The sequence below is a fragment of the Lolium perenne genome, chromosome 1 (genome assembly GCF_019359855.2).
Source record: "Lolium perenne isolate Kyuss_39 chromosome 1, Kyuss_2.0, whole genome shotgun sequence".
Classification (NCBI taxonomy): domain Eukaryota; kingdom Viridiplantae; phylum Streptophyta; class Magnoliopsida; order Poales; family Poaceae; genus Lolium; species Lolium perenne.
In genome coordinates, this window is record NC_067244.2 from 245,503,568 (window position 1) to 245,574,894 (window position 71,327).

At 46.6% G+C, this 71,327-nt stretch overlaps 3 protein-coding genes and 1 non-coding gene across 4 annotated transcripts; 1 reads left to right on the forward strand and 3 right to left on the reverse strand.

The window, feature by feature from the left end:
• The first annotated feature begins 1,353 nt into the window (after window positions 1-1,353).
• Window positions 1,354-4,310, forward strand: LOC127327490 (serine/threonine protein phosphatase 2A 57 kDa regulatory subunit B' kappa isoform). Its single transcript, XM_051354262.2, has 3 exons — window positions 1,354-1,602; window positions 1,855-3,100; window positions 3,704-4,310. Exons 2-3 carry the CDS (start codon window positions 1,925-1,927, stop codon window positions 4,034-4,036), a joined length of 1,509 nt encoding a protein of 502 aa, XP_051210222.1. The 5' UTR covers window positions 1,354-1,602; window positions 1,855-1,924; the 3' UTR covers window positions 4,037-4,310.
• A 14,916-nt stretch (window positions 4,311-19,226) lies between these two features.
• Window positions 19,227-19,299, reverse strand: TRNAE-CUC (transfer RNA glutamic acid (anticodon CUC)). Its single transcript has one exon. It is a non-coding gene; the product is annotated as a tRNA-Glu (tRNA).
• A 98-nt stretch (window positions 19,300-19,397) lies between these two features.
• LOC127327491 (probable apyrase 3) lies at window positions 19,398-23,290 on the reverse strand. The gene is made up of 8 exons (XM_051354263.2): window positions 22,957-23,290; window positions 22,744-22,872; window positions 22,561-22,617; window positions 22,298-22,390; window positions 22,008-22,213; window positions 20,215-20,306; window positions 19,902-20,116; window positions 19,398-19,825 (listed from the first exon to the last, which is right to left on the reverse strand). The coding sequence occupies exons 1-8, from the start codon at window positions 23,206-23,208 to the stop codon at window positions 19,505-19,507; spliced, it is 1,365 nt and encodes a 454-aa protein (XP_051210223.1). The 5' UTR covers window positions 23,209-23,290; the 3' UTR covers window positions 19,398-19,504.
• A 35,500-nt stretch (window positions 23,291-58,790) lies between these two features.
• Window positions 58,791-60,346, reverse strand: LOC127327492 (photosynthetic NDH subunit of subcomplex B 3, chloroplastic). Its single transcript, XM_051354264.2, has 6 exons — window positions 60,092-60,346; window positions 59,860-59,973; window positions 59,693-59,746; window positions 59,511-59,573; window positions 59,304-59,366; window positions 58,791-59,214 (listed from the first exon to the last, which is right to left on the reverse strand). Exons 1-6 carry the CDS (start codon window positions 60,290-60,292, stop codon window positions 59,179-59,181), a joined length of 531 nt encoding a protein of 176 aa, XP_051210224.1. The 5' UTR covers window positions 60,293-60,346; the 3' UTR covers window positions 58,791-59,178.
• Between the last annotated feature and the right edge of the window lie 10,981 nt (window positions 60,347-71,327).

Consider the following 71,327-nt stretch of genomic DNA (forward strand, 5'->3'; position numbering starts at 1 on the left):
ACCACCGCGTTGCGTACGTCGAGCCACTCCACCGCACGGCCGTCCATCCGCCCACATCCGACGGCGCAGGCCGTCCCGCCCGTGACCCATGCCGTTCGAATTAAAGGCCGGCCGGCGGGCGGGGCCCGTGCGCGAGCGAGCAGACAGCGTCACAGGGGCTCTGATTGAAACGAAAGGTCCCCCCCGTTCGCACATGCACCCCTAAAGTCCTTTCTATTCCCCTCGCTCTCCACTCATTATCGTCCGGTGACTAAATCTGCTCGTAGGCCCGGCCGGGGATCTCCGCTTTGCGGAAAGGTCCAGATTTGGTTTTCAGACGAGTTTTAGAGAATATGCGGCAGCTTCCCCAAAAGACGCCGAATCGAGTGTTTGAGGGACATGTTTTGTTCGTGCCACATTGGGGGACGTCACTCTCTAGCTGCGTCCTCGTCATCCTCTTCGTCGCCGTCGTCATTCTCCACCCACTCCTCGCCCTCCTCCTCCTCTTCCTCCTCCTCACCACCGGTGCCCGCGAATTTGAGCGGGCCCCTGCGGCCAGTGAACGGGGAGCCGTCCGCACTGAGGCCTGGCTCGGACTGGGCGCTTGGTCGTACGCCGGGGAGTAGAACACGACGTTTGGGTTAAAGCTGCCATGCGGCATCGTATACTTGTACCGCGGTGAGAAGTTTGACGTCACGCACCCGGGAGTGGCGGCATAGGGGCCGTCGTTGTAGAACCCGGATATCGACGGAGACAACACTCCCGGAATGTACACCGACACCGACGTACTCCATGGGCTCGCGTTGTTGGCTGTGATACACGCGGCCAGCGCGTGCTGCTGCGCGCGCGCCGCCGCCGTCTTCTTCTCCAGCTGCACCGCCCTCCGTCCCTTCCGCTCCGCACTCGATACCTTGCGACGCAGACAGTCCAGCCTTCCTGCTTCTTCTTCGCAGCCGGCGCCTTCCGCGGCTTCGTGAAGGGCGCCTTCGGCCCTTTCATCTCATTGCCCGGCGGCTTGGTGGCCGCTTTCTTGACCATTTTTTTGGGGCCTGTCGGCGGCGCCATGGATTGGGAGAGGGTAGCGGCGACGAGAGGGACAAAATAGCAACGATAGGAGGGAGAAATGAATCACCGGGATAGACAGTAAAATCTATTAGGAGGAAAAAAATACGCGGCGGGAGAAGCACGATGTGACGGGACAGAGGGTGAATTACCGGCGGATCCAAATCCCTTTGAGACGCGGCTGGAACGCTCTTACTCATCATTTTTCAAACACAAACCAGCAACCAGCGACATCGTGGCTCGTACAGGAAATGCTTTTTTATAATGAGTAGTACATCCGTACGTTTGCCCGTATTAACAAAACAGTCCACGCAGGAACCCAACAAGCGACCCCTTCCCTCCCTGTCGCCCGCCTCCCATTCTCACTATCTCCTCTTCCCGAGAAGAAGAAGAAGCAGCGGACGAACCGAGGAGGCCCCTGCCGCAGATTTCGATCCGCTTCCCCTCACGAGCACGCCCTGTAGCTCGCTAGCGACCTCACCGGCGCCCGGATCCGGCGACCCCGGCGGCGGAGGCCCCAGATCCGGGCAGTGGTGCTCTGCTTCGGCCATACAGTGCGAGGTAGGTGGGTAGTGGGCTAGCTGCCGCCGACGACATTGTCGCTTCACTTTCTTCCCTGCACGAGCTTTGGTTTGGGTCTGTTGGGGGTTTGGTTCGCGCTCGCCGGGTCCAGATTCAGCTGCATTTGCCCGGATTCCAGCCATTATTTACTCAACTCCATTCACTCCTCTAGCTGCATCTAGAGCTAGATCTTCTCCTGCTTCCGCCCTCCAGCTCCTGCTGCACCTTGCGCTAATCTCTCTCGCATTTAAGTGCTAGATTACCAAGGCTCTGCGCTGGCCATGGCGGCGGAGTAGCTCGGCCGCCGGCGCACCGGACCAAGATGTGGAAGCAGTTCCTCAGCAAGCTGCCCCGCACCAAGTCCACGGGCGCGGGGCGGGGGGACGACGGCTTCGACTCGGGCCAGTGCAGCGCCAACAATGCCATACAGCGCGCCACCAGCGTCCCCTCCGGCGGCGGCGGGGGCGGGCGCTCGGCGTCCGCCATCAAGCGCATGTCCTCCGCAGTCTTCCCCTCCAGCGTCGTCGCGGGCATCGAGCCGCTGGTGGCCTTCAAGGACGTGCCCAGCTCCGAGCGGCAGAGCCTCTTCGTCAGCAAGCTGGGCCTCTGCTGCGCGGTCTTCGACTTCACGGACCCGTCCAAGAGCTCCGCCGAGAAGGACATCAAGCGGCAGGCGCTGCTGGATCTGATAGACTTCGTCGACACCAACACCGGCCGCTTCTCGGAGGCCGTCATCGCGGCCTGCGCCAGGACGCTCGCCGTCAACCTCTTCCGGGTCTTCCCGCCCAGCTACAGGTCCGGCTCCGGCTCCTCCTCCGCCGGCGGCGGGGAGGGCGACGAGGACGAGCCGACGTTCGACCCCGCGTGGTGCCACCTGCAGCTCGTCTACGAGCTGCTGCTCAAGTTCGTCGGCTCCAACTCGCTCGACGCCAAGCTCGGGAAGAAGTACTTCGACCACTCCTTCATCGTCCGCCTCCTCAACCTGCTCGACTCCGAGGACCCCAGGGAGCGGGACGCCCTGAAGACCATCCTGCACAGGATCTACGGCAAGTTCATGGTGCACCGCCCCTTCATCCGCAAGGCCGTCAGCAACATCTTCTACCACTTCGTCTTCGAGACGCAGCGCCACAACGGGGTCGCCGAGCTGCTCGAGGTCTTCGGCAGCGTCATCAGCGGCTTCGCGCTGCCGCTCAAGGAGGAGCACAAGATCTTCCTGTGGAAAGTCCTGATCCCGCTGCACAAGCCCAAATCGGTCGGCGTGTATCTCCAGCAGCTGACCTATTGCGTGACGCAGTTTCTGGAGAAGGATCCCAAGCTCGCCGGCTCGATAGTTCTTGGTATTCTGAGATATTGGCCTGTAACAAATAGCCAGAAGGAAGTCATGTTTCTCAGCGAGATTGAAGAGATCCTAGAAGCTACCAGCATGGTGGAGTTCCAGAAATGCATGGTTCCGTTGTTCCGGAGGATCGCTCATTGCATAAACAGCTCCCACTTCCAGGTAACTTTTGCCCCAATACTGATTCTTAGTTCTTCAGTTTTCGTGTTGACACTACGCATTTTCACCATTTAACAAAAGAATTCAACATGCCATGTGAAGGTAGATGCAATCTAACAAACATTGATCCATAAATTCTGCTGCACACTTGTTCTCCCACTTGAACTAGGCACTTGATCCTCAGATTGAACTTATTGTGCTGAGATCTGAAGAAGTTAACGTCATTCAGTGGTTCATCATAACAAAATAAGATACTCTAGCTGCCACTAGCTAGGGTCCCAGCAGCTATGCTGTTTTTGGCCTCTTCATTATTGGCCCTTTCCATGCGTCTAATGTTTGTAGATTACAATATGTGCGCATGGCAACTGAACAACACAGATGTCTGAAGATCTGAAGTTAATCTGGACAGATAAACACCAAACTAGCCCATCATATAACCTAGTCATGCTTTGGGTTCTGTATAATGGTGGATAACAAACTTGTTGGCCAGCATTAAGCACTGAAATGAGTGACAAACAAATCTGTCTGATAGTTTTTTTGTGGGCTCGCATGTGCTCTAAATTTTCTATTACAACGGTTGTTGGCTTAATAAGATACTTTCTCCAGGTTGCTGAAAGAGCACTCTTCATGTGGAACAATGATCACATCATCAGCCTGATAGCACAGAATCGCCAAGCGATCATGCCCATCATCGTGCCAGCATTACAACATAACAGTCAGACCCACTGGAACCATGCGGTCCTTAACCTGACCGCCAACGTGATGAAGGTGTTCTCTGATGTGGACGACGAACTGTGCTCGGAGTGCCTAACCAAGTACAAGGAGGACGAAGAGAACCAGGCGTCGTTGGAGGAGAAGCGAAGGTCGACATGGGCGAGACTAGAGTCAGCTGCAGCACTCCAGCCAGTGACCGGCCACACAGCCGTCCTGGTAGGCTGACAACCGTCGGCGAATTTGATCGCCACCCTTATTTAGTGTACGTTCAGTCGGTGGAGGTGCCAAACGGTGTTCTTCCCCTCTTCGGTGAAGCGCCCGCCCCAAAGCGAGCAACTTCCAGGGTTGTCATTTTGCTTTTTCTTTGTAAGTTGTAACTATTTCCACTCTGTCTACTACGATCTAGAGGCAAGCGTACCTGTATGAGCGAGCGCTGAGTGCTGAGACTCCTTACGTGTAAGTTTGCCTGTTTATTTATGAACATTGTCCTAGAGCTAAATCCAATGTTGGTGAACCAGGTGACACTTGATCTCTCATCAAACAGTTTGGTGGGGCCAATACCTAAGGAGATTGGTTAATTGGAAAATCAGGAATTACTAAGTTAGAGACAGAATGGTCTTAGTGGAAGCATTCCCTGAAGCTACTAAAAATTCTTCAACTCCCCGGATGCAAGTTCAAGGCACCATTGCTTGGTCAATTGGTGGTCTCAAAAGTTTGAAAAGAGCTAAATTATTTTTCTAATTAGATGAAAAGGGCGAAGCCCCTGCTCTTTTACCTGAATGAAACACCATTCCAGTCGTTTTACATCTTAGTTTTTCATCGCTAGTGAGAGTAGGATATTGCAGCCCAAAAGATTTTTGGAAACTCAGCTGTGCTCTTGGCAAGAGATGCAAAACTCTCCGACAGCAACTGGTAAGCAATAGGCACTCCCAAAGTCCATCATCCCAGAACTCCGGTCAATGAAGAAGTCGTGAAATTCCTTGGAGCGATGCATCTCCTTAATAGTCAGCCTAGAGCTCGCCCTGAAGATGATGGAGCGCCGCATCTCCTTCATATGAGAGAGGTTTGATTTCTAATAAAATGAGTGGAAGAGCTGCTCGGTCAAAGACGGTAATTCAAATCTGCGGCACAATCCAACAGTTTTGACAATTCAGAGCACCAAACTTAGCAACTGCCCAATCGAAGAAAAGTGGAGTGACAATAACTGTTTCTAGAGCTAAATTCTCTGAGCAAATATGGGTGTTAGCGAATTAGGCCGTTAGCATGTTGATAAACCTTGTACACCACGATCCTTGTTGGTAAGGATTGATGGTTAGAAATAGTATCGAGGTATTAGTTATGTAACAAACTTGATGTAAATCCTTTGATGTTGTTGGTTAAACCTTCTATATAACACGCAGAGTGTGCCCCGATGAGGGTACGACACCTTCCACCTATTTTCACATGGATCAGAGGCTAATTCACATCTAGAAACCATAGGTTGATTCCACCTTCCAAAACCTGCCAATGACTTCCTCGTCATCTTCCCCCTTTGAGGGTTCTCCCTTCAGCTCCGGTGTCACCGAGAAGCTTGGAAAGGGGAACTTTGTTCTCTGGCAAGCACATGTGCTGGCAGCAATCAGGGGCACACGTCTCACGGGCTACCTCGACGGTTCGACCCTTCTAAGAGCATCTCCAGCCGCGTCCCCCAAAGCGTCCCCCAAAGGGATTTGGGCGCGCCGGACCAAAAATGCGTTCCAGCCGCGTCCCCCAAAGCCCATTTTTGTCTGGCGCGTCCCGATACGGTGTCCAGTGCCCCGAGCCCGTCCCCGTCCCACAGGGGACGCACCGGGGACGCCGGACACAACGAAAAGCGAGGCGGGGAGTGGCAGGGCCGACCCGTCAGCGGCATAATTAATTTTAACCTAACCGTCGCCTACCTCGCGACGGAAGTTATTGGCGCGCAGCGACGGTGCAGTTCCCGCAGCGACGGTGCAGTTCCCACAGAGGGCGCAGCGACGCGTCTAGTAGCGCCTAGCTCTGCGTGCCGGTGTTAATGAGCGCCACCGCTCATCCGCCTCCCTCCGGCCTATAAAAAGGGGCGCCTCTCATCGTCCCTCTCACACACAAACCCTAGCGCCTCTCTCCCAAACCCTAGCCGCCACCATCTCTCAACAAGACTCGACGCTATGTCTGGTAGAGCGGAGGCCGACCTCGCGGCCGCGGCCGTGGTCGTGGTCGTGGTCGTGGCCGCGACATAGCTGAACGCTCGCCGTCGCCTCCCACGCCGTCGTCTTCATCGTCGGAGATGGACGTGGAGCCGGACGTGCTGTTCGAGTTCGTCCTCGTCCTCAAGGGCGACCCGCGCGGCATCCAGAGGCTGCCGGACTCCTTCGCCGAGTACGTCGGCGGCGTACGCCCGCGCAAGATGCATCTGCGGGAGCATTCGTGCGGCTACTACCGGTGGATCGTCGACGCGATCTACGACGCGCGCGGCAAGATGTACCTCAACATCGGCTGGAAGAAGTTCGCGCGCCACCACAGCCTCGAAGCCGGCTTCATCCTCGTCACTAGTGGAAAACAGGGCTTTCGTGGGAGCCTTTTGTCGCGGGCGTGCCTGCACCCGCGACAAATGGCCTGGCCACGTCGCCCCGAAACCATTTGGAGCGAGCCGGGCCTTTTATCGCGTCCTTTTGTCGTGGGCCGTATCACAACCCGCGACAAAAGGGGTCTGTGCTCTGGCGCCTCCCGCCAGCACCCCTTTTGTCGCGGGTCGTAATACGGCCCGCGACAAAAGGTCCATTCCTATATATACACGTAGCCAGCCCCCCCCACCTCCCCCTACATTTTTTTCCTTGGTGGTGAAAGGTGGAGGTGTATGCTAGCTCATTTTTTCTTGATGTGCACAAGAGGTGTTTGATGGAATGCTTGTGAGGGATGCCACTTGATTTTATTTGATAATATTTCTCCTCTTTTTGATCCTAAAAGGTTAGCAACTATTTTCTCGTATATACATAGTCCGTACAATACTAATTTTAGCAAGGTGATTGCATCTGATACACTTATGATGCAGATGAGTCATCCATGGATGTACGGTAACCGATGTGCTCCCGCTTTCAGAGAGGGCGTGAATTCTTTCCTGCTTGTGGCCGAGGCCAACAAGTCGAAGCAAGGTTTTATGTGTTGTCCATGTCTGAAATGTAAGAATGAGAACGATTATTCTTGCTCAAGAGACATTAAGAGCCACCTGCTTCGGTTTGGATTCATGTCCAGCTATAATGTTTGGACCAAGCACGGAGAAGAAGGGGTTATGATGGAAGACGGCGATGAAGAAGAAGATAACGATGACCAGTACCGATCTATGTTCTCTGAATGCGATGATACCGCAATGGACGACAATGAAGAAGAAGGAGGTGAAGAACAGGCATCAGATGATCCTGTTGATGATGATCTTCGTCGGGCCATTTACGATGCAAGAAGAGATCGTGCTACGGATAAGGAGAGGTTGCAGTTCGACAAGATGTTAGAGGACCACCACAAATTGTTGTACCCAGGTTGTGAAGATGGACATAGAAAGCTGGGTAGCATATTGGAATTGCTGAAATGGAAGGCAGAGGTCGGTGTGACTGACTCGGGATTTGAGAAATTGATGATAATATTAAAGAAGTTGTTTCCAAGAAATAACGAATTGCCCGTCAGTACATATGAAGCAAAGAAGCTTGTCTGCCCTCTAGGATTAGATGTGCAGAAGATACATGCATGCATTAATGACTGTATCCTCTACCGCGGTGAGAAGTACGAGAATTTGAATAAATGTCCGATATGCGGTGCATTGCGGTATAAGATCAGAAAAGATGACCCTGGTGATGTTGAGGGCGAGCCACCCAGGAAGAGGGTTCCTGCGAAGGTGATGTGGTATGCTCCCATAATACCACGGTTAAAACGTTTGTTCAGAAACAAAGAGCATGCCAAGTTGTTGCGATGGCACATGGAAGAACGTAAGAAAGACGCGATGTTGAGGCACCCCGCTGATGGTCGGCAGTGGAGAAACATCGGGAGAGAGTTCCCGGATTTTGCAGGTGAGGCAAGGAACTTATACTTTGGTCTAAGTACAGATGGCATGAATCCCTTTGGGGAGCAGAGCTGCGATCCACAGACACTGGCCCGTGACTCTATGTATCTACAACCTTCCTCCTTGGTTGTGCATGAAGCGGAAGTTCATTATGATGCTAGTGCTTATCCAAGGTCCAAAGCAACCGGGCAACGACATTGATGTGTACCTAAGGCCATTAGTCGATGAACTTTTGGAGTTGTGGGCCAAACCAGGTATACGTGTGTGGGATGAGCACACCGAGCAAGAATTTGACCTACGAGCGTTGCTATTCGTAACCATCAATGATTGGCCTGCTCTCAGTAACATTTCAGGACAGACGAACAAAGGATACAATGCATGCACACACTGTTTAGATGAGACTGAAAGTAAATATTTAGAAAAAAGCAGAAAAGTTGTGTACCCGTGTTCAATCGTCGTTTCCTTCCGCGCAAGCATCCCTTAAGGAAAAAAGACAAGCATTTCGATGGCGAGGCAGACCGCCGTCCGAAGCCTATCCCCCGTAGTGGTGCTGATATATTTGACATGGTCAAGGATTTAAATGTTATCTTTGGAAAGGGTCCAGGCAGTCGACCTGTTCCGAAAGACGCTGACGGACACGCGCCCATGTGGAAGAAAAAATCAATTTTTTGGGAGCTAGAATATTGGAAAGTCCTGGAAGTCCGCTCTGCAATTGACGTGATGCACCTGACCAAGAATCTTTGTGTGAATATTCTAGGTTTTCTGGGCGTGTATGGAAAGACAAAAGATACACCAGAAGCACGGGAGGACCAGGAACGTCATAAAGGACGAAACGGCAATCATCCAGGGCAGTTTGTAGGGCCTGCCAGCTACGCTCTTACCAAACAAGAGAAGGAGATCTTTTTTGAAGCCCTATTCAGTATCAAGGTTTCGTCTGGTTTCTCGTCGAACATAAAGGGGATAGTAAATATGAAGGAGAAAAAATTCCAGAACCTTAAGTCCCATGACTGTCACGTGCTTATGACACAATTGCTTCCGGTTGCATTGAGGGGACTTCTACCAGAAAATGTTCGACTAGCCATTGTGAAGATATGTGCATTCCTCAACGCAATTTCTCAGAAGGTAATGGATCCAGAAACTTTGTCAGGATTACAGGAAGATGTGGTCGAATGTCTTGTCAGCTTCGAGTTGTTGTTCCCACCATCCTTCTTCAATATTATGACGCACCTCCTCGTTCACCTAGTTGAAGAGATTAGAATTCTCGGTCTTGTATTTCTACACAATATGTTCCCCTTCGAGAGGTTCATGGGAGTCTTAAAAAAATATGTTCATAACCGAGCTAGGCCGGAAGGAAGTATCTCAAAGGGCTACGGAACTGAGGAGGTCATTGAGTTTTGTGTTGACTTTCTTCCTGACCTTAAGCCGATTGGTGTTCCTGAATCTCGGTATGAGGGGAGGCTGACTGGAAAAGGCACACTAGGAAGGAAAGTAACGGTGTGCAGGGACAAGATTTCTTTCAATCAAGCACAATACACAGTTCTATACAATTCCATCTTGGTGGCTCCGTACATCGAGAAACATAAGAATGCTTTACGAGAAATAAACCCGGGCCAGCCCGAGTCCTTGATTACACGTCAACACATGAATACCTTCGGCAGTTGGTTGCAAAGACATCTCATTAATGACCCATCTGTTGTGGAGCAGCTGTTCTTGTTGGCCAGGTTACCATCTTCAAACATATGTACATTCCAAGGGTACGAGATAAATGGGAATGCATTTTACACGATCGACCAAGATAAAAAGAGCACCAACCAAAACAGCGGTGCCCGCTTCGATGCAAAAGACGAGAATGGGCAGACCACCACATATTATGGATACATAGAGGAGATATGGGAACTTGACTATGGTCCCACTTTTAAGGTCCCTTTGTTTCGGTGCAAATGGGTGAAGCTCAGCGGTATACATATTGACGATAAGTACGGTATGATAACAGTGGATCCCAACAATCTTGCGTACCTGGACGAGCCATTTGTCCTAGCCAGCGAGGTGGCTCAAGTTTTCTACGTGAAGGACATGTCTAGCAAATCAAGAAAAAGAAATCAACAAAAGAATACATCAACCGAGGAGCCAAAGCGCCACATAGTTCTTTCGGGGAAAAGAAACATCGTGGGAGTGGATGACAAGACAGACATGTCAGAAGATTATAATAAGTTTAAAGAAATTCCGCCCTTCACGGTGAAAATTGACCCAAGCATCTTACTAAATGATGAAGATTCTCCATGGCTACGGCGTAGAAGATCACAACACTAGATGGCGATGTAATAATGTATTCTTCATATATAGTTCGCAAGACACAATCTCTACATTTATGTAATAATGAGAACCCTTTCCCCTTCGAGAGGTTCATGGGAGTCTTTCACGGGCTTGCAAGGAAATTTTTCCGAGGAGCAGCTTCCGAAGATGCCGTAGGGCGTGTGCACCAACGACATCTTCGAGAAGCTGCGCCACGGGAGATTTCCCAACCATTTCCTTCATCCATAGGAATGAAACTGTGCTTGGCTTGTTGATCTGCTTGGCAAGGCGTATCGATGCTCCTTTAATAGGCACAGCACCGCTTCTACTTTGTCTTGTTCCTTCGACAGGGCGTTGTGCGCTACATGCTTTATCTCATCGAGCAGTGCGTCCACCCACGCGTCCTTATCCTGCCGACAGCTTTAGTCCCGGTTGCAGCCACCAACCGTGACAAAAGGTTACCCGCACATCATCCCCCCGGATAAGGCCCTCCTAGATAAGCCTCCCCCAGTCTTTTGTCCCGGTTTGAGCCTCCACCCGGGATGAAAGTTTCGCGCGCCACTTCGTTCCCGCCTATTTTCTTCCCGCATTCCCGCCATTTTTCCACTATATATATGTAGGCTTGGACTCATATCTGCAAACCTCATCACTCTCTCCCATGGCTTCCATCGTATGTCTAACACCCCGGGAGGCGGAGGCGCTTTGCGCCTCGAACTACCCCTGCCCGCCCGGCTACCGCGTCCCGACCGGCTGGTTGCTGAGCGTCGGAGGCGTACCGGTCCCTCCTATCCCTGTAGGTGTGCCACGCGAGATGGCCATCACGAACCACTACTATTTCGAGCTCACGCCTGAGCAGCGGAGGAATCCCCAGTGGCATCCCGACTACAGCCCGACTTGGGACAGCTTCTTCATCAATCGGCGTGAGAGGGCGGTTGCCAGGTACGAGGAGGACGGCCCGCCTCCTTCAAACTTCAACGAGGCCGGCCGTCGGATGTGGTGGCGCGGCCGGACTCTCCAGAGCGTCATGGCCTATCGTGGCCCCCGCCTGCGCTACCCTCAATCCTAGCCCACGCGTGGTCATCCGCCGAGGTTCGACAACCGCGACCCCGATGCTAGCGACGATGACGTCGGCGACTATGATGACTACAGTGGCGACTATTATAGGGCTAGGCACGACTATGATTGAATGGCTCCAACATTCGAATCTGGCCATGTATCTTATTTTTCAGTTGAGCTCTCTACTTTAATTTCAGTTCAATCGTAATAAATTTCGTGTCAACCACTTTATTGAACAAAAACAACCGACAACGACTTTATAAACTAAATTTAAACTAATAGAACTGACAACGACTTTATTGAAATTACAATAAAATAGATAAATTACTAGTCTAGTCTCTACTCGTCGTCGGAGGTTGTCTCCGTCCAAATGTCATCCCACCGAGGGCCGTTTTCGGTCCAAGTTGTATTCGGGTTCTCGAGCTTGAAGGCGGCGACGGCCCGACGGTGGCGCCTGTTGGACCTGCGTTGTGCCCTAAGGTTAGCAAAGAACGCGTCGGGGGACTGCGCCCTCCACTGGCGCATCAACTGCTCGTCGCGCTCGGCGATGGCGATCCTGCGCTGCACCTAGCGGTGCCGGCGACGGTCCTCATCGTCGACGAGGCACGGCGGTGGCGCGAGGAACTCCGCCTCCTCTAGCGATTCAACATCCGGGAAGTTCATGTCGTGCCCTGGCCGCCGAAAGCGCCACGCCGCCGCGTCGTAAGCGCGCGCCGCCAGCTCCGGCGTGTTGTACGTGCCGAGGGTGAGGCGGAAGCCACCGGCGCGTATCTCGGCGGTGAACCTACCGCTCGGACGCACTCGAACGCCACGGAAACCGGACGCCCCTCGACGACGTGGAGGCATCCCGGAGATGAATGAGCGGAGGCGGTGGCGACGTGTGGTTGCGCCCGCACTCGTCGCTCTATATAGCGCACGCGGGGCATGGCACGTGTAAGCGGTGGCTACACGTCGCACGCCGGCGTCGGCGGGGCGAGGCACGTGGAAGCGGTGGCGACACGTCGCACGACGACGTCGACGGGACGCGACACGTGGCACGGGGACGCGACACGTGTGGCACGGCGGCACGTGGAATAGGTATATGGATGTCATATTCATGTTCATTAGCTTTTTCTGATCAATATTCATATATAAAACATTTGTATTTGAGTTACCATTCAAAAGTTATTGAAATAATAGTTTTATTAATTTAAAATAGAAAAAAGAAAAGGGGTGAAGAGGGTGAGATGAGCTGATCCGTGGCACAGACCATCCAACGGCTCTAGGCCGTGGGATTCAAACGGCCAGAGCCGTTGTATGGCCGGCGCCACGGATCAGCTCCTACCCCCTTTTGTCGCGGGTCGAGCCACGGCCCGCGATAAAAGGACCCCCCTTTTATCGCGGGTGGTGGCACGACCCGCGATAAAAGGGGGGCCTTTTATCACGGGTCGTGCCACCACCCGCGACAAAAGGGGTTAGGTATAAATACCTAACCCCGCGGGCGGAGCCCCCACCCGCGACACCCGGAGACCATTCCCTTAGCGAAATTGCGCCGCCAGGCTGCCCAATTTCACCGCCGCCGCCGGCCATCTTCCTCGCCTCCGGCCGCCGCCTCTTCGCCGCCGCCTCTTCGCCTCCCTCTGCCGCGCGCCTCCGCGTAGTCCTCTGCGCGCCGCCATCGCGCGCCTCCTCTCCGCGCGCGCCTCCGCGGTAGCCCTCGGCCGCGCCACCTCCCTCTGCCGCGCGCGCCACCTCCCTCGGCCGCGCCGTCCTCGATCTGCCGCGCGCCGCCGCGCCGCCTCCTCGGCCGCGCCACCTCCCTCTGCCGCGCGCGCCGCCCTCGGCCGCGCCGGCTGCGACCATCTGCGAGGTAGCTGCCGCCGGGCTCCCCTGGCCATTTTTTTTTAACTTTTTTGTAATATTGTTAGTTAATTAGTTAATTAAGTTAGCTAGTTTAAATTTAGTATATGTATAGTTAGTTATTTTAAATTTTGTATTAGTTTTTGTAAGTTTTCTATGTATTAGTTAAAATTTGTATTAGTAAATTGCTAGTTTAAATTTAGTATTAGTTAGTTAGTATAAATTTTGTTGTATAAATTTTGTTGTATAAATTTTGTAGTTAGATAATTAGTAGTTTAATTTTTTTGTAAGTATTTTAGTATATAGACATTTTAGTATGTTAGTTTAAATTTTGTTGTACAAATTTTGTAGTTAGATAATTAGTTAGTTCAAATTTTGTTGTAATTAGTTAGTTTAATTTTTTTGTAAAAAATTTGTAGTTTAAATTTTGTTGTAACCGCCGACACCCCTCTCGCAAACACCCGCCGAGACCCCTCTCGCAAACAACCGACGTCAACTCCCTCCCCCCCTGGAAAAAACCCGTCGCCGACACCCTCCTCCTCTCGCAAACACGCGCCCTTTCCCTCTCGCAAACACGTGCCGACACCCCTCTCCCTCTCGCAAACACGCACACTCTCCCTCTCCCAAACACGCGCCGACACCCCTCTCCCTCTCGCAAACACGCGCACTCTCCCTCTCGCAAACACGCGCCGACACCCCTCTCCCTCTCGCAAACACGCGCCGCCGAGACCCTCTCCCTCTCGCAAACACGCGTCGCCGACACCCTCTCCCTCTCGCAAACACGTGAGCATTGTCGAGATCCTCTACCTGACGCGCCCTCTTCTCCCTGCTCCACGCCGAGACTTCCCCTCCTTGAGCCTACCCCATCTCTGGTTAGGGTTAGGGTTTGCTTAGTGTTTGATTAGGGTTAGGGTTAGAACATGTACTTATCGATTTAATTTTTTGCAGAAACAATGGATCGATTCGAACGGGACTTGTAACAGGAAGACATTTTCGAGAACATAATCCGCGATGGTGATGGAGAAGCCGACGGCTCCGGTGATGGAGAAGCCGACGGCTCCGGTGATGGAGAAGCCGACGGCTCCGGTAATGACGAGGTATACGATCAGTTGAGGCATTAATGGAATTCTATATGTACATATGTATATAAATTAACTGATTTTTATTCTCTTAGGCCTCCGAAGATAAGTTGGAGAAACGAGGCCCGGCAAAGAGATTGGGCAAAAAAGACCACTTCAACATTGAAGCTATATCACCGGAAGGCCAACCTGTGGCACCCGCGAGTGTCAGAGTGACATTTAAGAATCAGTGCGGAGTTGTGGTTAGAGATCATATCCCGATCACTGTTAGAGAATGGAACAAGACCAAGAATGTGTCCGAAGATCAGGTTGCCGATAGGTACAAGAACACACTTTTTGACGACCTCATGTCACATTTCATTTTGCCAAATTTGGGATCGGACTCTGAGAATGCCAAGCAGAGGGCGCTAGTGAAGAAATGGGCTCTTAAGAAGATGGGGGAACTTTTCCAAGCGTATAAGAACCGGTTATGGAAAGCTTATAAGGCCGAGAAGAAGCCTCCAGTATTCGAAAACTACCTAGCGAAGCAGGAGCATAATTGGGAAGAATTTGTGAAGTACAAAGAATCAGAGGAGGCTGTGAACCTGTCCAAGAAAAACAAGAAGAATGCAAGCGAGAAGAAATATCACCATCATACGGGGCGAGGGGGCTATGAAGTAGCCATGCCTAAGTGGGATGCACAAGAGGCTGAGATGGAGCGGAAGGGGATCACTCCAGAACCCACGCGAGAAGGATGGGACATTAGGGCTCGAAATTGGTTCCTCGCGCATGGCTGTGAGTATGATATGAAGACAGGGAACATTATTGAAAGTGACAGCAGGGTTAGGGTACCTAGGGAAGAATGGATTAAAGTGACGACAGAAATAAAGGCGGGAAAACTAAAGTTTGCTCCCGATAGAGAGAAAGACTTGCTGACGCTTGTCCTCGGTAATCCTGAGAAGGGAGGACGAACAAGAGGCTTCGGCCCTAGTGTTCCGTGGTCGCTTGGGTTTCCGGCCGACGCGGAGACTTATAGAAGCCGAGCGAGAGCTAAAAAAACGCGAGCTGGAGGTGCAGAATGACCGGATGGCCGAGTTCCAACGCCAACTTGACCAGCAGCAGCGGGAGATAAATGAACTAAAAGGACAGCGCCAGCCAGATAATACCGCTGGCATATCTCAGCGACGAGACAGCAGCGTGGCCGACTCGGAGGCCCCTACTACACGGATGATAGATGGCGGTCCTGGCGACCCCGTGGATGGAATCAAGGAGCAAACACCTTGTGATCTCCATGTGGTGTTCAGGAACATGTCTTTTAAGGTGGCGGTCGGCTATGTCTTACCTGCATTTGGACCTGAAGGTGAGCCGGCAACATGGCATGGCAATGAGATTCCAGCTGGCTATGCTCGTGTCGGGGTGGATTCAGTTGTACCGTCGTGGGAGACATTGGAGCTCGAAATGCCTGGAGGTGATGGGGGGCTTACACTCAGAGAGGTGCTGGGAGAAATCATTCTCTGAGAAAAGAAGAACATCAGGCTGCCAGGCTGGGTAGCCCCTAGTACCAGTCGTCCGAGCAGGTCACCATCACCTCCTCCAGATGATCGCAGGCCACCATCACCTCCTCCTACTGATCACATGTCGCCACCATCACCCCATGGGTACGACGTCGACCACGACATCTGTAGTCCATCTCCATCTCCAGCGCCGCCGCCTCCGCCCACTAAGACTCGGAATGCACCCCGGAAGCGTTTCAAGAGTCCTATCCGCAAGATGTCGCCCCTCCCAAAAGTACCAAAGGTTCCTCCCCCCCCGTCCTTGGGATCTTACTGTCGAGGAAAATGCGGCCGCTGTTGCGAAACACAACTATGATCATTTCCATAAGCCAAAACCTCCAGCGCCAGAGCCATACACCGAGAAGCAAATAGCATATGCTACTTCTTTTCTGAACACACCATCGCAATATGACTTACACGAGAAGAAGGATGACTATACACGCCACCTTGCGAGGGTAATTGATGACAAGAGCGAGAATGAAAAGGCTAAGAAGAACAAGGATGACAAGGGTAAGAAGAAGGATATTGCTACCACGAGCAAATCATCAGCTAGAAGTGCAGCCGAGAAGAAGTCAAGTTCAACAACTGCACCCCTCAAGGCCAAGCAAACGACAAAAGGAAAAAAGAGAAAGGAAGTTCCCCTCCTCGGAGATCAGCCCAAACAATCGATCCCAGCACTCAAAGTGTTTAATGTTCCCAAGCTGTACCAGGAACAGGGTGGTTTCGATATGGAAGAAGCTGCAAAGCTAGCGGCTGCCTGTGACGTTACCGTGGAGGAATTGATGTATGCAGCAGATGTTGCACTACCCACTGCTGATATAGCTCCTAAATTTGTCTACGGGGCCGACTTGGTCAGCACAGAGCAGCTGCATAAACTGCCAACACATATGCGGAATTTGCATCAGTGGTACCTTGATGCATGCAAGGAGAACATAATGTACATCGTGGCGACTATACCATGGGAATATTACTACCGAAAGGAGGAGATCCATATTGAGATGAATGAACTCTCGCAGTTATTCAATTTAGAAGCCCTCGACAAATCTCTCATGAGTTGCTATTGCTTGTAAGTTTTTAACTACATATAAGTTCATTTTCATTCAGTTCATGTTCGTTCTCATTGCATATACTCATTATATCTTATGTGTTCTCTATTATGCAGACTGAAGATCAGTGAATGCAAAAGTAATAATATTATCAATATTGGGTTTATGGACCCAGATAAAATACATGTTGAAACGGTAAAGCATAACCGCGAAGATACGGGGGGAAACCTACTAAGGTTTTTGGGGGAGCAATATTTCTGTGATTCAATATTGTTTCCTTACAACTACGAGTGAGAGTCTTAATGATCTTTTATGCACATCCAATTTTTCTTACTCGATGTTAAGTGTAATTCCTAACGTATATAACATGTGCAGCTTCCACTGGATTCTACTAGACATTCAACCTGATAAGAGAATAGTTGAAGTAAGAGACCCACTGAGTAGAGGCGTGGACGGGTTCAGCGACTTGCAGAAGTTGCTCCAAGTGTAATTTCCTTCATCGCCGCGCTATATCTTTCGTGAGATATCAAGTAATTATCCACTCATTCAATCATTCTTTTGCCTGGCAGGGCTTGGACAGCTTTCAAGAACCATCATAAGCAGAGTACCTGGGCAGAGAAGCTAACATTTACTCCTGTACCGTGCCCTCAGCAGCCACAAGGGACGAATCTATGTGGATACTACGTTTGCGAGTCCATTCGCATGTTAACCACTGAGAGGCAGAACAACAATAAATTCAACGTAAGCAATAACACTCACAACTTTATTTATTATCGTCAATATTTCGTTATCAAGATTGATATAGTCATACTCATCTCATTTTCGTATATAGGTCGACTACATGCGGGACAGACTCCAACCAAAGGAACACCTACTAGGAATTGCGGAGGAACTGGCGGGACTTTTGGTTAGAGAAGTACTAAACAACAAAGGCTTGTTTAGTCCAAATAGATGCTCTACCTCCAAATAGACGGTCGTTAGTACCGCTTGTCGATCGTGAGCTAAATGTATATATATATGTAAGGGGAATATACATGTAAGGGGAATCGACTTTTGCTTCCAATATTTGTTTGATCGATCTATATATATAATGAATGAACGTGTACCACTTCTAGTAGCGTACAAATATATCCAACTTTTATTTTCGAATGAAAAAAATGAAATAACAGGCGGTCGGTGGCGGGGGGGGGGGGGTGCTGCACCTCTCAAACCCTAAAGCAGCAGCGTTGTGCGCCCGCCACGTAGAGGGCCTTTTGTCGCGGGTGGTAATACCACCCGCGACAAAAGGGCCTGTCCCCTGCGCGCCCCGCGGCTGCCACGTGCTGGACCTTATGTAAGCGACCCGCGACAAAAGGGGGACCTTTTGTCGCGCCTCCCTTGTCGCGGCTTGCCGCCCGCGATAAAAGGGTCATACGACCCGCGACATTAGGCCTGTTTTCCACTAGTGCGTGTTCTCCTACTTCGGCAACAGGGACATGAGCGTCAAGGTCTTCGACGAGAGGCGCTGCCGCCGGGACTACCTCGGCGGCAGGGACTCCCACGACGACAGCACCGACGAGGAGGACGACTGAGTGTTGTTTCTTCGCAGCGAATACGTGCACGGAGGTTTCTGCCTGTTCGCCTCATCGGTAGAACCAACAAGGGCACCATCCTCCCGCTGGATTTTCCAGTTTAGGTGACTGGGTGTGCCCTCGAGTGTTCTTTCTTAGCAGCGAACACAGGAAACCTCCGATGCACGGCCTAGTTAGGTTTAGTTTATTTGCAATATTTTATATTTGTGTCCACCACAGTTCCAACTATGTATTAGTTTGTGGAAACAACGTACCCAATTATGTATTAGTTTGTGGAAATTGAAATAAAAATGCCAAAAAAGTATTTTAAATGTTTGGGGGCGGCGTTTGGGGGACGCGGCTGGGGAGCGACGTCCCCCAAACGCGGCACGAACAAAACACGTCCCCCAAACGCTCAATCCGACGCGGTTTGGGGGACGCTTTGGGGGACGCGGCTGGAGATGCTCTAATGCTGCATGTGAAGTAGGGTACAAGTCTCTAGCTAATGCTACATGTGAAGTTTTATGGGTACAGACTCTTCTTGATGTTGATGAAGTGAAGATTCCACATCCTCTAGCAGCCCAACTATGGTGTATAAAAATGGGTGCAACTTACTTCTCAACCTAATCCAGTTTTTCATGCTACGACTAAGTATATTGAGGTAGATTATCATTTTGTTGGAGATTGAGTATCTCAGGAATTACTAGACATAACGTTCATTTCAACACAGGATTAAGTTGTAGATGGTTTTACTAAACCACTTATTGTGCGCCAATTCGAAGCCTTCAGAAACATTCTTAACTTAGATAAGTTATTCACTTTGAAATGTTGCCACGACTTAATATTGGACTAATTCTCCTTGATGATATCTACTCCTCCTGATAAAGTGATGGCCTAAAGTTATAGATACATGGCAAAAGAACAGGAATATCAGAGATGAAAGCTGATATACTCAGTGTGAAACAAAAAGTTCCGTCGCCGGGACTTGAACCCGGGTCTCTCGGGTGAGAGCCGAGTATCCTAACCACCTAGACTACGACGGATGATGTCCTTTTTCTCATAAGACATCATTTAACTGAAGGATTATCTGTCGGAAAACCAAGAATCAGCACACTGCTGAAGGCTTGTATAACGACTACAAAATAATTTTTCAAATGGAGTACAATTTTATTGATGCGAAGGTCAAGACCCGATGCTGAAATTGTGAAAACAACATAACACAACGCATGACTGTTGCCACGCTTGAAATCACGACTCCTGGCTCAGCTTTGTGTCCGAGACGGCCTCTATGGCTTCTCCGAGAGGCCACTTGGCCTCGATGAAGTACTCCCCGTGCTTCACCTTCTGCACTACGGTGACCTCCTTCGTCGGCTCCAGGCCGAATCCGTCCACGAGCAAGGTGTACTGGTATACCAGGTCCATGCAGACGTAGGGCGCGTTGGAGGCCCGGACCCTGGGGTACGCGGCCTTGGACTCCTCGAAGCTCAGCGGGCAGATCTCCTCGGCGGCGGCCCTGAACGCCGCCGGCGTGGTCTTGCCGCTGGTGGCGTCGCCGTCAATTAGGCCAACCTATACATAGCGATATATTAGAGAGTGAGCGCATTAAAAAAGCTTCGATCATGCCGTTAAACGGGTCAGCTAGTACCTGCGAGGCCATGTAGTAGAAGCTGGACATGACGTAGAGGTCGGCCTGCCCGGCTCCGCCGCCGCCGTTCCACGCGCCGTTGAAGGTGCAGTTCTTCGTCTCACAGGGCGCACTCAGGTTTAGCGCCTTGGCCACGTCCTCTCTGCATCTGTCGTATGCCGCTCCTTGCGGTGACGCTGTCGCGTCGTATTGGTCTCCGTTGTAGGTGTAGTTACCTTTTTTGAAGAATACATACGTGAACATAAATCCTTGATTCTGTAGTTACTCAACTATCTGAAGGAAGCATAAGGTGTCTCCATGTAATTCACGTTACCGATGAATCCGCGCAGCATGCAGTTGCTGAACGATCCGTTCATTGCCTTTAAGATCTCCACGCGAGAAGCATCTGAACCGTAGTGCAAGTAGCTGCACACAAACATCGTTCAATATTTCATTAATTCTTGCTAGAGGGTCTGTTGATTATATAGGTCCGTAGGAGATATTAAAAAACAATCCCAGTTTCAATCTCGGGGAGAATTAAAAAGTTGAGAAATATGAACGCAAATCGTGGAAAAACCAAGAATTCTAATAGTAGTCACAAAAAAGTTACTAGCAAACATCCAAAAAAAATATGCAAATGTTTGAGCTGAAAGGAGTATATCGAGCCTCTGATGTCATTTCCTCCTTTTCAATTTATCTATTTAGTTATTTTTATTATCTAGATTTTCAATCATCCACGTCCACGGACCGACTCATAACCACATGATACATCCAAGTAAAGGATTAAACAATCTATCTATGTAAATACCTCCTTTGAAAAGAAAACAAACATGACCTGTACTTTTAATCAAAAGTCAAAATTTGGACCAGTTTTATAAAAATACTATAAACATGTAATTTAATAAAGATGACATGCAATATATTTTAGAATGGATCTACTTATATTGATTTCGTATTGTAGATGTTCACATTTTTATCTCCATGATTGGTCAAATTTATAAAACATTGACTTAATTTTGACTAAAAATATATACTTTATTTTTTGGAACTTGGGGAGTAGCTTACGATCCAATGTCAAGAAGGAGAAGTCAGACGAGGATGTAAAGAGAGATAGTATAAAAAAAGTCCCTTGCTGATTCTTCCATTATTTTGTTATGCCCTTTACTGATTGCATGTTGATTTTTATTTCTATCTTTGTCGTGTTGATGTGGCACATTATGCATTTTTTGAAATAAATTCGGTATATGAAGCCTCGGCGATATATTTTATATTAAGAACTCAAATCCGCATTTGTGAGAACTTGAACTTGGGTGTATGGATTGTACATCCACTTTCGTAACTAAGTCAGCTAGGCTCACTTCTTTGGCGCACTATGCCTACCACCATACCATATAAAACCATCTTGCAATGGTTGTGAGCAACATAACAGGTTTGGTATTTAAGGGCAATAGTTGAAGTTGAAAATGATAATGTTTTTTATATTCATTTTTTGGTTTTACAATTTGGTACCACTTGATCCTTTTGTACCGAACATGTTTTTGATAGTTTGTTCCAAACCTTTTCTTGTACCATTTGATCATGAAGTACCATTTTTTTTTATCGTAGAATACTCCATATGACCCATACTTGTCTGCAAGTTTACCATTTCAACAAATTAATATGGGAGCTTAGAGCCCAAAACATCTTTTGGAGCTCGAGCCTCAGGCATAGGCAGCTTGATTTTACGAAACAAAACTTTCATTTTACATCTCATTTTTGAATAACATATACATGTGCACATATATGTCTAAGTATGTACGTAGATTTTTTTTATCAAAATATCTCCCCATCCGTGATCTATACATGCAGAAGAATGTGGAGAAAAATAAGTTTTTTTTTGCCCTTTTTGAGTCAATTGTGTGATTGTGGTGTCACCGAAAATGAAATGTATTATTTGAAAATACAGGTTCATAGAACACATTTGTATGTATGTGCTTGAAAATTTTAGATTTTTCTAACTTTTAAAAGCCATTTTCGAATTGTTTTCAAATAAGAGTTCCCTAAAGCTCGGGCTCCAAACTGCCTCACTGACTTGGGGCCTTGTAAAGTTGCACAAAAAATACTTCAAACTAACAAAAAGTGTCCAACCTGTGAGCATATACGTTGTAATCTCTTCCTTTAAGATATTCTTTGGTGACGTATGGATCCTTCCCGTCAGGCTTAACGGGAGCATTAGCAGCAACATCCGGGGAAATGGCATACGCCATTTGCACAGAAGCACCTCCAAGGTCAATCACACCTACCGTTTTTGCGAAGTCCCCTCCCAGTTTGTCCAACAAATAATTCAGAGCAACCTACGAGCACAGCATGTACTTGAATACACAGTGCAGAAATTCCGCGTATATGTGTGCGAGAATAAGGTCGCCAGCATGCAATACCCAAAGGTAAGATCCTTCTTGAGATCCCTCGAGGACATTGATCCAACTAGGATTGTACTGAAAATTGCTCTTGGTGTGGACAACATCCCTGACCTGTAACATGCAAGAATAAGTCATTTCTCAGTCCTTCATGCATATTGTATTCCCTACAAAAGAGTATATGATCTCCGTTTCGAAAAGAGAGTATGATATGGCTGCCGTGTGTATGAAAACAAGAGTGGACTGAATATATATACTCTCTAAGGCAAAGAGATGAAAATTACTGCTTCAAGGATCTGCTCGGCCTGCTCCTCTCCTATAATTCTGAGTCCAGCCGTCGCCTGCACATTGCGTTCAGCAATTTTGTAAATTTCAGATCCGAGCTCCAGTTCCGTTAAAAGTTATATACTTGATTTTTTAAAATAGTTTCCAGGTTAATTTTTGTACTGTTAGTTTGTTAGACGGACCCCTAATTTAACTGGTGTTCTTGTCCTGAGCCAACGAGGCACGGCGCTCTTGGCCGTCTCCAGGAGGGGAACTACGGACGTCGCGGCCTCCTGCGGCCGTCCGGCGTATGCGCTCAGTCCCGGCACCACCTGCACGCGCACACCAGCAAATGCTACTATGAGAAAATGAACGGCTAGTAGAGGAATGCGCATAACCGGCGTGGACGTACGCACCTTGGCGAAGACCTCGATGTCGTCGCCGATGTCCACAAGCTCCATCCTCTTGTCGAAGTGGAAGACGTGCACGCGCGTGCCCGTGCTTCCGGCGTCAAAGATCACGGCGTACTTCCCTGGCGCCGCCGCAAGCTTATCAGCCTCGTCGACGATGGTGCCCGCCTTCCGGCCAAGCACCGCATCGGCCGAAGCCACGCGCGGGTGCGACGAGGCCAGGAAGAGAAGGGCAACGATGATCATGGCGTGAGCCATCAGGGGAGCTAGCTAGCTGGCGCTGCGGGCGGTCACGTAGGTCGCAAGAGCTGCTTCCTCCAGAATGCTGGACTGGTGGATTGCAAGGTTATGGTTTTATATATAGCGTCAGAGAGAGGTGTGATTCAGACGTGCAAGTGTGCAACGGAGCCTCTAACTGATTGACCTGTCTAGACCCTATCCTTCACATAACGAGTCAATACAAGCGCGCAGTGCTAAACTGTGCCGATCGTGATCGGATCTGCAGATGTGGATGCTTCACCTAAATGTATATATGGGGATTGTGATGCCCGCGTAGCCAATCAGTCTCCGCGTGCAGCACGCTGCATGGTCAAGTATATTATACTTTTTCTAGGGCGATACCAAGGCCATATTCGCTTCTAGCCCTCTGTAATTCGAACTCCAAATGTTAGTTATTGGAGTAATTAATTTAAGACATCCTTCGAGACTCATGTTAATCAGAACGTGGCCGGATCCTGGGTGATGCCTATAAAGAAGATGACGACATCTGATGAGGTGGAGTTGATGAACCAGTGTTGCTCTGAGGGTGAGGATCTCAAGATTGCAGCTCCTGATCTAGCAAAGACTCTGACGGCCAATGCCTTGATGAATGATGATGGTTGGTGACAGAGAACACTTCAAGCCATGATGAGGAGGTGCCAGCGGAGCCTCGCAATGGCCTCTTTGCTGATGTTGGCTCTCATGGAGACGAGGATGACTGGGTTCAGGTGGGTCGTGGCGGTCGCCCCGGCCGCGAGCCATCATCTTCTCTTCGGAAGGAAGGCCATGATCGTAGTCTGGCCTTCAAGCGTTGGGCTCGTGGGAGATGCTTTCGGTGCCTCGAGCATGACCATCAGGTCAGCACATGCCGTGAGCCCTTCAGATGCATCCGTTGTCGTCGCTCTGGTCATCGGGAGCGATTCTGCCGTGCGCGCTTTCCTGCCACTCGTTCTCGCTCTCCGGCTGCTCGTGCTCGTTCTCCAGACGCGCCTACCCCTTGCCAGCGGAGCCGCTCTCCGTCTGCACAGGCTCGGCGTCCCTCGGCGTCCCGGAATTGTGCCGAGGTTGTTCGCTCGTCGTCGCCTCCAACATCGCCGCCAAGGCCCTCTCCAAGGTGTTCCGAGAAGTTCAATGTCAATGCTAGCTTCGACTCTCGCCTTCAGTGCGAGTTAGCCTTGATGCGCATGGAGCTCGCTCAGTTGGTTGCTATCCGCGTCGAGGAGGTGTCTCGCCCCCTTCGTGAAGAGGTGGCAAGTCTCAAGCTCTTGTTGGCACGCGCTGGTGTTTCTTTGGAGCCGACGGAGGCGTGTTCTACTAGTGGGCAGGATGTTGCCACCGTGCCTGCTTCGATTCCGCTTGGCTTCGCTGAGCCAAAGTCATCGGTGGTTGAGATCACGCTAGAGCCACATGAGTTGTGTGGGGATTCTTCTGGGGTGCCTGAACTCCTCGAGCTTAGTGGTGGTGTGGATATGGCTCGTTCCGTCAATGAAGTGAGGTCCGACTCGCACGAGATCTCGATCGCGACTTCTTCACCGTGTCAGACATTTGGCTTTGAGAAGAGTGATGTTCTCGACGCTGCCGTCTCTCCCTCGCCTGAGTCTGATAGGCATGTGGTTCCAGATGTGCCAGCTGCCTATGAGTATGAGCTACATGAGTTGTCTGGGGAGCCATCTCCTCCTCTCTCGCTTGGGACCTCGATGGTGGCTTCCGCATCACCTTCTATGGAGCCTAGCCACCTTGGCGACAAGGTCGACGAGACAAGTGCATTGGCCCTGAATTCTGAGGCCATCTCTAGAGAGCTTCGTGACTTAGTTGCCGGTTTGGAAGCGGCTATCCCTGGCTCTAGCAAGGAGATTGCTTGCATCCTGGCGGAGAAAGCTTCGGGTGGCAAAATTCAGAAGGTGAAAGAGTATCTAAGAAACAAGAGAAAGAAGAGTGGCATCACAACGATGGAGTCTACGGTTGCTTGATGGATGGTTTCTACCTCCTCAGGTTGTCCTTTTGGGTCGTCGTTTTTCACTTGGTGTTTTCTTTGCGGTGTTGTGATCGATGGGTCGAGAGTTTGCTTTTGTAAGAGTTGCATGTTTTGGCGCGGTGTTGGAGTGTCGTGCTCAAGTGTTACCTAGTGTCGCTTTGTGGTCTATATGGGTATGTTGCTTGTGTGGGTTTGGCCCGGTTATTGTAGGTTTTCGCCCGGTTTTCTCCTAAAAATCGGACAACTTCTTCTTAATTAATGAATGAGGCAAAGCTTTTGCCTCCGTTTCAAAAAAAAAAAAAGATTGTTGACAGAGTGTAGTTCCCTGTCGCTGCAGATAAAAAAGTAGTTGTGCGTAATTGCTTGATGATCGGGAAAAACAATTGTTTCTGATGTTTGTTGATGGGGTGATTTGGTGCTGTAATGATACTTTAAGTTCCTCTGGGTGTGTGGTGTGAGTGTTTGTATACTTGAATATTGTGATATGGTTTCATGCAATGGAACCGGGGCGAGGCCCTTTTAATCTAAAAAATCAGAACGTGGAAATAGGAAATAATTCAAGAGTTTCAGCCCCATAGGAGGTCCATGTCACCATGTATGCGGCCTGGCCATTTGTATATGGATAGTGCTGAGTACGTACAACGATTTGGGGATGACCTGCGCTAGGTGTTGGTCGCCCAATGCATGGGGCAAAATACGGCTGCATTTCGCATCATCCAATGCCCAAAACTAGCCAAAACGAAGTTTCGCGAAATTAACAGGCAATTCAGAGCTTCCCCGCTTAAACTGAAAGGGTACAACAAAATGGAAGCGATGTTTTAGAACATGGGTGCATATGCTCCCTATATTTTAACATGCATCTTGTAAACATTTTAAATTTCAAAAAAAGGCAATAAAAAATCTGCACGTACATCTTCACGTGCTACGTGCTCCCAAAGTTGTTTCATAAAAAATTGACTTATCATATGACGTGTGTAAAAAAGATAAAATTATGTGCTGAAAATAATGCTTGTCGCAAGATAAACTTACTTCTTTTTACATAGACCACAAAAATTATTGGTTTTTCATGAAACTTGATGAACACACATATATCATGGAGATTACATGTAGGATTTTTTGTCTAAATTTTTTGACATTTTGAAATATGATTTTTTTTGGTAGAGGGAGCATACGCACCCGGGAGCCGAATTGGGAGTGGCAAACTTCGTTTTAAATGCACTTTTAAAATGTTGAAAAATTTGAACACAAAATTTAGTGGATACATCTTGAAATTCTACATGTTCACAAAGTGGTTCCACACAAAACCGACATTTTGAGTGTCATAAAAAAGACAATTTTTGTTGTAAAAAAAGGTTGTGTACGAGACGTTTAGTTTGTCGTTTTCACACAAGTCACAAAAAATATCGGTTTTTCGCAAGATTTGATGTGTGCACGTAAAATGTTGATACGTAAGCGAGACAATTTTTGTTCGAATTTTTTTAACATTTCAAAATATTTTTCCGATAGCAGGAGCATATGCTCCCATGTGTCGAATTGAATTTCTCCATGATACATCCAAAACGTATCTACTTTCCCGAACACTTTTGCTATTGTTTTGCCTCTAATTTGTGTATTTTAGATGCAACTAACACGGACTAACGCTGTTTTCAGCAGAACTGTTCTGGTGTCTCGTTTTTGTGCAGAAATCGAACTTTCAGGAAAATCCTCGGAATTTATGCGAAAGGTCCTATTTTCCTAGAATACTGACGGAGCCAGAAGGGCAAGCCAGGTGGGGGCACGAGGGCCCCACACACTAGGCCGGCGCGGCCCAGGAGGGGCCCGCGCGGCCCTAGTGTGTGGCGGCCTCGGCTGGCCCCCGACGCCCTCTTTCGGACTACTTATTGCCTTCGACCTAAAAACGCACGGAGAGAGGTCGAAGTCGCCAGAAACCCTCCAGAACGCCGCCACATCGCGAAACTCCGTCTCGGGAGCCAGAAGTCTCCGTTCTGGCACTCCGCCGGGACGGGGAATTGGAGGAGATCATCGCCACCATCACCACCGACGCCTCTCCATCGACCAGCCATGTTTCCCCCGTCCATGTGTGAGTAATTCCCCCGCTGTAGGCTGAAGGGGATGGTAGGGATTGGATGAGATTGGTCATGTAATAGTATAAGATTGTTAGGGCATAGTGCCTAGTGTTCGTAATTGGTACTTTGATGATATTGTTGCAACTTGTTATGCTTAATGCTTGTCACTAGGGCCCGAGTGCCATGATCTCAGATCTGAACATGTTATTACTTCATCATGATATTCATTGTTTATGGTCTTACCTGCAAGTTGTATACACATGTCGCTGTCCGGAACCAATGGCCCCGAAGTGACAGAAATCGGGACAACCGGAGGGGATGGTAGTGATGTGAGGATCACATGTGTTCACGGAGTGTTAATGCTTTGCTACGGTACTCTATTGAAAGGAGTACCTTAATATCCATTAGATTCCCTTGAGGCCCGGCTGCCACCGGCTGGTAGGACAAAAGATGTTGTGCAAGTTTCTCATTGCGAGCACGTACGACTATAATTGGAACACATGCCTATTGATTGCTTTGTACTTAGACACCGTTTTATTATTATCTGCAAATGCCCTGCTTTATTGTTACATGAGTTTCTCTCATCCATGCAACACCCGTTATCCGTCCCCGTGCCTACAGTATTTTAATCCTGCTGTTTACTATAATCACTACTGCTGTCTCTGTTACTCTGCTGCTGTTATTTCACTACTGCTACTGCTATAAAACTGTTACTACTGATAAACTCTTGCGAGCAAGTCTGTTTGCAGGTGCAGCTGAATTGACAACTCCGTTGTTAAGGCTTTCAAGTATTCTTTGTCTCCCCTTGTGTCGAATCAATAAATTGGGTTTTACTACCCACGAAGACTGCTGCGCGCGATCCCCTATACTTGTGGGTCATCAAGACTATTTTCTGGCGCCGTTGCCGGGAAGCATAGCTTTATTTGGAAGTTCACTTGGATTGATATTGTTCGCTGCAAATTCTCCATCATGGATAAACCTCGCGATCCTAAAGTCGCCATATTACCATCCACTACAAGAAAAGGTACAACTCTGAGTACCTCTGCTGCTCTTGATTCACCATCTGTGATTGATAAACTTGTTTCACCGCCACGTGCTTCACATGCTGGTACTTCTGCTGAATCTGAAAATTCTTATAATATTGATGATGGTTCTGCTGTGCTTGATGATAGTGGTTCATTGGGATCTTTTCTAGATGCTACAATTGCTAGGTCTAGATAAATTGAAAATACTGAAACTCCTAATGCTACTACACCTGTTAATTCACCTGAACTTGATTATTCTAGTGATGATCCTGATGAAGATTATGTGGAGCTTAATGATGATTTTATTACTAGATGCAATGCTACTGCTGATGCAAGCAAAATTAAAAAGTTTCTCACATAATATACTGTTAGACATAAGTTATCTCCTGATCCTAAATTTGCCACATCTCCTATATGCATTAAGGATAAAGATTATGATTTTTCTCTTGATCTATCTCATATAGCTATTGTAGAGAAAGCACCCTTTTGTGGTACTGAAAAAGAAAGTGCTGTAGAACACATGATTGAACTTTCTTCTATGAGTAGCTTGTTTTCTGATGATGTCAAGATGCGTACTTATTTTGTCGCTAAATTTTTTCCTTTCTCATTAAAGGATGATGCTAAAACTTGGTATAATAATTTGCCTCCTGGTTCTATTAGAAGTCTAACTGATTTGCGTGATGTTTTCTTTCGAAAATACTTTCCTGCTAGTGCTCAACATGTTGCTTTACAGAAAATTTATAGATTTGACCAGGGAGATGAAGAGAAATTGCCTGAGGCCTGGGCAAGATTTTGTTCTCTTATCAGAGCTCGACCTGGACATGATTTAGAAAAGAATGATCTACTTGATATATTTTATAGTGGACTAACCATTGAGTCTAGGGCATATTTGGATAGTTGTGCTGGTTGTGTTTTCAGGAAAAGAACTCCAGGGCATTTAAGCTGAAGAATTATTGGCTAAAATAGGCCGGAATCATGATGATTGGACTACGCCTGAACCGATTCCAACGCCAATATTGAAGAAGAGGGGTTTAATTAAATTGAATGATGAAGATATGAGGGAAGCCAAGAAGTCTCTCAAGGAGAAAGGTATTAAATCTGAAGATGTGAAGAATCTACCTCCCATAGAAGATATATGTGAGATAATTCCCCCTTCATCCATGATTGAGGTAAACTCCCTTCAGCGCTTTACTAGGGAAGATATTCCGTATTCAAAACCTCCTGCGCAATGCTTAGATGAGTTTGATAATTATATTGTTAAGCAAGAAAATTTTAATATGAGAGTAGAGAATCACTTAATGGAAAATTCTCGAGCTATTGGTGAATTGCATGGTATTGTAGAGAGAACCTCCAATGATGTTAAGATGCTTGTTAAACATTTTCAAATGGTTCAAACTCAAATTGATCAACTTACTAAAGTGCAAAATGACTTATTAAAAAATAATTCTAAAGAGAAACATGCTTATGAAGTAACAACTAGAGGTGGTGTCTCTACCTAGGATCCTCTATATCCTGAAGGGCATCCCAAAAGAATTGAACAAGATTCTCAACGAACTGAAACTAGTGCTCCATCTAAGAAAAAGAAAAAGGAACATAAAACTGTTGTGGAATCCTCTGAGCCTGTTAATGATCCTAATAGTATTTCTATTTCTGATGCTGAAACCGAAAGTGGTAATGAACTTGATAAAGATAATGATAAGAATGATGCTTCTGATAAAGAAGAGGTTGAAGAAGAACCTGAAAAGCATGCTAAAAATAAGAAGTATACTAAAGAAGATTTTATTGCTAAGAAACATGGTAATGAAAGGGAACCTTGGGTACAAAAGCAAATGCCTTTTCCTGCTAAGAAACTAAAATCAAAGGAAGAAGAACACTATAACAAATTCTGTGATTGGATGAAACCTTTATTCTTGCAAATCCCTTTGACTGATGCTATTAAATTGCCTCCTTATTCAAAGTATATGAAAGATATTGTTACTAACAAAAGGAAAATTCCTAATGAGGAGATTTCCACAATGCTTGCTAATTACTCTTTCAATGGCAAAGTTCCAAAGAAGTTGGGCGACCCAGGTGTTGCGGTCAGAAACCCACCGGCGAGCAGCGACGGGCAACACAGGAGAGCCGGGAGCAACTTAGGGATGCGGCTGGCCCTGGTCCCTTCGAGCGACGGCCCGCAAAGACTCCGGCACACACGTCCGATGCTGGTGCAAGGGCGTGCCACCTGACCTATACCTGGTCAGGAAGGTGATGGAGATGCCTCGCTTAGTTTCCTGCATGGCATACACGTAAACATTAAATACGAGCCTCGATCGGCTCTCAGGTTGTCCTGTGAATCGGCTCAAGGAGCCGATCCACCCATGATTCGCACGAGGTGTACGAATATATGGTGGTCCTGCTTGATCAGGATAAAGCTAAAACGATCTACGACGATTTGGGGTTTTCACCGCATAATCGGATCATCCTACTCGTGATTGGGCCTCGCGGTCACGCACGGTGATCGTAAGCCGATCCTAGACAAGGCCTAAAAACCAACACGAGGTTGATTCCCGGAACATCCTGTCTAGGGCTAGCAAACTACACCCTACGCGTCGCTGGATCCTCCAACCCTTTGTAAGGCCTAACTATGCAGATATTAAAGTAATCCTTGAAGAACAAGGAGCAACCATAACGGATCGGATCTACTAAATAATAATCAAGCGGGGTGCCGCCCCTACACCTAAGATAGGTGTAAGGGCGGCTAGATGTCTAAGGGTTGCACTACGACAGCATATGATACGAAGAACAATGCTAACCCTAACACATCTAAGATAACTACGTTGCTCGCCATCAAAAAGGCTTCAGTACGAGCAACGCATGAACAGCGAATAAACTTGTACTGCCTAGATCGCAAGATGCGATCTAGGCAGCATGATGCTTACCCGGAAGAAACCCTCGAGACAAGGGAGTTGGCGATGCGCCTAGATTGATTTGTGGTGAACGTGATTGTTGTCTCTTTCATAAACCCTAGATACATATTTATAGTCCGTAGACTTTCTAACGTGGGAATAATCCCCACCGTGCACGAGATAAACTCTAACTGACCGACACGTATCCTACTATATTACAGATACACGGGCAAACTAGCCCAAACTTTGCATAACAGGCCGATCCACGTATTTCTTCCATGTATATTCTTCAAGTCCATCTTGATCGCGGCCCACCTCTGACTCGGTCAAATTCTGGTGATAACACATGCCCCCCTGGTTTTGGAATTGATAATTCCAAAATCACTCTGCTTTTTCTTCGTCGGGTCATGTCGTGGCAGAACAGAACCGTCGCAGTATTCTCCATCATGATGCCTTGCCTTCTCAACCTCTCTGCAAAATTTGATAGCTTTAGCACCACTTCCTTGGAAACTGCAATGGCATTAAATCTCCATTAGGCTCCCCCTTATTTAACTGTGCCGACTGATTCGCTTTTTTATCCCCCTCCTCTGTTCTAGCTATCGGCACCGAAAAGCCCTCTTTCCCTGTAGCAATGTCTTCTTCTTCCTCCGTCTCCTCCGGCCTCTCTTTCCAATCTTCTTCCTCGAGTGAGCCGATGTCAGAGCCCGAGTGGGACTTCGACTTCATGTCAGATGGCGACATGCCCCTGACTGATGGGGAGGGCGACCTCCAGTTCCTCATTGAAGGGGAACTGGAGAGCGAGAGCGAGGATGACCTCCACTCATGGAGGAACCCCACTTCCTCCGATAAGGAGGAGGAAGAGGAAAATGAGGAGGAAGAGGAAGAAAAGGAGGAAGACGACTCCTCCTCCTCCGCTGGGTACCCGCCGGCGAAGCGCTTCTGTGCTTGGGCGGACAGTGAAGATGATGATGATGACGAAGAGGAAGAAGCTCCGGCCGAAGGCTGGGGCAGCAGTGACGAGGAGTTCTCCGGAAGCAGCGCCGGCGGCAGCTACGACGCCGACAACGAGGGTAGCGAGGATTAGTAAAATAGGATCAGTAGTACGCGAGCAATCGGCTCTTCTTTTGTTCCCCTTTTCTTGAGCAATCGGCTCTTCATTGTAAAAAAACCCTCCTTTTATTAATGAAGAAGTATTTCCAGTCAACTTTTTACCGATAGTCAAAGTCAAACGATCTCCCAAAAGAGCCGATGGCATCGCATCGGTCTCTACCATAAAAACACGAGTAAGGTCGACCTAGCCGCCCCTCCAAACAGTAACCTGCGACCTCCGTCTGAGAAAGCAAACTCAGATCCCCAAATCGCCGCCTGAGCAGTTCCAACTCACGGCCACCTGCATCCCAGATCTCGACCGCGCCGCCCCCAACTCTACAGCGCATCCAATGGCGGAATCATCCAATACCAACGCCATGGTCTCCGATCTGAAGGTAATCCTTAACCTCCTCTGGCCATTCGAATCGACGTTAGGATTAATAGCAAACACCTGAATTAATGTTTTGCTCCGTTATTAATTTAGGTTTCAGACATCCTACTGCCACATCCTTCTCTCGCAAATTCTATGTGCCTCGGTCCTCGTTCTTCCGAGAGTCCCGCCCTCTTAATTTCATGCGAAGCTAACAGAATCCCCTTCGTGAATCAGAACTTAGATCTAACTTCCTGGGCCGACTGCCTGCGAGCCTGGCCTAGAGTATCCAAAACCCATTATGCCACCTGGGAAGCCATAGGGATAGCCGATGCCTTGTCATTATCATTGTCTCCCCTTGAGAAGAATGAAAATATTCTGAAAACCATCGGCTACTTCTAGTCTGACGCACTGAACTGCTTCATGTTTGGCCATGGCCCTATGACACCAACTCTGCTGGATGTGGCCATGATCACAGGCCTAGACATTGCATCCCCAAGCCCTTCTGCATTCAAACTGCCGAAAGTCCCTTTCACCCTTTCTTCTAAAAAAGAGTGTACCAGCTGGGGTGCCTACCTCAATCGTTATATGAAAACCAAGGGCCCTGTGACAGAGAGAGAACACACAGCCTTCCTGAACTTCTGGTTGGAGCACTTCGTATTCTGTGGCCCATCACTTGCCCCTACCAAGAATTACCTTTCCCTGGCTTATGAATTTGCCAAAGGCACCCAACTTGGCCTAGGAAAACAGTTTCTTGGAGAGGTCTATCGATCTCTTCAACTGATGTCTGTCAAACTGTTCTCAAAAGACAGTTAAAACTGGCAGCCCCTGGTGGTTTATTCAGTTATAGGCGCAGCTATACTTTCAGAACCAGATCCCAGACTTCCCACCTTTGACCACCTGCACCTTTCCAGATGCTAATGGAAAGGATATCCGATGCACCAACTATGGCCAAGCTTTGTATGGTCTCCCAGGCAGCAGGCTGATCCCCAAGGAAGCAGCTGGGTGGTTCAAGATTTTCTTCCAAGGTTTGGACAACCCCCTGTTCTTTCCTTATACTGAATCGGAGAACTTTGAAAACCCAGTCTCCTTTCGATTGGATAACTTTGCCGATGACGCTAGCACCCAGCATCTGTATTCTATCATGATTCGTCCTTGCTTCCTCCCCGTTGGCATGAGTACCTCGAACCGGATCATCAAGCCCGGTTATGAGTGTTACCAACCGGTAGTGGTAGCCCGACAGCTTGGTCTCGGGCAGGTGCCTCCACACTTCTTCCTACACCACCTGACAGCAAGCAGAGCTGAACTGCCTGACATCCTTACTGGCCAAAGGTGTTATACCTTCTTTGATGCTTTGGCCATTCCAATTCCCCACGACCTCTGTTTCTCCTTCACTACCGATGGTTTCGAGACTTGGTGGTCCATGTGGAAGACCCATGTCTTCAGAAGGGCTCTAGGACCGCTGCTGAGACAACTTGATGCCGAGTATGACGTCCCTGCAGACCAGGTACCATTACTTAAACATTTCTTGTAATGGCTTATGGTGATTGTCTGTGACCTGACTCCATCTCCTGGCAGCAACAAGATGGCCCAGCTCCCACGCAAGCCGATGGCTCCCCTTTCGTATTCCTTCCTCCGGCCCTAGTGGTTCTCTTCTGCCAGAGCTCGCCACCCCTGAAGAAAGTCATAATGCAGAGTCAGCCGATTTCACCGAAATCGGCTCCCAAGAGTAAAGCATCCTCGGGGCCAGTTGCCCCCCGAGCCTCGACTCAGGCGAGGACGGCAGTGAGGAAGGTGGCTGCCAGGAAGACCCTGAAGCGCAAAGCTCCTGCCCAAGAAAGCTTGCACGTAAGTTGATTCGTGCCCTGTCCACATTTATCCGCTTTCCCAGTCTTTTGCAACACGCTCGTATTCTTTTCTACAGACTTCCACCGAAGAAACCTCCAGCGGGGCCGCAGAATCCAGCCAGAGGGATTCGAGCTCGGGCAATTCCGAGAGGTCCACCACCCAGAGCCAGACGGCTTCGCCAGCGCCGGCTTCTAAGAAAAGTTCGATTCCCGAGCCTCCTGCTCCCCAAGCCCCGACCAAATCGGGGTCACGCGTGAAGCGTCGATGCGTCAAAAGGGCTCGTAAAAACCCACGAGCTTCTCCATCAAGCCAGGAGGTCTCAAATGTAATTATCTCCCCGGTTACACTTCATGCTAACCCATTGCCATTTGGATCGGCTAACCACTTCCTCCTGCAGACCGAAGAAACCTCTAGCGGCGACGTCGAGGAGGTACTGATGCCGTCCGCCACGCTAGACCTAGCCACCTCGATGATCGCGGCTGACCAAGTGGCTGACCTAGCCAAGTCCACAGAAAAGCCGATTATTACTACATCGGCTGCTCCTCCTACCTTGGGAGAGGTATACCCCCTTTCCTTGGCTCTATCACTTTCTTCATTGTATGCTAAACTCACTTTGTTTGCCTTGTCAGGGTTGTGATCTCTCGAGCTTGCTGACGCTCGATCCAGAATCCATCGAACCAACTACTTCCAAGGCAAGTGGAGAGCCCAGTCCTAGCACGGTCCATGGTCCACTCCAGCGTCTCAAGGATTTGCTCTCTTCCTCCATTGAGACCCTGATTGAAAATTCCGAGGAAGTCAAAGGCATCCTCGAAGATATCCAGCCCCATCTCCCTATGACACTACAAGTGAAGCTCTGGCCAGCTGTTACTCTGTCGGTCTTCAAATCAAGGGTGCAATCGGCTCGACAAAGGATTACTCTTCGCCACACCCAGATTCCATTGAGAGCCGATATTGCAGACAAGTGTCAACGGCTCAACGAGAACAAGGCTGCTTTGGACGCCAAAACGGACACTTCTGCCAATAGCGCCGAACTCGAGACCCTGCGCAAGGTACTGGAGAGCCTTGAAGAGAGGGTCAGGGTGACCAAGCAGCTTATCCAAGACAAGGAAGCCCTTATTGCCCGTTCTCAAGAGGAAGCAAAGGGCCTCACAGCCGATCTGAACACCGATCTGGCTGAAATTCGTACCCTGAGCAGTCAGCTGGTGACGGGTAAAGATGAGGACGACGAGGCTGAGATCGCCGAGGTGGATCGCATCCGTGCTGACGCCCTTCACGCCCTCGGCGCGTTTCTTCAGTAGGGCCTTCAGAGACAAATGTTTCACTGAACTTGATCTTCTGAAATCGATGACTCTGCTTCGGCTGTACTTGCTACACATTTTTTAACTGGCCGATTTTCCATTGGCTCCTAATATTTTATTGCCCATGCGCCTGTCTACCTGATTATGTGCCCCCCGAGCCGAATCTGTCAGGTTACTGCAGATATCGGCTCTGCGGTTGTCGATAGGACTATACCTGAAAATCGGCTCTGTAGTCAGGACTAATGCCGATTTCCTTGAGCTCGCAAGCCGATGTAAACCCATACCCCAGCCTTCCGTCACCTGTTAGATCGACGCTGAGCGCAGGCGAAGCGTATGGCAAGGATAATACGGGGCGATTGCTGGAATTGGCCCCCATCTTGATTGTATTGCTCAAAAGAGGCTTACATCTCGTTGTGCCAGCCGATGTCTCATCACTGGCTTTCCTTCGTTTGGGGCGCCATACTCTCCTTTGTGGTCGACCCTCTTCGTCGAGGGTTCGTCGAACTTTTGCGGCCAGATCAGGCCGCACCTTCCTTAGCGCGTGCAGGTACTACCTTTCGGCTTTCTCTAAGCCACGCCGTCGCTGAACCCTACGCCTTTGGGAACGGCTGAGTCCATCAGGGCACCACCTTGGCCGGTGGCATCTGTCCTCTTCTCTTTCACAGTCATCTTTTAGCCCCTCGAGGTCTTCTTCCCGAGAGGAGTCAGCCTGCTTGTTCTTAGATGGGAGAGGCCCAAGCCGTTCAGTGAATACCATGTGAGCGGGTTCTGCGAAAAGAGCCGATGAGGTCGGCTTCGAGGATCGCTTTGACCTCATCATACTTCTTCTTGAGCTCCTCGGTCAGATCCTCGTACGTGACTGGAGTGCCGTCCGCCATCTCAGATGTAGATGGCGATGTGGTTGATGTAGAAGATTGTCCCACCGGGCGTGCCAGAATGTGTTGCGGTCAGAAACCCACCGGCGAGCAGCGACGGGCAACACAGGAGAGCCGGGAGCAACTTAGGGCTGCGGCTGGCCCTGGTCCCTCTGAGCGACGGCCCGTAAAGACTCCGGCACGCACGTCCGATGCTGGTGCAAGGGCGTGCCACCTGACCTATACCTGGTCAGGAAGGTGATGGAGATGCCTCGCTTAGTTTCCTGCATGGCATACACGTAAACATTAAATACGAGCCTCGATCGGCTCTCAGGTTGTCCTGTGAATCGGCTCAAGGAGCCGATCCACCCATGATTCGCACGAGGTGTACGAATATATGGTGGTCCTGCTTGATCAAGATAAAGCTAAAACGATCTACGACGATTTGGGGTTTTCACCGCATAATCGGATCATCCTACTCGTGATTGGGCCTCGCGGTCACGCACGGTGATCGTAAGCCGATCCTAGACAAGGCCTAAAAACCAACACGAGGTTGATTCCCGGAACATCCTGTCTAGGGCTAGCAAACTACACCCTACGCATCGCTGGATCCTCCAACCCTTTGTAAGGCCTAACTATGCAGATATTAAACTAATCCTTGAAGAACAAGGAGCAACCATAACGGATCGGATCTACTAAATAATAATCAGTGGGTGTCGCCCTACACCTAAGATAGGTGTAAGGGCGGCTAGATGTCTAAGGGTTGCACTACGACAGCATATGATACGAAGAACAATGCTAACCCTAATACATCTAAGATAACTACGTTGCTCGCCATCAAAAAGGCTTCAGTACGAGCAACGCATGAACAGCGAATAAACTTGTACTGCCTAGATCGCAAGATGCGATCTAGGCAGCATGATGCTTACCCGGAAGAAACCCTCGAGACAAGGGAGTTGGCGATGCGCCTAGATTGATTTGTGGTGAACGTGATTGTTGTCTCTTTCATAAACCCTAGATACATATTTATAGTCCGTAGACTTTCTAACGTGGGAATAATCCCCACCGTGCACGAGATAAACTCTAACTGACCGACACGTATCCTACTATATTACAGATACACGGGCAAACTAGCCCAAACTTTGCATAACAGGCCGATTCACGTATTTCTTCCATGTATATTCTTCAAGTACATCTTGATCGCGGCCCACCTCTGACTCGGTCAAATTCTGGTGATAACACCAGGTATACCTACTATTCCTTGTTCTATTAAGAATAATTATGTTAAAACTGCTCTATGTGACTTGGGAGCCGGTGTTAGTGTTATGCCTTTCTCTCTTTATAAGAGACTTTACTTAGATAAGTTGATACCTACTGATATATCTTTGCAAATGGCTGATAAATCCACTGCTATTCCTGTTGGTATATGTGAGGATGTTCCTGTTCAAGTTACTAATAACTGCTTGATATTAACTGATTTTGTTGTGTTGGAAATGCCTGAAGATGATAATATGTCTATTATTCTTGGGAGACCTTTTCTTAACACCGCAGGGGCTGTTATTGATTGCAATAAGGGAAAAGTTACTTTCAATATTGATGACAAGGAGCATACCGTTTATTTTCCCAAGAGGATTGAGAAAGCATGTGGAGTTAATACAATTTCTAATGTGAGAACTATCAAAGTGGGAACCATTGATTGTCCTATATATGAGCCTAAAGAAGAATATCAAACTCTTGTGATTGGATCCATATCAATACAATTCAAGGTAACATGATTGATTTGAGGTTTATTTCTTCTTATGCTATGTAAAATTTATTTGGTGGCAAGACTTGATCAACCTTGTTAACAAATACTTTTTATATGCATAGAGGAGGTAAACAACATCTCTCTCTTCCTCCATTTGTTCTACTTGCTATAGCACTTTTGTTTTGTAAAGTTCCTTAGTTAGTTAGAGATTTCAAAAAAATTCCTGGCCAGTAATAATAAACTTAATACCCAGAAATGTGCATTTTTCAAAGTTTTCAAAAATCCACAAAAATTATACCGTTGGTCCTATGTTTCGACGAGGCACCTGGGAGCACCTGGGGATGACCAGTGGGGCACCCCAGGGTGGCACCCCACAGGCCGGCGCGGCCAGCAAGGGGGGCGCGCCACCCTGGCGTGTGGGTCCCCCTTTGCCCCACTTCATCATCTCTTCCTCCCATTCTCTTCTCTCTCCCGAAAAAACTCGCACCAGGTTCCTCTCACTCGCGTTTTTGCTCAAGAGCTCCAGATTTCTCGATCTCTTTGCTCAACCTAGATTTCTGTCTGAAATTTGGCACATTTGCTCTCCGGTATGTGACTCCTTCAATTATCCAAGTAGAATTTTGTTTGGTGGAGTATATCTTGAATATTTTGCTGATGTGGGTAACATGTTTAGTGAGCTTGCATGCTTGTTCTAAGTGGTAGAAACTAGTTTTGATGCATGATTAGTACTCTAGCAAGTTCCTATGGTAGTTTCCCTCAATTATATGTCACCAAATCAGATTTTATATTGTTTGTTGAAAAATTTCAGAAAATGGAAGGGAGTAGGCACCAACTCAACCAACAAGAATTGGAGGTACAACAGGTTATGAGAGTTCACCGCGAAGAAGGAGTATATCCCGCTTACTACCCATGCGAAGATTTTATGAGAAGTGCAGGGATCTTGCAAGATGTTCAAAGTCTAATCTCTCGTGCAGGGTTGGATGATTTTGTTGATGGTGAACCATGCCAATATGCAAAACTGACTATGTCAGTAGTGCAGGATTTTAAATTCAATTGGTCACGATCTAACCCCATGGTTCAGTACAAAATTTATAATAAAACTGTCAACTTGCCATTCAATGATTTTTGTGCAGCAATTAGAGTGCCGCAATGGGGATCATGCGAGAAGATAAGGGGATCGCCGCAAGAGTTCTTGGACCTCTTCAAGATGATTTGTCATGGAAGAAGCTTCTCAGAGGATGGTGGTAAAATCAGTAGCATTCAACTCCCAGCTATTCGCTACTTTGCTTATTTCATCACCAAGTGCGTTCTAGCAAGAAAGAATGGAAGTAAAATATCTATCCAGGATTTAGCCTTTCTAGCTGCTGCATTACAAGGTGATAAGACTTATAACTTGGGTGCTTTGATAGCCAACAGACTTGCTACTAACCGTGAGAAGGGAGGAATTTGTGGAGGTCTCATCGCCTCTCGTTTATTAGCTATGCATGGTGTAGAACCTCACCACCTTGATATTCAACTTCCCATAGAGAAACTTGACATAGTCTCTATGATTAAGCATGAATTTGTTTCTGATTCATCTAATTTGAGCAACTTGTCTTACAGAATAACATTTTACAAGAAAGCTTGGAGGATAACTAAGAAAACTGAAAAACTAGTAGGATTGCCTGCACCTGTTCTATTTAACTTTGATTCCAGGAAGGATTGGTCAGTCACGGAAGGTGAACTGAAGGCATACATAGAGAGAGGAGGCCACCATGCAAGAGACAACACAGAGGAGGATGAAGAACACCTCGACTCGTCATCCGATGCAGCAAGTTCTTCGCATCAACAAGTTGGGCATGAGGAGCCTTCACGCTTTTCTTCTGCATCGGGACCTTATTATGACTACTCCATGTATGATCCACCGGCATGGAACCCAGACCCTCGTTGGGGTTGATCTCCACTTAGGCCAAAAGCCTAAGCTTGGGGGAAGATATACCGGCATCACTCATTCTTTGCATATTATAGTTGCTGGATACTTGTATATACTTGTTTAGCTTCTTTGAGTGGTTTTCTAATGAGAGGAAGATGATATTTGGGGAGGTGCTGCCTGAAAACAGATTCTGGACTGTTACTAGAAAAATCCGTGCGCACAGCCAAAACGTTATTTTGAGCTTCCAATTTTTGTGCATGTTCCCCAGGTTGTTATCTAACTTTCATTAGTTGAACACTTTTCGAGCTGAGCAACGGAAGATTTTTGTAAAAATCGATTTCTGTACTGCTGTCAAGTTTTGGCAGATTTCTGCCATCCTGCTTTTCTGTGTTTCTTTTAGTTTTCATTTTCTTATTCTTACTTTGTTTCTTTCCTAAAACACAAAAAGACCAAAAATATTTCTGTTGTTTCTCTTCACCGCTTGTTTATTTTAGTTTCTTGATTTTATCTTACTTTATTTGCTATTGCTAGTTTGCTATAAGAAAACCCAAAAAGATTTTGCTTTGTTTGCTTGTTTCCTTTTGTTCTTGCTTCCTAATTCGAAAACACCAAAAATATTTGCTGTTCTTCTTTGGTTTTGTAAAGTTCTTTATGAGTTCAATGGTCTTCGGTGGCTGGAGCGTGGTTTTCATTCCATATTATTCAAGCTATACAAGTGAAAAAGCAATAATGACGATATACGACGATCTGATTGTGGTGAGAGGCTGGTATGAACTCTATTTGTTTTCATTTTTGTACATATACTCATCCATGTGAGCATGCTTGGTTGGTTCATGTGAGGAATATGTCATTTAAGAAAGTCTAGTAGTTCATGTTCTCTCATGTTTAGCTCCAATCTATTAATATGAGTAGCATGTCATGAATGTTTGCTTGCATTGTTTTATTCATAAATAGGTATGATATTGTGGTATCCTCCTCTGAGTAATTCGTTTGAATTAACTTGGCACATGCTCACGCATGCATATGACTGAACAAAAGTCAATTAAGCCTCGATGATTTACATTGCTTCAGAGTTCTTGTATCACTTTTATGCCTCAGTTAATTTATTTTGCCGCAAGCATGATTATGACAGTTACTGCTCTCTTGATTTGTTGCTCCCTAGTCTTTTGCTAGCCTTCACTTGTACTGAGCGGGAACACTGCTCGTGCTTCCAAACCCCTGAAAACCAAGTTGTTCCAAAGTATCCACCATAAATACCTATGCATGGCATTTCAAACCATTCCAAGTAAATTCTCATGCGCTACCTTTAAACCTTCAAAATGCTTCTCAACTTGTGTTAATGTTTCATAGCTCATGAGGAAGTATGTGGTGTTTATCTTTCAACCTTGTCATTTACTCTTGACGGACTTTCATATGGACTAGTGGCACATCCGCTTATCCAATAATTTTGCAAAAGGAGTTGGCAACGGGGTTCCCAGCCCCAATTAATTAACCTTCATAAATTTATAAATAGACACTCCTTCATGGTATGAGATTGTTGGCAGGCACCCGAGGATTCGGTTAGCCATGGTTTGTGAAAGCAAGGTTGGAAGGAGTGCCACCCAAAAATAAAACTTCATGGGAGCCGCTCTTGAAAGCCCGGTTGGCGAGGTAGTTGGTGTACCCATTACCATTCGTTGACAACAACAAACACCTCTCAAAACAATTTTACTCCTGTTTTAAAAATGAAAAGCTCTAGCGCATGTTAATCCCTGCTTCCCTCTGCGAAGGGTCAATCTTTTACTTTTACATTGAGTCTCCATCCTTTCTTTGAGTACTTTCTTGAGAGCACAACTGTCATTCTTAGTGTAATATGCTTGTCTCAAAATATGATTGATTGTGGTATAACTTTGATGCTTTTATCTTTGACAATCACTATTTCTAGTCTTTATATGAACTTCAGAGGTGCCTGAGCATTTATGTTTTGCTGATCAAATATGGGCAAGCGAGATACCACTCTATCATACTCTTTTATGAACATTGCAATCCTGCTTATATACATGATTCATGATGCTTATTATTAATTGTTGGTACCTTTCCATGATTGACATAGCTATTGGATGATCTTATTTGCATGTATCTTATTATGAACTGCCTAAGTGTTAGCCATAGCATGAGAATATTTACATCATATGAACAAATGTGTTCGTGAAAGTTCTTTTATCGCTCAGTTGTTAACTGAATTGATTGAGGACAAGCAATAATCTAAGCTTGGGGGGAGTTGATACGTCCAAAACGTATCTACTTTCCCGAACACTTTTGCTATTGTTTTGCCTCTAATTTGTGTATTTTGGATGCAACTAACACGGACTAACGCTGTTTTCAGCAGAATTGTTCTGGTGTCTCGTTTTTGTGCAGAAATCGAACTTTCAGGAAAATCCTCGGAATTTATGCGAAAGGTCCTATTTTCCTAGAATACTGACGGAGCCAGAAGGGCAAGCTGTGGGGGCACGAGGGCCCCACACACTAGGCCGGCGCGGCCCAGGAGGGGCCCGCGCGGCCCTAGTGTGTGGCGGCCTCGGCTGGCCCCCGACGCCCTCTTTGGGACTATTTATTGCCTTCGACCTAAAAACGCACAGAGAGAGGTCGAAGTCGCCAGAAACCCTCCATAAAGCCGCCACATCGCGAAACTCCGTCTCGGGAGCCAGAAGTCTCCGTTCTGGCACTCCGCCGGGACGGGGAATTGGAGGAGATCATCGCCACCATCACTGACAAGGGATTAACTTGTCAATGCCTATGGATTGTAGGCTAGGGTTTAGTTAGAAGTAGAGGGTAAGTAGATCTCGAAGGTTTCAGCCGAAAAGTACTCGATGATTGTGAAAACTAGGGTTTGCAGACAATGATTCGATTCTCTCTTTTGTCCCTCGACTCCCCCTTATATATGAGGTGAAGCCGAGGGACTCGTGCTATACAAGTTTACAGAGTCCGGGACGGTTTCTAACTCGTCCCGCCAGATTACAAACAACACTTCCTATTACAACTCTATCTTTCCTTAGTAAATCTTGGGCTCCCGAATCTTCTTATTCTTCGGGTATTGGGCCTCCAGTAAACCCCGGGTACCATCTTCGGCAGGCCCATTTGGGATGCCTATGTCAGTAGCCCCCGAGATTTTGCTTGAATCGTAGAGTCAGGGAAAATCTCCATTGTTTATTTTTACTCGAAAGCTTTAACCTTTTATATTTCTTCACATAAAATTCTATATTGTACAGGGATACTGGTAATTGGGGCTAGTTCATCTGACGGATCAGGTACTAGTTAACTGCTCTAGTGGCAATCCGCAAAAACCTACTTCAAAATCACGTCCCCGGACATGATCTCGGGATACTGGTGTAAACGTCGACAGGTGCCGCTTAAGGTCTTACCATTCTGTCGAGTCCCAGTCAAATTTATCGGGTACCTAACGCGTCCGTTAGGATTTTTCTTCGTATCTGTTGATACGGATAAAAGTAGCAGAGCGCAGTCTTTGGCGATGCCACGCCCAGCAGAACGGATCTGGGGTCTTACCTTCGCAAATTTTGCGGCATTCAGAAATTGATCGCAACTTCGGCGTTCTGAGAATATATTGTCGAGTGCTTTTCCGGCTGTTGGAATGGCACATTTTATCGAGTCATATATGACTTATATTGTTCTCCCGATGGGAGTATATGTAGAGTTAATTATAACTCGAAATATACTCTCTTGTTTTTCTATCTTTGTTAATTTCATCGGGCACGCGAACAGCGTTCCCGATGGGAGTAGCCCCCGAGGCTACAACCAAGAACTTGTGCTTGGTTGTAGGCTCAACATTTTAGTCCACCTTGTCGCTATATTTTCATTACTTCCCAATATGATCTCTTTCTTCTTCTCTCTTTTTTTTTTTTTTTTTTTTTTTTATCTCTCGGGTGCGCGAACAGCGCAACCGATGGGGAGTAGCCCCGAGGCTACAGCCAAGGACTTGTGCTTGGTTGTAGGCTCCCGCAATTTCAATATTTGTCATAATCGAAAATTTACTTTTTCTCAAGTAGCCCCCGAGCATTTGGGCAAAAACTTGTATTTGACCAAAGGTTCCCGAGGTATTGAATAATTCTTTCTGTCGCCGTTTTTCTTGTCGACATACTTCCCTTAATCAAATTTACTTCATCCTCCTCGAATAGTCGTGACTTTTCTGCCCTGTGGGTCCATTGCTTCGACTATGTTGACACGTCGTGCAAGTAGTGGACACACGTCCTCCGCTTTTCCTGGCGCACGTACGGTAACGCCTATTTCAGTAAAAATACTCTTTTGCCCTTGTGTCTAGAAGATCCATCCTCACCACACGATTTCTTCATCCAACGGCATCTGCTTCACCCGAATCTTATATAAACCCTTCTTCAACCTTCGTTCATCCCCTCGCTTGCGCCGCTCACCTGTTCCTCTTCGCATAACTTCCCCTGCGCCCAACTCTCTTCAATCTTCCGTACGCACATACATTGCTCTGCCCACTGCCGTTGATGCCACCGCGCACGCGTCTGACTCGCCACAGCACGCCGGAATCCAAGATGGCTGCCGAGGATCTTGAGTGGGAGAGATCCAAAATCTCCAACCAGGACACCAATATGCTGAAGAGGCTTGGCCTCATGAAGAAGGAGGACGCCATCCGCTTCCCCAGCGAAGAAAGCTACCCCAAGCCTCCAATGGAGTATCGGGTTAGTTTTGTTGATCACTTAATCCGCGGCCTTTCGACCCCAATCCATGATTTCCTCCGCGGCCTTCTTTTCGTTTATGGGATTCAACTGCATCAGTTGACCCCTAATTCCATCCTTCACATTTCTATTTTCATCACGCTTGCGAATGTTTCCTCGGAATCCCTCCCAATTGGGTTACGTGGAAACGCATTTTCTCGCCTCCGCCGCAATGGCTCCCACAACGTCACTTATAACATAGGTGGCGTTGTTATCTGTGTTAAATGCGATGTCGATTATTTCGACGTCAAATTTCCTGATTCTGTCCAAGGATGGCGCAAAAAGTGGCTCTACATTCACGAAGAAAGCGCCAACTCCGTTGAACACAACATAGTTCCTTTCGACGGAAGTGCCAGAATCCAGCGCCGCCGCTCCTGGGATGCCGAAGTTTCTGAAGAAGAGAAAAAGGCGACAGAGGCACTCATGTCTCGTATCCATCAGCTGCAAAACACTCGAGGCAAAGAACTGTCTGGTGTTCAAATCACTGCCTACTTCCTTAGGATTAGGGTGCAGCCTCTTCAGCTCGCAAAATCCCCTACGGACGTATTCTCGTGAAAACGACGCCAATAGAATCTCCGACGATCTTTACGCAAAGGACTTGGAGAAGTTGATCCGAAGAGTTTCCCGCTTGGCAAAAAAGGATCCTATTCCTTCCGCTTGTCGCGTGGAACCATACAGCTCCGCCAATCCTCTCCCCGAGGTATTTTGCCTTCTCGAGTTTCTATCTTGTTCCGAATTTGCCCTGTATCTCATTGTATTTGTGTCACTCTAATTTTTCTTTTGTCGCTGTTTTCTTGCAGAACCATCCTACTATGACTTCCCTTCCTCCTCTTCCTGAGGATGGAGAAGTCGAAGAACGGGGCATCGTTGCCGAAGATACCCTGTGTTCTTCTATTCCTGAAAGTGAAGTCGCGGGTTCCCACAAATCTGCGGCTTCCCATGAAAAGGAAGTTGAATCTGAGGCCAGTGAATCGACGCAATCCCTTCCTCCTGCAGTTTCCCCAAAGAACAAAAGGAAAAGGCATGATGCCGAGGATTCTGGCACTTCGAAGGCTGAAGAAGCTGGTCCTTCTAATCCGAAGGCAGCTTACGATCCTTATGTTGAATCCCTCATCAGCTCGTAAGTCACCTATCTCGCTATATTTTTGTACTCGAAATATTTATCTTGTCGTGCTTTTTATACTGCCGATTTTTTGATCAATCAGTGATGAGGAGGAAGAAATACCAGTTACTGACGTGGCTCCTCGAACAAGCACGTCACGTACTGTACTTGCCTCAGACACACTAGTTGAAGGAGAAGAAACGTCGCCTCCTCAACAAGACGTCGTCACCACTACTCCGCCATCAAGCCCCCGAGTCCCTTCACCAAAAAGGGCAAGGGTTGAAAAGATTGTTGATCCTGCCCCTCAGTTGGGCAGTTCGTCGACTCTGCTCTTAGATGATGTAAGTCTGTCGACATCTATATTTTCCTTATTTTATTTTTTCCACCTTTTCTCTTTTTCATGCCGATGTTTCTTTTACTGTGTTCACGCTGAACAGCCTATGATCAAGGATCTTCTCCGCATCGGGTCCCAATTTATTGGGTACCGTGAATATGCCGCCAGAGCCGAAGGTAACGACTTTTATACTCGCTATTTTGCACTGACTTTCTATTCCTGTTGCTTGTCGCTATTTTTTGATCTTTCTTTTCTTTCTTTTTCATACCTCGACAGAAAAACTCTCAGAAGCCAACGAACGTGTCAACGCACTTGCTCAAAAACTCGAGCAAAGTGAGGCGGCTCGCAAGAAAGCTGAACTTGCTGCTAGCAAAGCCAAGGCCGAGGTTGATGAAGCCAAGGTGAAAGCTGCTAGTGTCGAGGAACTGCAGAGAAGGCTCAAAGATGCCGAATCTGCCTTAGATGAGCAGAAAACTGCACAAACTGTGCGTGAACAAGAGATCATCAAGCGTCTGAAGTCGCAAAGTCGGCGTACGCTGAGTAATATCATCAACCCCTTCTATTGTACTTCCTGTTTCTTGGTTTTTGACTAATGGTTTGTCTTGTGTGGCAGCCCAAACAAACCAAGATTTTGATCTGGAGAATCCCGTCAATGACCCTCTCCTTGATGCACTTTCTCTTCTGGAGTTCCATGGGCGCGAAATTCGTGAAGGCGTGGCCAATGCCAATGCGAGTTTGTCGGCGTTGTTCCCCTTCTTCTTCCCGAAGAAAGAGGAACCTTCAACTTTCCTTGCCCTTGCCAAGCTTTTCAATTCGTCGGAAGACCTGGGATTGAAGATGCGTCAGGAGAATATGAAGGTTGCTGTCGAGAGTACTGTTGCCCTGGTTGCTGACAGCCAACAGACGCTTGATTGGATGAAGGTTGGCGACACCAGCCAGATAGAGCATTCGAGATGGAGGTCGCTGATCAAGGCAGCCAAGCCCAACACGAAGAAGATCTTGGCGTATCTGGGGATCAAGCCAGCTTCAACTCCTAGCTCTTCGAGACCGGAGGTCTAGTTGCATGCCTCTGTTTTTCTTTCTGTTTCTTTTGCTTCTGTCGCCAAAGTAGTCATTTGGCGACACGTACTTTCTTAACTCCACTGTAATGCCCTTGTAATTATTCCAAGAGATTAATGAAGACTTCTATCTTTGCTTGTTATTTGATGTTGTCTTGTTTATTTTTCAGTTGATATTTGATAACTATACTCCATCTTCTGCTCCTTCCAATGTTTCGCCTTCTTCTTCCCGCGCGAGGAAAGCTTTTGATGATACCGCTTCTGTTGACGATACCTTGTCGCGAGAACTGGATGAACTTCGGCAACAACTTCAGTATGCGAAGAAGCAAACACTTGTGATGATGGAGCAATCTCGTAAGTCATCTGAAGCCGAAAAAATTGCTCTTCAACAAGCTCGCGAGGCCGTAGCTGCTAAGGAAATTGCTGCTTCCGATGCTGAAAAGGCGACTATTCGAGAAAATTTCATGCTCGAATTAATGAATGAAGCCAGTGCAGATATGTCGGGTATGTCTATTTCATCCTCTGATATCTTCCATCTTCATGCTACTGTCTTTTAAAGGTTTCCACTTCTTTGTTTTGATAGGTGCTTTTACTGATGCTGCTGCCGAGGAAGAGAGGGTGAATGCTAGGACAACCCTCCTTGTTAATCTCTCCTTGGACCATGGTTCTTTGTTTTGGGCTACCCCGGAAAGGACCCGCCAAATTGTCAGATTTCAAGATCGCGCCTCTCAAACTCGTGATTTCCTCGACTTCTGTACCAAGACCTTGTCCATGGTTTACAACTCCATGTTTCCTCGGAACGTCCAACCAAAAACTCTTCCTGAATTGATGGAAAGGTTCAAGGATGCTCGCAGTATCCATGATTTTGTCAAAGCTCAACTAGTAGCTGGCGCCAGATTTGCTCTTATCATGCTCCAAATCTGCCACTCGAAGCTTGACCTTACCCAGGTTGTCGAGAAGGTTCACCAAAAAGTAAAACGTCGGAGAGTTGGTGTTGACAGGATTAACACGAAGGTTACGCCTATAGCCGAAGAAATGATTGAGGACCTACTTCGGATGGATGCCGACTTTTTTGCCGATGGCCATTATGCCGATTTTCTTGGTGCTGCTCCTGAGGAAAACAGGGTTACTCTTGATGACATATTGAATCAAGACTAGTTATTTTCTTCTTGTAGATATTTTTCCTTTGTAATCCATGACTATATTGTAAAGCAATCATTATATTTCTCCTTATGTTTAGCCCCCGAGTGTTTCGGTGACTCTTTACTATATTTGTATACTTGCGAGGTTTTGAACCAAGGCATTTATATATTTAAGGCGAATATGAGCCCCCGAGCTTTTTATTGAGTACTATTTTGTATTTTTGTTGACTCACGAGGTATTTGAATACCAAGGCAAGTTTTTCCTTTTGTCGATGAACTATATTGAAATTCGTCGGAGTGAAGACTTTGGTCATGTCGATAAAGAAGAAAAAGTTATATTGTCACTATCTTTATTATATTGCAGCACCGCGAGCCCGCCTCATTAAAAACCTTCTCCGGCCCCACTCGGTGCCCCGAAAAAGGAAAAGAGTGCGTCTGAAAACTCGCGGGCGTTTCAGTACATTGAAGCTTTACAAAGACTATATTTTGACTCTAGGCGTAGAAACGCCTAAGTTGCGCCACGTTCCGGGGGTTTGGCTCCTCCACCCCCGTCTTCTTGTCCTTTATTCTGTATGCTCCTCCTCCAATTACTTCCGTGACAATGTAAGGGCCAAGCCATGGTGACTCGAGTTTTTCATGACTTTTTGCGTGAGCCGAAGAACTAGGTCTCCCACCTGAAAAGATCTTGGCCGCAAACGTCGACTGTGGTAATTCTTCAAGTCCTGTTGATATTTGGTTACCCGAGATAATACTTCATCTCGAGCTTCATCAAGTGCGTCGACGTCGTCTTCTAGCACTCTTCTCGACGTTTCTTCATCATATTCAGCGACACGTGGAGAGTTGTGCTCTATCTCGATTGGTAGTACTGCCTCTGCTCCATGAACCAGGAAAAACGGAGTTTCCTGCGTTGCTGTGTTTGGTGTTGTTCGGATGCTCCACAACACGCTTGGTAGTTCTTCTGGCCAGGTATGTCGAGCTTTTTCCAGTGGTCCTAACAAGCGCTTCTTGATACCATTGCAGATGATGCCATTGGCTTTCTCGACTTGCCCATTGGTTTGAGGATGTGCAACTGACGCAAAGTTCAGCTTAATACCCACCTCTTCGCAATAATCTTTGAATTCATGGGATGTGAAGTTACTGCCATTGTCTGTGACGATGCTGTGGGGCACTCCAAATCTGAAGACGAGGCCTTTTACGAATTTTACTGCGGATGCTCCATCTGGTGAATTTATCGGCTTCGCTTCTATCCATTTTGTAAACTTATCGACAGCTACTAGCATGTACTCCTTTCCTCCTGGCCAGGATTTGTGTAACTTACCCACCATATCAAGTCCCCATTGAGCAAAGGGCCATGACAATGGTATTGGTGCTAGCTCTGCTGCTGGAGAGTGGGGTTTTGCGGCAAACCTTTGACACGCGTCGCAAGTTCTTACTATGTCCTTGGCGTCCTCGATTGCTGTCAACCAGTAGAATCCTGCCCGAAAAACCTTGGCTGCAATAGCTCGACTACTTGCGTGGTGGCCACATATTCCTTCGTGTACATCCTTCAGAATTATTCTTCCTTCTTCGGGTGTGACGCACCTTTGCAAGACGCCCGAAATACTTCGCTTATACAATTCTCCCTTGATCACCGTGAAAGCTTTGGAGCGTCGAATTACTCGCCTTGCTTCAACTGGATCGTCAGGTATTTCTTTCCGAAGGATATATGATATGTACGGCTGCATCCACGGTATCTGTATCACCATGACCAAGTCCTGATCCTCTTCTTCGTCCTCTTGCTTTTCCTTGGCAGCCCCCGAGGGTTTCTTCTCCTTCTTTTTTGACTTTGTTGGCTTAGTGGATCTCTCTGTTATCTCTTCCCAGAATACACTCGCGGGATTGGAAGGCACTGTGACCCGATGTTTGCAAGAACGTCGGCTTCGTCGTTGCTCAACCTGCTAATATGATTTACTTCGCATCCATCGAATAACTTTTCAAGCTCGTTGTACACCTCCTTGTATGCCATCATGCTATCATTGATTGCATCACATTGGTTCATAACTTGCTGAGCCACCAACTGTGAGTCGCCAAAGATTTTTAATCGAGTTGTTCGCAGTGCTTTCGCCATCTTCATCCCGTGTATGAGAGCCTCATATTCTCGCTTCATTGTTAGATGCGTTAAGGAACGTCATCCGGAGGATGTACTTCAATTTGTCGCCTTCGGGTGATATGAGTACTACTCTGCGCCAGCCTCCTTCTAGTCTCTTGGACCCATCAAAGTTCATGGTCCAAGTTCTCGATAAATCTGGTGGTCCTGTATTTTGCAACTCCATCCATTCTGCGATGAAGTCCGGCAGTATTTGCGACTTTATTGCTTTTCTTTTTCATACGTGATGTCCCGAGGGAAAGTTCTATTCCCCAAAGGGAGACACGACCCGTAGCTTCCGGGGTTATTCAAGATATTTGACAAGGGAGCTTCATTGACCACTATGATCGGGTGTGCCGAAAAATAGTGGCGCAATTTTCGTGCTTTGTCGTGAACACTCCATATGCTAGCTTTTGATACCGAGGGTACCTTTGTTTTGAAGGTGACAAGACTTCGCTCACGAAGTATACCGGCCGCTGCACTCCATGGATTTTCCCTTCTTCTTCTCTTTCGACAACTAATCTTGTGCTAACCACTTGGGGCGTGGCTGCAATATACAGCAGAGAGGTTCCTTTTCCTTTGGAGCCACCAGGATTGGTGGTGTCGAGATTTTTCGCTTCAGATCCTCGAAAGCTCTGTCGGCCTCTTCGTTCCACCGGAATTTATCTCCTTGTTTTATCAGCGCATAAAATGGTAACGCTTTTTCTCCTAACCTCGGCGACGAACCTGCTCAAAGCCGCGACTCGCCCGCTTAGCTGCCGTATTTCTTTCAACTTTGTTGGCTTTCTCATTGTTACTATGGCTTGTATTTTGTCGGGATTTGCTTCAATCCCTCTTGCCGAAACTAGAAACCCCAAGTTCTCCTGTTGGGACGCCAAAAGAACACTTCGTCGGGTTCGCTTTGAGGCAGAATTTGTCGAGGTTGTCAAAAGTTTCTTTGAGATCCTCAATCAATGTTGTCCCCTTTTTTGATGTTATGACGACATCATCGATGTATACTTGCACGTTTTTCCCGATCCGTGTTGCTAAACACTTCGCATCATCCTCTCGATATGTTGCTCCCGCATTTTTAGACCAAAGGGCATTGTTTTGTAGCAAAACACGCCGTAAGGTGTAATAAACGCTGTCTTGGCTTCATCATCTTCTTTTAATCTGATCTGGTTATAACCAGAGTATGCATCCAAGAAGGAAAGACGTTCGCAACCTGCCGTGGAGTCGATAATTTGATCGATCCTTGGGAGGGGAAAGTGATCCTTAGGACAATGTTTATTGAGACACGTAAAGTCGACGCACATGCGAAGGACTGTCGTGTTTTTCTTCGGCACCATCACCGGGTTAGCTACCCATGTGGCTTCGTAGATATTTCTCCGATAAAACCAGCTTCTTCGAGTCGATTTATTTCTGAAAGCATGGCTTTGCGGTTTGGTTCCGAAAACGCCGCAAAGGTTGTCCGATTGGTTTCACGTTGGATCCAAATTTAGGTGGTGCTCGGCAAGTTCCCCGGGTACTCCTGGCATGTCAGCTGGACACCATGCAAAGATTTTCCAGCTTCTCACGGAGGAACTTGACGAGCGCGCTTTCCTATGCGATATCCATATCGTTTGCGATAGATGTCGTCTTTTTGGATCCGTCGGGTGAATCGCACCTCCTTAGAATTTTTCTACGTGTTGAAAGTTGATTCTTTATTTGGCCTTCCAACGTCCGGCAAGACGTCGTAATCGGTCATGCTTTTTGACGCCAAGTACTCGGCTTGCATCCCGAAAGTTTCGCCAACCCGTGAAAAGCCTTGTCGCACGTATCGGCTAAGGCAAAGCTTCCCTTGACTGTGATTGGTCCTCTTGGTCCGGGCAACCTCCACAACAGGTATGTATAGTGTGGTACTGCCATAAATCTAGCATATGCTGGTCGTCCCAACAGAGCGTGGTATTGTGATGGAAAATCCACGACTTCAAATTCGAGCTTCTCGATTCTATAATTTTCTCGGGTCCCAAATTGAACATCGAGATTGATTTTTCCCAATGGATAACTTGGTTTCTCTGGTGTAATGCCGTGGAACCTTGTGTCTCGTTGGTTTCAAGTTTGCTAAGGATATGTTCATCTTCCTCAATGTATCCGCATACATGAGGTTCAAGCCGCTGCCGCCGTCTATGAACACTCGAGAGACATCAAATCCTGCGATAACCGCCGGCGTAATAAGTGCCGACTGCCTGGTCGAGGAACTTGCTGCGGATGATCTGCTATTGTGAAGCCGATATCTTGTCCCGACCAATTAAGGTACTCAACTGTTGGTGGAGGCATTTTCTCCGCCATAAACACTGTCGTGAGATTACTTTTTGAGCTCTATTGGACGGCCTTCCCTTCGAATCATCAACACCGCTCCGTTGGAATTAGGATCAACATAGGGTGGTGGTGCAGGTGCTGCCGCTATTCTTAGCCGGTGTCGATTATCCTCTCGTAATCGCGGGAGGTGGCGGGAGATGAACCTCGCTCCTAGGCTCCCGAGGGTTTCTCTGTGCTGCTCGAGCGTGAGCATTTTCTCGCGTATCCGAACATTGCTCGAAAATTTCGACGCCTTTCTGCAGTGCCCCGACCGTCTTTTCCCGTTCTTGTCGAGGAAGAAGTGCATCCGGCACGGTCCGTTCAGCATTTCCTCGGGGACACGAAAGGTCTTGGAAACCTCGGCCCACTATTTTGCCTCGTTGCGTGAATCATCCCTATTATCACCTCGCTGTTCACCGCTTCTCCGGTAATCATCTCTGTTGCCTCCTGTATTTGTCCGAAAACCTGCCGAAATTTGTCCCGGGGCGTCGTAGTTCGGTACGTCCGAGGAAATCTTCGCCTCGGTTGATAGTTTCGACCACGGTCCTCCTCCGGCGACCTGTGTCGTTTGTTGTGGACAGCGTCTTCTCCATCTGCCCATTTATTTGCTATCTCCATCAACGCGGATACCGTCCTTGGATTGGTCCTTCCCAAATCCTCGACAAAGTCTCCACGCTCGACTCTGCGACAAACGCATCTATTGCTCTCTCGTCAGATATGTTTTCTGCCGAGTTTTTGATGATGTTCCACCTCTGGATGTACTTTCTCATTGGCTCATCCGGCTTTTGTCGACACGCTCTCAACTCCTCTAACGATGCGGGTTTTTTGCACGTGGATCTGAAGTTCTTGACGAACACGTCCTCGAAACTTTCCCAGCTGTCGATGGATCCTGGAGCGAGTTTCTTTATCCATGATCGTGCGGCACCACTCGTGTGCACCTGGATGCTTTGCATGGCTGTTGCCCTAGTTCCTCCCGTCGCTTTACCGTCTCCAGATAGTCGACTAGCCAATCCTCCGGATCTTGAAGGCCGTCGAATTTCTTGAAATTATCGGGTAACTTGAATCCCGAGGGGACTCGCGTTTTCGGACTCTCCTCGTGAAGCATGGTAAGCCGCACATATCTTCGTCGTTAAGTTCGGGGATTGCCGATGATCCCTTCGCTTTGCCGCGCCCGTCGACTCTTGCTTGTGTTGCTATGTCTCTTGCTCCACTTGGCCCTTCAGTGCTGCCGTTTGCTGTTGCGGGTCGCGGACTATTTTGCCTTGCCACTCCTTCGGGAGGCGTTGATATAAACGCTGTCCCCATAGCTCCAACTCCTGCTACCGCCATATTGTATAGTGTTTCCCTTGGGTCACCCGGAGGTGGTTTAGATGCAAGGATAAAAGCATGTGTCGCCATATACCCAGCCTCTGGTGTCTTAGGGATGATGTTTCCTCTTGTATCTATCGACATAAAGGACATGTCGAGGTTTTGAACCAAGTGCTCTCTTTCCGCTTCGGGTATGTGTTGCAGTCTTGACCTTGCTCTGTTCCGCGCCTCCCGATGGCTATCACCCGTAGTTCTAGATTGTCGACTTAGATCTGCCCTTCTCCCGCCGGATGCGAAGCTGCCTCCTTTCTCCCGTTCAACTCGGGCCGTCTGTTTTTCCAATTCCCTGGCAGCTCGTGCGAGCCTATATTGATATGCTTGCAATTCTTCGGGTGTGGCTGTGGTAGCCATTGGTTCTGTGCCGTTCATAGCTCTCGCAGCTCTGTCCCACGCTGCTTGTGAAAGTTGAACTCTATCTCGCGGCTACGGCCCGACGTATTTGTTGCCCAAGCCTTGTCGCAGATTGGAGGGATCGACGTATGGATTTCCCAAACCGTCGAAAGCCTCGTATGTCTCCTCTTGACCTTCAATGGCGTAAATCTGATGATACCTTGTACTCAGATCTATGTTGGGTTTGGTGACATCATCGTTGAGATTGATGAAGACCTTGCCCACTGTGAGAGATTTGTCGATGAAGTCATGACTGTCGACATCGCTTGAGCCATCGCTTATATACGAGTCCGCAGATGACTCAAACGATATGTCGTTGAAGATCTTGGCGAGTTTCTCTCTTGCTCTGATACTGACGTAGCGTGTCGCCGAGGTTTCTTCTTCTCCTGACTCGTTTGACGATGTATAGCTTGAAAAATCGGAATCGGCCACTGATGATCCCGACGAAATCGGAATTTCGACACGATACGATCCTTCCTTCTCGACGCGAAAGTGGAACTTTCCGAACGTCATCTCCATGGGTTCCGCCAGATACGCATATGCATCCAAACGGGAGGGTGGGTGAGGAACAAAATCGACAAGACCAGTAGCGATCTGTTTACCTCGATCCATTGTGTTGCTTGCGGTTGACGATGTCGAAGATCTTGAGCGTGCCATCGAGATCAGCTCCTTACGCCTCTAGTTCCCACAGACGGCGCCAATTGACAAGGGATTAACTTGTCAATGCCTATGGATTGTAGGCTAGGGTTTAGTTAGAAGTAGAGGGTAAGTAGATCTCGAAGGTTTCAGCCGAAAAGTACTCGATGATTGTGAAAACTAGGGTTTGCAGACAATGATTCGATTCTCTCTTTTGTCCCTCGACTCCCCCTTATATATGAGGTGAAGCCGAGGGACTCGTGCTATACAAGTTTACAGAGTCCGGGACGGTTTCTAACTCGTCCCGCCAGATTACAAACAACACTTCCTATTACAACTCTATCTTTCCTTAGTAAATCTTGGGCTCCCGAATCTTCTTATTCTTCGGGTATTGGGCCTCCAGTAAACCCCGGGTACCATCTTCGGCAGGCCCATTTGGGATGCCTATGTCAATCACCACCGACGCCTCTCCATCGACCAGCCATGTTTCCCCCATCCATGTGTGAGTAATTCCCCCGCTGTAGGCTGAAGGGGATGGTAGGGATTGGATGAGATTGGTCATGTAATAGTATAAGATTGTTAGGGCATAGTGCCTAGTGTCCGTAATTGGTACTTTGATGATATTGTTGCAACTTGTTATGCTTAATGCTTGCCACTAGGGCCCGAGTGCCATGATCTCAGATCTGAACATGTTATTACTTCATCATGATATTCATTGTTTATGGTCTTACCTGCAAATTGTATACACATGTCGCTGTCCGGAACCAATGGCCCCGAAGTGACAGAAATCGGGACAACCGGAGGGGATGGTAGTGATGTGAGGATCACATGTGTTCACGGAGTGTTAATGCTTTGCTCCGGTACTCTATTAAAAGGAGTACCTTAATATCCAGTAGATTCCCTTGAGGCCCGGCTGCCACCTTTGGTAGGACAAAAGATGTTGTGCAAGTTTCTCATTGCGAGCACGTACGACTATAATTGGAACACATGCCTATTGATTGCTTTGTACTTAGACACCGTTTTATTATTATCTGCAAATGCCCTGCTTGATTGTTACATGAGTTTCTCTCATCCATGCAACGCCCGTTATCCGTCCCCGTGCCTACAGTATTTTAATCCTACTGTTTACTATAATCACTACTGCTGTCTCTGTTAGTCTGCTGCTGTTATTTCACTACTGCTACTACTATAAAACTGTTACTACTGATAAACTCTTGCGAGCAAGTCTGTTTGCAGGTGCAGCTGAATTGACAACTCCGTTGTTAAGGCTTTCAAGTATTCTTTGTCTCCCCTTGTGTCGAATCAATAAATTAGGTTTTACTACCCACGAAGACTGCTGCGATCCCCTATACTTATGGGTCATCACTCCGCTATGATGACTTACCCCTAGGACAGAGAGTATTGCAGCAACAACAACTATCTTCACCCCCGAGTACCAAAAAATATACAGTTACAAGAAAAACATCGCAGTAACTTTTAAAACGTAATGCTACAAAAAAAAGTGGTATACAATAGTTTTTGCCACATATCGATTTCCCACAAAAATTGCCACAATTTCAATAAAAATATCAAAGGATTACAACAAAAACCATGTGTTTGCAGCGATGAAAAGCAACACTTTTATGCTGCAGATTTATTTGCAACAAAAGGTGACCAACTATGACAACCGAAAATCGTGTTTTTGCAGCATTTTAAAAAGCATGTAAACATCTTCAAAAGATATGAGAAAACACACAAATTGTAGCAAACAACTAAAAATCTTATAGCATCTCGAGTGTGCTTTCGCAACAAAACTCGTGTTACTTTGATACATTTTTAAATCACTTATGTAACATAAAATACAAGAAAAACCGAGGTCATCTTCGACGCTGCACAACAAGATTTTTAGAGGTTGTCTCCATTGTCTAGTTAGAGGCCCAAGAGTGGGGAACAACAAATGCAAAGGGGGCATGCGTGCTTACTCCCTACCATTGGCAAAGTTATGAAGGAATCGGGGGGCCACCACCCCCCTACTGTTTGACAATCACTAAGATTGTTTCTACAAGGCTTAATTGTAAAATTGGAGCATTTTCCATCCTCCCTCCGAGTTTCTTGGCAAGCTCCGCCACTGATACGGTAGTGTGTTCCTTGTGTTAGAATGTCAGGTGTAGCCCTTCCTTGGGCTTCTGCATAATTCTCTTATCCGTAAACGTATCCGGCGCAAAACTTTTGTATTTTCTCAAGAAAAATCTAAAAACTTTTCATACATGTGTGAAAATGTTTGATATAAAAGAAAATAATCGAACATTAAGCATTGCAAAAATCTCATAGGGTAGGGGAACTTGTGAAGCTAGATGAGAGCATAGTAACTGGATTTGAATGGAGCATTCAAATGTATCAAGGTAAGGGTGATTATTGTCTATAAGCCATTAACGAGGTGTGCGGGTCTCACCTGACAAAAGGATAAGTTTCAGTATAAAAAGATGCCAAATTTCTATAGGGTTATTGAAATATATTGTCTACCCATTTTTATCAGATCATACTTTTGGTTGTGTTGCATAGTTCATGAATTTAATATTGTACTAGAGCCCAGAGATCTCAAGTTCAAGGAAAAATGGTTGTGGCCTACCACTGATCCCACATATAAGGTCTGAAAGAGACTAAATATGAGGTGGAGCGTTGAAATATATTTCCTAGCATGTTTCATCATTCGAACTTGGTTGCATTGCTAGTGTATGAATTCAATAGGGGTGTGCGACTTTGTAGGACATGTAGCAAACAAACATAGCAATGGAGTACAGAGGAGAGGGATATGGTTTACCCAATAACTCTTATTGCACCAGGTTTAGGCGTAATATGTCATGGGTGAAAAAGGAGGAGGTTAGGCAGGGGCGACGCTAGGTGTATTCATGTGTATGCACATGAATACCCATGATTTTGACAAAACAACAAAAATCTAGGTAAAAGTGAGATTTTTTTTAGCAAAAATAAAAAGGATTTTGGCAAAACGAATACCCATGATTGAAATGAATACACATCCCTTGAATCTTGGCGCCGCCACTGAGGTCACGGTGCCGGAAGAAGGCGTTGCCTCCACCGAGGTTGGTTGGGTACTTGGGTTACATTTGCAGTTTATATTGATGGATCTTTTCTGGGGTCGAACGGATTAGCCGGGGATAGAGTTATCGTACTTGATCATTATGGACAACTATCATTTCATCGTGCAAATTATTCGGTCCCTATTCAGAATGCTTGGAGCTATTTGCTGCCAAGGAAGGAATGGAGCTGACCAAGTACTTCAAACGGACTGTGCGAAGTTGCTGAAAAATGTCAACGAATATTATTGAAGACGTGGGGAGGTACGATGTTACTTAAGTTTTGAAGCGTGAACAAGATACAGGTGCAGATTTGGTAGCCAAACACTCTAGGTTTGGACCTCCTAACCGATCTGTGGTCACAGGATGCCGCCGATTTTGTAGCCAGACCATTAGCTGCTGATTGTACTTCTATTCCTAAGTAGTAGAACTCCCCATCTTCCAAGCAAAAAAGTGAGAGAGAATACGCCCTGAAAACTTGGAAATTATCAGGAACTTGTGCACATCAGAGCATCACTTGTCTGCTTAAACACCGCATAGCAGGAGGTACATGGAACTGGATCGCATGCTGTCAGTACTCAGTACACCAAATGTGCAGAGAGATTGTGTAGGTATTACTTCTTCCACTGGGGCAGCCGTTGGACGACAACCTGCGGAAAAACGCAACATCTGTTTCAGGAGGGCGCTCGTTTGTAAGTAATATAGTCTGCAGTAGGGCGTGAGGTTTGGAGAATCATGCCTTGCCGGAGTTCTCCTTGTTTCCGACGATCGTCTGGCAAGTCAGCCTCCACGACTCCGGCTTCTGAAATAGGCAGTGAGATACAGTGCAGAGTTAAGCGTGTGTGTGTCAAGCGCAATGGAGACAGCAGCAGAAACTTGAGAGCCAGATCGAGGCAAGATTTAGCGTTGCCTGGCAAGCGGGTGGATGGAATGGATTGCGGCGTACCTTCTTGAGGTAGCGATTCTCAGTGGCCGTCCTCTCGTTCAGGAGCTCCTTCCCATCGATTATCTGCACGCAAAAGTTCAGTTTACAGTTCAGGCATCAGAGTTCAGAGCCTGGACGGTGGTAAACGAGAGAGCGTGCCGTCTCCAGGTGCGGTCGGTTAGTTTGGGATGGAGAGCGGGAACCTCGGCGATGCAGGTGCCGCAGCTGCCCGTGCCGCCGCAATTCATCAGCTTCCCCTGCAGCGCACACACGAAAAACCATTAGAGCCGACACCCGACAGTGGTAGCTGATGATAATTAGTCTGAAGAGAAACTGAGCCAGATAAGGCGCGCGCGGGAGGCTCACGCACGTATGCCGCGTACATCTCGAGCTTGTTCTCGAGCATGATGTCCCGGAGGAGTTTGTCGCCGCTGACCGCCGTCGCCCTGTCCACCGGGTACGACCCGTCGGCGCCCGGCTTCGGCTGCACAGGCAACATCCACCCCACGCGAATCAGCGACTCGCACAGAGCAAACAGGATAGACCACCCTTGCGCGCGGCGCCCGGGTAGGGGCCATCAGGGAAGAAGAAGATGAACTGACCGCGAGGAACTCGAGCTCGATTAGGGGCTTGGGCGGCGCGGGCGGCGGAGCGCCGGGAGACAGGTCGGGCGAGGCGGCGGAGCATCTGATGGCGGAGCGCGTGGGCCGGTGGCGGCTTCTGTGAGCCCGTGCGGAGGCTGGGGTGGCGGCGGTGGGGTGGGGGAGGACGGAGAAGAGCGCCGCGGAGCTCGTGGCCGCCATGCTCTCGCTCGCGCTCTTGGTCGGGGACGTGGCCGCGTCGGTTTGATTGCTTGAAAAGAAAATGCACCGGTTTTATCGCTACGCCGTCGCCGCGCGAAAGGTGTGGTCGTCGCGCCATCACGGGCCAGGCACTCGAGATCGGGTTGAAGAATCCGTTGGAAACTTCGGGTTTGTTTGATACTGTTCACCAGCGATGTCGAATCATGGGTATGCAGGTGAATACCCAAAATATTTGTCAAAATTTTCAAATAATATGATACAACTATCCATTATCATTATTGTATAAAATCCAGTCCACGTAATATCATTAATAGTTTGTTGTTCTACTGGCTAGAGATAGTTGGCTTGTATAAGGTGTCTTGTGCTCGAATCTTGGTTTCCTCAACATTCTTTCCAATTTTCTTTGTATTTTTTTTATTTATTTTGAATACACATTTACAAAGTTCTGGGCCCGCCCATGAGTACATGGAGGAGCATTATGATTGGGCGAAGCCCGCTGTAGCCATAGCCGCTAGCCGGTTATGGTATAATTTATTTTGTCAATGGTACAATTTTTTTAAGTGTAACATTTTTTCCCTGCGTATATAATATATTAAAAAATGTTACGTACGTTGTTTTGCAACATTTTTCTGCAGTATATCTATTATTATTTTTCTAACTTATCCAACATTACACAAACACGTATGTAATGTTGGTGCATTCTATCTGTATCATAGACACATAAATTGTTGTATCACTTTGCACGTGATTGCACATCAAAAACTAGTAACACATCTAGCAGATTGTGACTATATGTAACATCGAAAAATCCCCCACAAAATGGTCTTCTCTACCAACAATGGAGGCACCACTATGGAAGAACCGAGCTCGCCGGTCACCAATCCGCCAGCATCGGCACCACCGGAAACCATTTGTAGGCAGATCAGGAGTCGCGGCCACCATATGGGGGTGCGCTGAAGGTAAATAGCCCCAGCGTGCACTTTTTTAAGCGCGCCGACAATAATCCTAGGTCTATTGTTGTTTTCCTAGTAGTGAAGTTTAGACCAAGAAACACAACTTAATAAACACCATCAAACTATTGCATGCATTTGGCCTTCATGTACTTTTTGGATGGGCCAACAAACATCAGCAAACTAATCTCATGTGTTTGGCCTTCATGTACTTATTTTCGATGGGCCAACCCCGTCAGCCTTCCTGCATCCTTTGGCACACATGAAAGGTTCTCAGGTACTCTGCGAGAGCCTTGTGTTGTGCCCTAACATCAGGCTTCTGTGCGTTGGAATGAGATCTACCACCGGCATGCTACAGAAGGTTTTTGTAGGATGTGTCTAGGACTTTAACATCAAAAGGGCATCGATGGTCCCTACACCGATACACCTTGTAGGTTCCATCCTACAACAGCTTCAGCATTTTCTCGTAATGGTCGGACTCATCATCGCGGTCCATGGTATCATTAGAGTAGTATTCTTGCATGTGATACACGCAAAGCAAGGAAACTAAATTAATTCAACTCATGCACAATAATATTATATGCATGTGTTCAAGTTTAATTAGAATATAAAACCTATTTTCTGACCCATAGAGAGTATTAGTACCAAGTTTTTGATGATTGTCGCAGTACAAGTAAAAAAAGAAACAAACTGGAAAAGAAACAAGCTGAACAAAATGCTGGGCAACTATATATATACTCACATTTTGCTGGAACAAACAAAATGGAATGAAATAAAAAACAAGCAGAACAAAATGACAGGCATGCAGATAACCAATATATGAGCTTTACAATATTGTTATATGTATTCAAGTTTAGACTAGAAAATGAAATATATACTGAAATAAGGAACACAAACATGACAAATTGCGGGCAACAATATATACTCACATTTTGCAGAAATTTAAAATGTTATCTTGACTTCTTATGTATTGAATCGGACCTAAAATCCCATGAATGAAAAATGATCCTAAAAGTTTGCTGAGATTGCCGACAATTCCAACAAATGCAACTATATTGGTCCTGGCATACCTCCCTCGAGAGCCCGCTACTTTTGTTGTTGATTTAGACTTCTTTGCCCCTCTTCTGATTTCTTCTATCCAACTAAGACTTCTAGAGACGTGACATGAAAACTAGAGAACCGAATGCTTATTCTTGACTTGCAAGTCATGGAGTGACTATTCGCAACTTGCAAGTCATGGAGCGACTTAACGTGTAAAGCCTCACCAGAGTGGAGTTTAGGCTTGAGACTCTTCACAAACCCCTTAGTAATAGTATCGTGATCAACTGCTCTATATAGTGTGGTGTCATTTGCTGCTTGTTTTGTGGGACTAAGGCGAGTTAACATGTCCTTGCATTTATAATAAACTTATTTAATTGTTATAACTTATCTTGACATTCATGATGTGTTATGTTTATTGACATACAATATTATTAACGATGTAAATGCAATAATTAAAATTAATGTATATTAATGACATATTTGTCTAGTTGTTCTAGTATTTATCATTTCAAAGAGATTTTCTATTGCCTAACACCAATCATATTTGGTCAAGGGAAGTTGTTTTCATTTAGTTTGCGATATTTAAGAAATTATGTAGTTACAATGTATTCTACTTTAAACTCATAAAACTATAACTATGACATTATGCATATGTATGTATTTTATTTATAGTGTCCTTAAATAATAATAAACCTTGGTAGAAAGTGAGTGTATAAATCTAGCACACACAACTAGATAAAAGGTTTCTAGAATACAAGACTATCAAGTTTATATGAAAATATATAGATAAATCTAGAATATAAGACTATCGAATTTAATAATTTATTATCTTCTCTATAGAACATACCATTATAGACCGGCTGGCTCATTACCTCTACAACATACTTTTTTTCCGGGAAAGGCCCCGTAGGGCTTGGAAGATGCATTAATTATCTTGGGTTGGGGTACAAATTACATAAGGGACATCAACAAGCAAGGAAAATAAAAAGCAGTCCCTAGATTTTGCAGAAAAGACCCTATACAAAATCTGAAAAAAGCCATCATGTCCTCCGCCACCGCCTGAGTACACCGGACCTCCGATGTGGCCTTCTTTGCCGGTACCGGGGATGACACCACTTGGAACCGTGAAGAAGCGGGATGCCACCGTTAGTCCTTCGAGAGGCCTCCACCTAGAGGTTGAGTAGACACCGAAGCCGCCAGCATCGAAGGGATCCATATTTTAGCCATTTGGGTCGGCAACCAATTTTGGACCACCGATATAATGATCTCCTGGAAGAAGTAAGAGTAGACAATCCTACCAGCACATATCGAAGAAGGCGAGGAACCTGCTTCTCGACGACCACGATCACTACCATGGGTGCGCTTTTGGGGTGAAACCGAGCTTATTGAACGGATGGGGGTATAGAAACCGCCACCGCCCATCTTCGACTCTGTAACGCCCCAGGTTTTCAGACGATTGCAGGGTAGAAATATAATGGGATGTTCATTGCATCGCAAAATGGGGAAATTTTCGCGCTTAATTGCATAAAATCTAAGAGGGATCGAAGTTTCTCTCTCGATGCCACTAGGGTTTAGGGTATCGAGAGTGCGATAAAATTTGACATGACCTCTTCTGAAGTTAGGGTTTTAAAAGGGATGAATTTGAATTAACATTCAAATTTTAACTTTGAAAATTGAATGAAATCATAAATGAATATTAAAATTAATATAGAATAAAGGAAAGTTATTTAAATTCCAATAAATAAAACTAAAGTAAATATCTGGAATTAACTTACAAATAAAGCTCAGTTAGAGAAAACCTTGAGCTTTATTGATCATCGCACACAAATACACTGTTTGTTACAATATTCAATAATATTACATATATACATACATATATATATATATGAATTCAGAAATGAACAAGTAAATAAAAAAATAGAAATTACAAAGTTACAAAAATAAGCCCTAGACTAAGAACCTAAACTACAAGTCCCTGCATTGATCTTCCAAATGCCTTGATCTTCTCATATTCTAATCTTTAAAGCCCTGCACAATACACAACAAGAAAATCTGAAATAAAACAAGTGGCTAATGTCAATGGTCAGTGTAAAAAAACAATTCAAATTGTGGCAGGATGATGACGCGTGAAGCACACGTCCGTTGGGAACCCCAAGAGGAAGGTGTGATGCGTACAGCAGCAAGTTTTCCCTTAGTAAGATGATGGGGTTCGTAGCATAGAAAACAAAAAATTCCTACCGCAAGACGAATAAATCCAAGATCTAATCTATGGAACACCCAAGATCTAATCTACAAGATCGGAGCAATGAGATTGATGTGAGACTAACCCTCGAAGATTTCCAAAGCCTACGAGATTAGATCTCGTTGTTGGTGTAGACGATCATCCCCAGTGCTGCAATCCGGCAGCACTTCCGTACTCGGTCGCGCGTACGGTGTCGATGAAGCCCTTCCTCTCCCCGTTCCAGCGGGCAGCGGAGGTGTGGTAGATCTCCTCCAAGTTCCAGCAGCACGACGGCGTGGTGGTGGTGGTGGAGGAAGAAAAGCTGCAAGGCTTCGCCTAAGCCGGAGTAGCATATGGTGGAAGAGAGAGGCGGCCAGAGGAGGGGACAATGGATGGGCTGGCCGGCCACCCCCTCCCCTCTTTATATAGGGGGCCAGGTCGGCTGGGGTGGCCCTCTTTCCCATCTAGAGTTAGGGGGGCGGCGGCCAAGTGGGGGGAAGAGGGATTTCTTCCCCCCCAAGTTGATCCCCCCTAGGGTTTTGGACAATTTTTAGAATCTACAAATTCGAAAAGAGTAAAAAGTTACGGGCAGTTAAAGATTTTTTGCTGCAAAATACAAAAAAAAGAAAAAAAAATTATGTGGCGCACCAAGTGCCCATGCGCCACAGAAATAACGTTCGAAATTTGAAATTTCTGGCGCCCACTTCTCCTTCTCTCCTCCATTTCTCCACTTCTCCCATTCTCCACTTCTCCCCTTCTCCTCCTCTCCTCTTCTCTTCCTCTCCTCCACTTCTCCACTTCTCCCCTTCTCCTCCTCTCCTCTTCTCTTCCTCTCCTCCACTTCTCCACTTCTCCTCTCTCCTCTCCTACACCGGCGACCAACTCCGGCGACCTACTCCGGCGACCAACAACTCCGGCGACCTACTCCGGCGACCTACTACGGCACCACGACCAACACCTCCTCCGGCGACCAACACCTCCTCCGGCGACCACCTCCTCCACAATAAAGGAAAAGTTACTTTCAATGTTGATGACAAGGAGCATACCGTTTATTTTCCCAAGAGGATTGAGAAAGCATGTGGAGTTAATACAATTTCTAATGTGAGAACTATCAAAGTGGGAACCATTGATTGTCCTATATATGAGCCTAAAGAAGAATATCAAACTCTCGTGATTGGATCCATATCAATACAATTCAAGGTAACATGATTGATTTGAGGTTTATTTCTTCTTATGTTATGTAAAATTTATTTGGTGGCAAGACTTGATCAACCTTGTTAACAAATACTTTTTATATGCATAGAGGAGGTAAACAACATCTCTTTCTTCCTCCACTTGTTCTACTTGCTGTAGCACTTTTGTTTTATAAAGTTCCTCAGTTAGTTAGAGATTTCAAAAAATTTCCTGGCCAGTAATAATAAACTTAATACCCAGAAATGTGCATTTTTCAAAGTTTTCAAAAATCCACAAAAATTATACCCTATTTTTCGACGAGGCACCTGGGAGCACCTGGGGATGACCAGTGGGGCACCCCAGGGTGGCACCCCACAGGCCGGCGCGGCCAGCAAGGGGGGCGCGCCACCCTGGTGTGTGGGTCCCCCTTTGCCCCACTTCAGCATCTCTTCCTCCCACATTCTTCTCTCTCCCAAAAAAACTCGCACCAGGTTCCTCTCACTCGCGTTTTTGCTCAAGAGCTCCAGATTTCTCGATCTCTTTGCTCAGCCCAGATTTCTGTCTGAAATTTGGCACATTTGCTCTTCGGTATGTGACTCCTCCGATTATCCAAGTAGAATTTTGTTTGGTGGAGTATATCTTGAATATTTTGCTGCTGTAGGTAACATGTTTAGTGGGCTTGCATGCTTGTTCTAAGTGGTAGAAACTAGTTTTGATGCATGATTAGTACTCTAGCAAGTTCCTATGGTAGTTTCCCTCAATTATATGTCACCAAATCAGATTTTATATTGTTTGTTGAAAATTTTCAGAAAAGGGGGATGGACAACTTTAACTTTGGAGAAGTGTTCCAAGGGGAGACAACAAGCACGGGGAGGCCCTCGAGGTCATCCACCCGATTCAGGCAATCTTACAATGAGGATCTCATCGCACCAAGCTTCGCACCCGAGGAGGACAATGGAGTCCCTAATGCTTCATCCTTCCCATGTTATGACTTTTTGAGAAATGCAGGTTTGTTGGATGATTTCTTGACCCTTGTCGGTAAGGCAGGCTTAACCACCTATGTGGGAGATGAGAGTGAGCAATACTACACGCTCACTAAAATCTTTGTGGAGAGCTTCAAGTTCAACAATAAGCACTTTCATCCGACAGTCTCGTTCAAGATCTATGGTAAACCTATTACTATGAAGTTGCAAAAATTTTGTGCTGCATTGGGTATTGCCCCTGTAGGTACAGCAAGGAAGATCGAGGATAACCCCAAGGAATTGCTGGAGCTCTATCGAGGGATCACCAATGATGATTGTCGCACCATTCAGCGTGGCAAGATAAGAAACATTCAACTCCCCGCCATTAAGTATTTTGCTTATTACATCGGTACTAGCATTCTTGGTAGGGAGAACACTAGTAACATATCTAGCTATCACCTTGGTTTCTTAATTGCTGCACTCACTGGGGACACACCTTATCATCTTGGTGCTCTTGTTGCTCGCCGCTTGTCTAACAAGGGGCCTATATTTGGAGGAATTATTGCTTCACGCGTTTTAGCATATTTAGAGCTTCCTCTTGACCCTAATGATGTAAAAATAACTCCTATGAGGCTCGATATTGCTGCTATGAAGAGTCATCAATTTGTTACAACCGACTCTAGTTTAGATAAGATTGTCTATAGAATATTGTTTGCTGACGGGGAAGAGAGGGAAATCCTTTTGCCGCAGCCAGATTTGTTCAGTATTGACAGGAAACAATGGTCGCGCACTAAGGAGGAGGTGGATGAGCAATTGAAGATACAAGGCTTCCACCAGCAGCATGACTCCGAGGACGCCGAGCCCTCCTACGACTACACCGTCACGTATCCGGGTGCTTCTTCTAGCACATACCCAGAATATGATCCATCTTCGTACTACGGAGGTGCTACTTCATGGGCACCATGGGATTGATCTCCACTTAGGCCAAAAGCCTAAGCTTGGGGGGAGGTATACCGGCATCACTCATTCTTTGCATATTATGGTTGCTGGATACTTGTACATACATGTTTAGTTTCTTTGAGTGGTTTTCTAATGAGAGGAAGATGATATTTGGGGAGGTGCTGCCTGAAAACAGATTCTGGACTGTTACTAGAAAAATTCGTGCGCACAGCCATAACGTTATTTTGAGCTGCCAATTTTTGTGCATGTTCCCCAGGTTGTTATATAACTTTCATTAGTTGAACACTTTTGGAGCTGAGCAGCGGAAGATTTTTGTAAAAATCGATTTCTGTACTGCTGTCAGGTTTTGGCAGATTTCTGCCATCCTGCTTTTCTGTGTTTCTTTTAGTTTTCATTTTCTTATTCTTACTTTGTTTCTTTCCTAAAACACAAAAAGACCAAAAATATTTCTGTTGTTTCTCTTCACCCCTTGTTTATTTTAGTTTCTTGATTTTATCTTGCTTTATTTGCTATTGCTAGTTTGCTATAAGAAAACCAAAAAAGATTTTGCTTTGTTTGCTTGCTTCCTTTTGTTCTTGTTTCCAAATTCGAAAACACCAAAAATATTTGCTGTTCTTCTTTGGTTTTGTAAAGTTCTTTATGATTTCAATGGTCTTCGGTGGCTGGAGCGTGGTTTTCGTTCCATATTATTCAAGCTACACAAGTGAAAAGGCAATAATGATGATCTACGACAATCTGATTGTGGTGAGAGGCTGGTATGAACTCTATTTGTTTTCATTTTTGTACATACACTCATCCATGCGAGCATGCTTGGTTGGTTCATGTGAGGTATATGTCATTTAAGAAAGTCTATTAGTTCATGATCTCTCATGTTTAGCTCCAATTTATTAATATGAGTAGCATGTCATGGATGTTTGCTTGCATTGTTTTATTCATAAATAGGTATGATATTATGGTATCCTCCTCTGAATAATTCGTTTGAATTAACTTGGCACATGCTCAGGCATGCATATGACTAAACAAGAGTCAATTAAGCCTCAATGATTTACATTGCCCCGGAGTTCTTGTATCACTTTTATGCCTCAATTAATCTATTTTGCCGCAAGCATGATTATGACAGTTACTGCTCTCTTGATTGCGGCTTCCTAGTCTATTGCTAGCCTTCACTTGTACTGAGCGGGAACGCTGCTCGTGCCTCCAAACACATGAAAACCAAGTTGTTCCAAAGTGTCCACCATAAATACCTATGCATGGCATTTCAAACCATTCCAAGTAAATTCTCATGCGCTACCTTTAAACCTTCAAAATGCTTCTCAATTTGTGTTAATGTTTCATAGCTCATGAGGAAGTATGTGGTGTTTATCTTTCAACCTTGCCTACTCTTGACGGACTTTCATATGGACTAGTGGCACATCCGCTTATCCAATAATTTTGCAAAAGGAGCTGGCAACGTGGTTCCCAGCCCCAAATTAATTAACCTTCATAAATTTATAAATAGACACTCCTCCATGGTATGTGATTGTTGGTTGGCACCTGAGGATTCGGTTAGCCATGGCTTGAGAAAGCAAAGGTGGGGAGGAGTGTCATCTAAATAAAACTAAAATAAAAAGGCACTCCTTCATGGTATGAGATTGTTGGCAGGCACCCGAAGATTCGGTTAGCCATGGTTTGTGAAAGCAAGGTTGGAAGGAGTGCCACCCAAAAATAAAATTTCATGGGAGCCGCTCTTGAAAGTCTGTTGACGAGGTAGTTAGTGTACCCATTACCATTCGTTGACAACAACAAACACCTCTCAAAATAATCTTACTCCTGTTTTACAAATGAAAAGCTCTAGCGCATGTTAATCCCTGCTTCCCTCTGCGAAGGGTCAATCTTTTACTTTTACATTGAGTCTCCATCCTTTCTTTGAGCACTTTCTTGAGAGCACAACTGTCATTCTTAGTATAATATGCTTGTCCCAAAATATGATTAATTGTGGTATAACTTTGATGCTTTTATCTTTGACAATCACTATTTCTAGTCTTTCTATGAACTTCAGAGGTGCCTGAGCATTTATGTTTTGCTGATCAAATATGGGCAAGCGAGATACCACTCTATCATACTCTTTTATGAACATTGCAATCCTGCTTATATACATGATTCATGATGCTTATTATTAATTGTTGGTACTTTTCCATGATTGACATAGCTATTGGATGATCTTATTTGCATGTATCTTATTATGAACTGCCTAAGTGTTAGCCATAGCATGAGAATATTTACATCATATGAACAAATGTGTTCGTGAAAGTTATTTTATCGCTCAGTTGTTAACTGAATTGCTTGAGGACAAGCAATAAGCTAAGCTTGGGGGGAGTTGATACGTCCAAAACGTATCTACTTTCCCGAACACTTTTGCTATTGTTTTGCCTCTAATTTGTGTATTTTGGATGCAACTAACACGGACTAACGCTGTTTTCAGCAGAACTGTTCTGGTGTCTCGTTTTTGTGCAGAAATCCAACTTTCAGGAAAATCCTCGGAATTTATGCGAAAGGCCCTATTTTCCCAGAATACTGACGGAGCCAGAAGGGCAAGCCAGGTGGGGGCACGAGGGCCCCACACACTAGGCCGGCGCGGCCCAGGAGGGGCCCGCGCGGCCCTAGTGTGTGGCGGCCTCGGCTGGCCCCCGACGCCCTCTTTCGGACTACTTATTGCCTTCGACCTAAAAACGCACGGGGAGAAGTCGAAGTCGCCAGAAACCCTCCAGAACGCCGCCACATCGCGAAACTCCGTCTCGGGAGCCAGAAGTCTCCGTTCTGGCACTCCGCCGGGACGGGGAATTGGAGGAGATCATCGCCACCATCACCACCAACGCCTCTCCATCGACCAGCCATGTTTCCCCCATCCATGTGTGAGTAATTCCCCCGCTGTAGGCTGAAGGGGATGGTAGGGATTGGATGATATTGGTCATGTAATAGTATAAGATTGTTAGGGCATAGTGCCTAGTGTCCGTAATTGGTACTTTGATGATATTGTTGCAACTTGTTATGCTTAATGCTTGTCACTAGGGCCCGAGTGCCATGATCTCAGATCTGAACATGTTATTACTTCATCATGATATTCATTGTTTATGGTCTTACCTGCAAGTTGTATACACATGTCGCTGTCCGGAACCAATGGCCCCGAAGTGACAGAAATCGGGACAACCGGAGGGGATGGTAGTGATGTGAGGATCACATGTGTTCACGGAGTGTTAATGCTTTGCTCCGGTACTCTATTAAAAGGAGTACCTTAATATCCAGTAGATTCCCTTGAGGCCCGGCTGCCACCGGCTGGTAGGACAAAAGATGTTGTGCAAGTTTCTCATTGCAAGCACGTACGACTATAATTGGAACACATGCCTATTGATTGCTTTGTACTTAGACACCGTTTTATTATTATCTGCAAATGCCCTGCTTGATTGTTACATGAGTTTCTCTTATCCATGCAACGCCCGTTATCCGTCCCCGTGCCTACAGTATTCTAATCCTGCTGTTTACTATAATCACTACTGCTGTCTCTGTTACTCTGCTGCTGTTATTTCACTACTGCTACTGCTATAAAACTGTTACTACTGATGAACTCTTGCGAGCAAGTCTGTTTCCAGGTGCAGCTGAATTGACAACTCAGTTGTTAAGGCTTATAAGTATTCTTTACCTCCCCTTGTGTCGAATCAATAAATTTGGGTTTTACTTCCCTCGAAGACTGC

Bases quoted from the DNA above. Each gene is read 5' to 3' on its own strand.
- LOC127327491 (XM_051354263.2), bottom strand. From the start codon at position 23,208: ATGGCTCACGCCATGATCATCGTTGCCCTTCTCTTCCTGGCCTCGTCG. The intron at 22,391-22,560 runs GTAATTTTCATC...TGCATGTTACAG, and splicing joins CCGAGCAGATCCTTGAAGCA to GTCAGGGATGTTGTCCACAC. The intron at 19,826-19,901 runs GTACTAGCTGAC...CGCTATGTATAG, and splicing joins TCTACTACATGGCCTCGCAG to GTTGGCCTAATTGACGGCGA.
- LOC127327492 (XM_051354264.2), bottom strand. From the start codon at position 60,292: ATGGCGGCCACGAGCTCCGCGGCGCTCTTCTCCGTCCTCCCCCACCCC. The intron at 59,747-59,859 runs GTGCGTGAGCCT...TGTGCGCTGCAG, and splicing joins TCGAGATGTACGCGGCATAC to GGGAAGCTGATGAATTGCGG. The intron at 59,215-59,303 runs GCATGATTCTCC...GTTTTTCCGCAG, and splicing joins ACAAGGAGAACTCCGGCAAG to GTTGTCGTCCAACGGCTGCC.
- LOC127327490 (XM_051354262.2), top strand. From the start codon at position 1,925: ATGTGGAAGCAGTTCCTCAGCAAGCTGCCCCGCACCAAGTCCACGGGC. The intron at 3,101-3,703 runs GTAACTTTTGCC...TACTTTCTCCAG, and splicing joins TAAACAGCTCCCACTTCCAG to GTTGCTGAAAGAGCACTCTT.